The 71,819-nt window shown below is 47.9% G+C and overlaps 1 protein-coding gene and 1 long non-coding RNA gene across 2 annotated transcripts; one reads left to right on the forward strand and one right to left on the reverse strand.

Annotated features, from left to right (window-relative positions):
- The first annotated feature begins 19,822 nt into the window (after positions 1 to 19,822).
- On the forward strand, positions 19,823 to 21,418 carry LOC121477490. Its single transcript, XR_005984238.1, has 2 exons — positions 19,823 to 19,953; positions 20,331 to 21,418. It is a non-coding gene; the product is annotated as an uncharacterized LOC121477490 (long non-coding RNA).
- Positions 21,419 to 28,365: 6,947 nt separating this feature from the next.
- MED10 (mediator complex subunit 10) lies at positions 28,366 to 35,511 on the reverse strand. The gene is made up of 4 exons (XM_041731421.1): positions 35,329 to 35,511; positions 34,126 to 34,209; positions 31,361 to 31,463; positions 28,366 to 29,013 (listed from the first exon to the last, which is right to left on the reverse strand). Exons 1-4 carry the CDS (start codon positions 35,448 to 35,450, stop codon positions 28,915 to 28,917), a joined length of 408 nt encoding a protein of 135 aa, XP_041587355.1. The 5' UTR covers positions 35,451 to 35,511; the 3' UTR covers positions 28,366 to 28,914.
- Between the last annotated feature and the right edge of the window lie 36,308 nt (positions 35,512 to 71,819).

The following is a 71,819-nucleotide window of genomic DNA, read 5'->3' on the forward strand; positions in this document are numbered from 1 at the left end:
TTATGCTGACCATCTTTTCATTAACTCTGGGCCATCTGTATGTCTTCTTTGGAGAAATGTCTGTTCATGTCTTCTACACATTTTTAATTGGATAATTTGGGTTTTATATATTTTGATTACTAACCCTTTATCAGATACATCATTAACAAATATTTCTTTTCATTTAGTAGATTGTCTTTAAGGTTTACTGATTATTTCCTTTGCTATGCAGAAGCTTTTTATTTTGATATAGTCTCAGCAGTTTATTTTTGCTTTTGTTTCCCTTGTCTCAAGAGACATATCTAGAAAATTGTTGTTACAGTCAATGTCAGAGAAATTACTGCCTATGCTCTTCTCTAGGATTTTATGGTTTCAGATCTCACATTTAGGTCTTTAATCCATTATTAGTTTATTTTTGCATGTGGTGTAAGAAAATGGTCCAGTTTCATTCTTCTGCATGTGGCAGTTTTCCCAACACCATTTGTTAAAAAGACAACTTTTTCCAGTTGCATAATCTTGCCTCCTTTGCCAAAGATTCATTGACCATATAATCAGGTTTATTTCTGGATTTTCTATTCTGTTCCATTGATCTATGTGTCTATTTTTGTGCCAGTGCCCTACTGTTTTGATCACTACAGCTTTGTAGTAGACCATAAAATCTGGGACAATCCCCACTTTAATAGCTGCCCACTGAATATTGTAATGTATTTTTATCAAATCTTTTGTGGTATAATTTTTCTATAAAAAGTAATATACATTCATAGAAGCTTGTTAAATATGCAGTGTTAACTGAAAAAAACAGATATAAAATAATATCTTGAGTATGATATAATTAAACTTAATAATAAATATTATATACATAAAAGATATCTGCATAGACTAATGTTAAATTACAAAAAAGAAATAAACCTACGGGATTTTCTAATCACTTATTTCTCTTTTTTTTTAAGATTTTATTTATCTATTTGAGAGAGAGGGTGAGAAGGTGCATGAGCAGGGGGACAGGACAGAGGGAAAGGGAGAAGCAGACTCCCCACTGAGCAGGGAGCCTGATGTGGGCCTCTATCCCAGAACCGCGGGATCAGGACCATGGGATCATGACCTGAGCTGAAGGCAGATGCTTAACCAGCCAAACCACCAAGGTGCCCCTCTTTTAAAATATATATAGATATAGAAGGCTTCACGAATTTGTTATTCTTGCACTTCCATGCTCATCTTCTCTGTATCGTTCCAATTTTATATGCAGTGAAGCAAGTACCTATTACTCATTTCTACATCACTTAAATCCTTAAAGATAATCACACAGATTTTTCATAATTAAAAAACAACAGCAATACAGATATTTAAGAAGAAGTAGAAGAGGAAAGCATTCATAAAGAAAAGCCTGAGGAAAACGTCTCGACCCCAAGGCAAATGCCTCAAAGAGAATAAATAGCATCCTTGGCAAAGCTCTTGGTCCACATGATAATGAAGAATCCGGCCCTCACTTGCATTGTGCAATCCAGCATGCCCCCTGACAGCTTAACACATGCTTACTGCTGCTTATTATACTTTAATACAGATACAGAATTAATATTTGATGTTCTTCTGTTGTTTCCCTGTTTATGAGTATCTACTGCCTGAATAAGCAAGTTGCAGACTAGAGACACAAAAGCACACAGCTAAATTCACATTTCCCCTTAATGTCAGAAACCACAGTTACATGAAAAAAAAATCATCAGGGATGCAGGTACACTCTGACGTTTTGATCTAACCCATTTTCACATTCAAAGGGTGTGCTGAATGTTATTCAGAAGTACATAATTGTGCTCTGAACAGAAAGCACTTAGCGTCAGCTCTACACAAGCTCCAAGTCTCAACTAGAGATTTATGGGAATGTGTCAGCAAACACAGGACTGGGGCTCCTTCTGAGCTCTGTAGAGTGCTTGGCATGGAGCCCGCTGCCAGGGGTGGGGTGGCTTGGATAGGGTCATGTGTTTGGTTCCTAGCTCCCCTCTGACCCTTCTCTGTGGGCCTCTCTGCTCCCCACCTCCACCCTTTATCCTTTGGTTATAATAAAGGGAGACCCAGAGTCCAAAGAGATTCCATCTGGTTCTACAGGTGATGAATGGATCTCAGCATCTTAGACATGATCTTCACTCGGGAGTTTGCAAATCCATCCCCTCTCCCTTTGCCTTTGTTGTTTGAACTTGGATAAAGCCAAGGTCACTGAAAACTTTAGGAGAAAATGCTGAATTTCACTGATGGCTGAGTCAAAATCTCCATATCAAGCCTGGATCCATCTTCAGATGCTGATTCACCAGACTCACACTTGATGTTTCCAAGGCTAGCTGGCCATGAGACGTTTAAACAGAATCTCAAACCTTGCAAGTTTTTGCCTATTTCCAGTCCTGCCTCTCCTGGGACTTCTGCCTAATAACCAAATGGAAGTGCTAGTATTGGACAAGGCCCAACACCATATTCTGATAGTGTCTCCAAAACCAGTTCACACCCAAAATAGCCCTTGTGGGAGCATGCCAGCCAGTCACCTTGGAACTGATGACGCTCTACAGTTTGCTTCTAAATTTCCCGGCTCTCACAAGACTACTCAGCTCATGAATCGCTACTTTATAAAGGAGTCTTTTTAAAGGTTGATTCAAAAAAATCAATATTCTATTTTTGGCCATAACACTTAAAGTCAATATATTCTGGAACTTTACATCTCTCCTTTAGAGCATAGACTGACCCAAACAGATGTTTTAGTAAGTACCAGAAGACCTGGCCACCATATTGCTTCCTTCATGGCATGGCCAAGTCCCTTGACCTCTCGAGTAAGATATCATAATGAGTCTCTGTCAGCTTCATCATCGTGGATGGCGAGCTGCTACTGTCTTGGTAGGATGGAGGAGCCAGGTGTCCACAGCCCACTGCAGAGATGTGCCCGTAACCACTGCAGAAACTCACGACTCCCACTGGAATCACCTGAAGCCCTGATTCTGGGGCCCAACCCAGATCTACTACATCAGAGGCTCTATAGGTGATGGTAATGAGCAGCCAGGTGAGGACCATTACCTTAGGACACAGGGTATCAGCGACTTCACATGCCCCCATCCATCAATGTCACACTTGTCCAGCCCTGACCCTCCTCCATTGTCGGATTCAAAGAGGTGGACAGCTCAGCCCAGAAAGCAAGGCATGTATTTCAGCCTCACAGACTTTGTAATCTCATCAAAGAGACAAAATTGCTAAGTATCAATTAGAGAAAGCAGGGTATAAACTGAATGCCCAAGTGTTGAGTGCAAAGGATTAGGGACTAAGACTAGACATTTACCAGGAGGGTGATGATGTAATTCAGACCAGCTGTGCCAGTTGCTGGGCCCGGCTCTGTCACAGAGAAAAACCAGAGCTCAGAAAAGCCACTTGGGTTTCCCAGAATCTGACAATGAGTTTGCCTCCAAGCCGAGTCTGGCACACAAAGCGCCCGACTCAGGCTCTCTCTGACCCACTCAAAGTGAAGTGGAACACTCAGCCCATTGTCTGGGTAATTACACATTTTTTTAACTCCCATCTGATAAATCCACATAATTAAGCATCCCCCCCCCACACCCAAAAAGTGCTTTTTTTTTCCCTCTCTTTTTGAATTATCTACATAATTGCCTTCATTTTCCACTTCATTTTGCTTATGTAACTATGACTTCACCCTCCTTTGGCAGAGTCAGCATTAAGCAAGCTTTTCCCTGGATAATCCACACATATTGAACCATTATCGTCTATAAAGCAGCATGATTGGTACAATGAGGAATTGTGAACACAAATTATAAACGATCATATACAAGTGTCCTGCCTTCCTAAGCTCACAGCCTGTTCCATAGCGTGTCTTAGGAGAAGGTAGCTCACAAGACGAAATGAGGCAGGATGGCTGAGAGGGGCTGGTGACACGGTGTAGTGCTGCATGGAGGAGAGAGCATGAGAACCAAAGGGGCAGAGATGTGAAGATGGAAAGTGCCAGCTGGGCTGGGGCAGTGTCTGGGTGCTCTTCTGCAGTGAGAAAGAAGGGAGCAATTGAAAGGCATCGGATGTGTGGTTGTCTGAACCTAGATTTGACTGGGCTGTACCACTGACTAGCTGGGTAATTTGGGCAAGTCTCTTAGCCTCTCTGGGCCTCAGTTTCCTATTTGTAAAATGGGTATAATAATGATGTTTCTTGCTAGAGTACTGTCTCGGTCATTTTGGTGTGGTAGCACAAAACTATTGTAGACCAGGTGGCTTAAACAACAAGTTGTTATCTCCCACAGTTTCGAAGCCTGGGTCCAAGGTCAAGAAGCCAGTGGATCTGGTGTCTGCTAAAGGCCCATCTCCTGGCTTGCAGGCAGCAGCTCTGGCCATATCCTCACATTGGAGAAAGAAAGCTCTGGTCCTTTCGGCTCCTTACAGGGAGTCTAATCCCATCATGGGGGATCCATCCTCATTACCCAATATGATTCTTCTTTCCTCCCCAAGTCCTCACTTCCAAAATCGATCACAGTGGGAATAGGGTCTCAACATATGACTTTGGGGAGGCAGCAAATATTCAGTCCATAGCACTTATTTTGAGGATTATATGAGTTGAAATCTGCAAATCATTTTCAAAAATGCCAGAAGCATCATCAGCACTATATGTTTATTGGTTATCATGCTTAGATCCTAGAGGCTGGAAGGTGACAGTCTGAGTAGGAATAGGAGTATGGTGTGATGACTCAACATCTTCTTTGTTGTCCATTAAAGAGAGAGGAGTCAGGAGAGACAAACAGCCACACTGTGCCAGGGGTAGAATCAGAGAGCCCTGACCTGGCACTAGAGACTGGGAACATCATCAGGTCACAAACAAGAAAGACATGGCAAGAATGAAGAAACCCAGCCTGGCATGCTACCAAAGAGGGAGGCAAGGCACACAGATGGCCTTATAGTCCCTTACAACTGATTCTAGCAGAGGAACAGGAATGCCCTGGGCTTTGCTGAGTGTGGGGTCTCGCATCACCCTGTGGTAGGAAACCCAGAGGCCAATGGCAGCGAGCAACCAGATGTGGTTGTGGGAGTTGAATGGCAGACACTTACAGGAAATGGATGCTCCAGGGAGGGAACTGAGAAAGAAGAGAGTGGATGCTAAGGCCTGGAGAGCCAGGAGAGAGGCTTTGTCACATTGCGGAGACTGGTTCTAGGGATGGCTGATATGGCAAACAAATGGGAACCCCAGGTTCCACACAGAGACCATATGTCTGCCATCATCTATCACCCTTGTGATACACTGAAACCAGGACAGAGTTCAAGGTGGCCTGTACCTGGAAGGATTCCCAATCCCATGCTCTGAAATGGCACAAGACACAGGATATGCATCCATGAGGACAAGGGAGCCATGAGTCTAGTTTTACAGGCGTCTTTGATTTTTTTTCATCTTTGAATATTTTTAGTACTTTTGGTGTTGACCACTTACTCAATTTGCAAATCCACAGGAGAGACCATGTCTCTGTAGATCTCAGAACAGCATATATGTGAAATTTTATCAATTATAGCCAAAATGATACTTCCAAAGATATGTGAAGCCCCAGAGATAATGAATAAAAAGAGCTAGCCTATATGTGGAGAAACAAACTGCCACCCAGGAACCTGAACTATTTTGGCTTTCTGAACAGAAGCTGCTAGTTCTGTCAGGTGATATGCTGTTCCCCTGAGGTGTTTTGTTTGTTTTTACTTCAGAAACCACAGGAGATACATGCAAACCTTTTAAATGTTTTGGCTAATTTTCCAGTAAGTATGAAAATAGATGATTGATGGATAAATAAGAAGGAGAGTAGATGGATGGATGGGTGGATGGATGGATGGATGGATGAAGAGTGGATGGATATATGGACGGGAAGGTAAATGGATGGATGGATGGGTAGGTGGGGAGGTGACTGGATGGATAGGTAGATGGAGAGATGCTCCATAATAAACCTTCTAATTAAACTGAGTCTAAAACTAACAATTACCTCACTTTCCCATCTGTGAAATGGAAATGTTTCTCTCTATAGTCTTTATCTTCACATTGTAGAATTTACTTTCAATAAATTACGTGGCACCTCTGATGTCATACCACAAAATGCTGCATAAAACTCTTCCAATGTTCCTTTGCTCCACCATTCTGTGTCCTGCCTCTGTGTTCCCACTGAACTCTTGGAGAGCAGGGCTTGTGCATGGCCACAGTCCAGAGTCACTCAGCTCACCACACCTGTCAGGGCCCAGCAAGAGGTTCCGTCCCCACTGGACACCTACGTTTGGTTTTCCCACCCCAGTTTGGAGTGATGTCAGGACCCGTGCACTGTGGCTGGAAAACAGTTTGTCCTGAATGCATCTCTTAACCTTCTGATCATGCTGAGTCATTCCACAGAGGCGGAGCCAGGTCCTTGCTTAAAGCTGGTGGCTCATCACCACTGTGTTTGTTATTATTGTTCACCAAATGAATGAATGAGTGAACAAATGAACCAATTCCTGGGCTTCTCCAACACCATCAGAGGACATGCCCCCGGCTTTCAATGCTGTGTTCAGACTCTGAAAAAAATAAGCTCCAGAAAATGTGGAAATTAGCCTGAGAATAATACCCCCTAACATCCAGAAACTATAATCTGCTCAGTTTCCTAAATCTAGCACCTGTCCCCTCACAAGCTAGAGAAATCATCTCAAAACACATGCTGAGGAGTTTTTCTACCCAAACTATGAACTGCTTCACTATAAATAAGATAATGTAGGATCTATATTACTACTAAGGTACATTTTCAGTAGTTTTCAGCATAACTGCTCTGATTCTAATGGAGATTTGACTACTACAATTAAGTTGATTTCTTTGCATTACTAAGCTACTCCACATGAGTTTCAATACCATTTCAATGGGCTTTTTAGAGAGTGATGGGATGCTGGGGGGATTGCCTTTAGCATTTTTTTGTAAAAGCTTCTCACATCAGCACAAATGTGTAGCACCAATTTATTTCTCCCTTAAGTTATAAACAGCATTATTCAAAAAAAAAAAAAAGCTTAAACCTAAAGGTCACTGATTTATTTTTATGAAATTCATCAAAAATACAGCATTCCAACATGGGCAAAGCTCATGCAGACTGAACCTTCTCCCCAGTTCTGGCTTGTGGTTGCACAGCATGGCTAACCAGACCTCCAGCACAAATTCTTACTGAGAGCCATGGGCCTGGGGAGCCAGCCACCTCTGACCGGGGCTCAGACACCTCTGTGGAGGGCAGGTGGGTGAGGACAGGACACCATTTCTTCTGCAGTCAGAGTGGAGGCAGGAACATGACACAGGGCAAGAAGGCAGCCCTTTGGGGCATCTAAGCTTGGGCAGATATGTGCAAATTGCAAGGAGAGCGCAGCTCTCTGACATGGAAACAGAGTGGATTTACAGACTGGATGGTGCGGGACATCTGACACAGGGACACAGGGGGACTGGGGTGACAGATGAGGGTCACAGAGGATAGGGGACCATACCGCACCTTGTTGACTGCATCATGGTGCTGGGAAATCCAAGGACCGTTGAGCAGAGGGAACAGGATCCCAGGTGAGCTTTGGCCAGTGGCTCTGTCAGAAGCTAAGAGGATGGGTCTGGGAGGGGGTGGGAAATGGGGCTGGGAGAGGTACTGGGGCCAGTCAGGAGGTGGCTGTGGCCTGGCCACATGGTGGGCACAATGGGTTGAGTGCAGGGAACCTAGCAGCGAACTCCAAGGGTGTCCTATGAGTCCCTGGGGCTGCTGTAGCAAACCACCACCAACTTGGCAGCAGAAGTGTATTCTTTCTAGTTCTGTGGGCCAGAGTCTGACATCCAGGTGGTGACAACGGTGGCAATGGCCTTGGTCTCTCTGAGGCCCCAGGGGAGCATCTGTTCCATGCCTCTCATGGCTTGTGGCATTCCTGGGCTTTCCCTGCCTCTGCCATCGAGTGGCGGTCTCCCTGCGTGACTCCACATCCACTTCCCTTCATGCTTGTCCATCCCCGTGTGTCCTCTTCTTACAGGGACACCGCTTGTGGGTTGAGCACCATCCTGGTCTACTATCACCTCACCTTAACTTGATGACATCTGCAAAGACCTAATATCCAAATAAGGCCACACTCACCAGGGTCCAGGACTTCAACATGACTCCTGGGGAACAAATTCAACCCATAACAGGCTCAGTGCTTGGCAGGCCGCAGGACGCAAAGGCAGAAGAGGGCTGTGGCTGGTGGCCAGGCCGGCAGGCAGGACGCGGGGGCTGTGGTCCCCAAGAGTTGCCCAGAGCAGGAGCCCCAGCTTCATATGGCTTCGGGCTACAAGCAGGTGCGTGGGCGGGGGGGGGGGGGGGGGGGGGGGGCTCCTCCTGCCCGGGGCGGGAGGCCTCAGATGACAGCGGATGCTCCACCTGCTGCTGTTGCTACTTCCTTAGGATCCTCCAAACTCCCCACTATCCCCCACGCTGAACCCAAGCAACAAGAGCCTAGGGGTGAGGGTGGTGGCCATGAGACCCTGACTGAGGAACCCATCTTTCTGTCCCAGGGCAGAGAAGCCGACGGCGTGGTGGGAAATCCAGAGGCCTGGATTCCGGGCCCAGCTCTGTGCCTCCCCGAACTGTTTCATCGCAGCCTGTCAGCCTTCTGATCTATAAAAGGAGGCCTTCGGTGTAAAGTCTCTGTGGGGATTTCGGCTTTAAACTGCTCTGAATCCCATCTTCCCGCTGACTAATGTTATAATTTCACAGCAGGCTCATCTCCCCTTGGGGATGACCTTCAGTGCTGCCATCCTCGCTGACACCCCCTGACCTTCTTATCCCCAGTTCCTAGATACCCTCCACCTAAGGAGCAGAGGCCTCAGAGGGGCCGCCTGAAAGGTGGGTAAGCCATTTCCATAACTACCATCCAGAACACAAAACCTGCTCTGGCTTCTAAGGTGGCTTAGCCAAAGCTGAGGCAAGAGCAAGTGGGTAGGTGGTCAGCACGGGGGGGTGGGGGGGAATGAGGGGGCAGCCAGGGCCTTGAATCAAGAACACATGCACTGCTTCACATTTATCTTCAGAAGTGCTTGTTCCTGCGAGGAACCACCTGGTACTGTCTGTCATCCACAGATTAGGAGGCTGTAGACATAGCCAAAAGGGTGCCACACTGGAAGCTCAGCCTCACCTTGGTGCCCTTCGAGTGTCCCACCCTGGATACCACTCCTCACTCCCTGGAAGGAGGGGGCAGGCCTGGCTGTCCCCGCTGGCAAGCCAAGGAACAGTGCATATTAGCTCTGAGACATGACAGTTGTCACTATTGAAAATGTGCCCTGGTGCCATTAGACTTTCCAAAAGAGAGGCACATGAGTGGTGAAACAGACCCTCTGACTAGATCTCACCTTTATTTGCCTTGCATTCATATTGGGGTATCCTGTTATCAACTGGCCATTAATGTACAACAGGTTATGAGAGACAGGACGTAGTAAATTTACACGTTAAAACAACAGAAAAACCAAGTGTCCAATGAAATGAGCCAGTCTGGCATCACTTACCTGGAATCTGCACATAATTTTCTGATTAGTTAAAGGTGCCAGGAAAATGCATAATTTCTTTTCTCATATATTATGCAATTATGTATGGGATATTGCCTCTATATGCAGCTTCAAGATCATAAGCCTTGTCAAACGGGGCAGCTAATAAAAATGGAAGAGTACACAATCAGTGAACTATTCAATAAGACCATTCATTTCATTGAAATTTTTGGTCCCAGAATAATTCTGACAATATTACCTGCCACCCCCAAAAGCAATAATTGTACTGTAAAAGCAATAATCTTGGGGCCTGGAAATTCATCTCTAAATTAAAGAATTTTCCTCTTATGGCTGGAACACTAAAATAACATCAGCCACTGGTTGAGGGCAGGGAAGAAGAGTTGGGAGAGACCCGGAATCTGAAACCTTCTGATAAAGAGGCAAAGTAGACCTGCCTTGGTGGTGGATGTTGCTCTTGTTCTCTCTGTGCCTCGTTTTATAAGAACTACGTAAGGGCATCAGGCAGTAAATACCAGAGAGCTCTCACAGCAGGGAAATGCAGCTCGGTAAACACATTCGCGCACAGATCCTCATAAACGGGCCATCAATCACACTGGGAAGACTTTCCAGTCTACACCATTGAGTCCCAGGGGGTCTTTAGCTGCACAGGGTGTTGTGGGGTGTCTCTGGGTAGCACTGCCCCCATTTCTTCTCTTCAAGACCAAAACTACTGCCCTTGGTGCAGGGATAGCATCACCAATCATGACACGTGGTGTGGGACAAGCCTGCGTGGGTGTCAAATGAGAAATGAGTCAGGACTCCCATTGTGCTCTGGACCAGAGGTCAGGAGGAGCTCAGTGCCCCCTCAGCACCTTCCCTAGCTTGAGTCCCATGGTTTCCTCCAAAACCAAGAAAGTGGTACTGTGGGTGGCCAGGGGCCTCTTTAGCCAGCCCACAAACACCTGGCAACCTCTTCATGTTGAAGTACACTGTGGTACTGGGGGTGGGGGGTTGGGGTGCTAGTCAGGCCCATTACTCACAGTGGAAACAATGCCTTTGGAAGGGGTGTGGGAGCGGGCACTCAAGGTTTGTCTCAACACAGAACATAATACACAGAAACTTATTGGAGCAAATGTCAATAAAACAGCTGACAATCATGTTTCCAAAGAGTTTTATCATCACTCATGGATCTAATTTAAACTTGAGGTCTGAATTACAAAACATCCATATTTTTCTGAAAACTTGACTTGAGCTGTACTGAGGGTAATTAAGTGCATGCAATTCAACGGATGTAGTGATCCCAAGAGGAAAGGCCTAGCCCTTGCCCTGAAAAGGCTCGCAGACCTTTGTGTAAGCAAAGCACTATGTTGCCATGCACAGTGCATCCTAATGAAGGAGCATAGAGGAAGGGCAGCTAGTCCACCAGAATCAGCAGGAGTGTCAACCAGCATCTGAGGTGGGTCTGGGAGATTGAGCTAAGCAGGGACAGGAGATAGTGGCAAGGTACACTCATCAACCATGAGGTACACTCTGGGAAGAGCTGCTGGGGTGGCAGGGAGGAATGTGGCAGGTGAATTAAGTAGGAGAGGGGCTTTGGGGGATGAGGAGCAAGAGAGGTCCCAAGGAGAGAAGTAAGGGACAGGTAGGAGTCAGGTATGCTGCCCACTACAGCCAAACAGGGTTGGGCTGGAGGGGGTTGGGTACTGGGGCACAGGGAGGGTTGAGGGAGAAACAAAGGCACAACAGATATCTCCTCTCCCGTTGTCTCAGTCCTCTCACTAGTACCTACACAGGACCCACCATAGAAACACAGGAAAAGGAGAGTCACCAAAACTGAAAAGACAAGAAGATAGAGAAAGGGGGAAACCACAAATGGTAGATCCCTACCTCACACCATTCACTCCAGACATATTGTAAATCCAAATGTGAAAGACAAAATAATAAAGCTTAAAGAATAAAATAGGAGAGAAGAAAACAGAAAAGCACTAATCATAAAAGGGGAAACAACCTGATAAATTGTACCACATTAGAACTAAAAACTTTTGGTCTTAGAAAGAAGTCACTGAAGGAAGAAAGGGTCGACCCATTGGAGGCAAAGAAAATTCACAAGACATATACCCAACAAAAGTCTTGTATCCAGAGTAAAAAAAATAACTCCTACAGGAGTCAATAAAAAACTGAACAAATTAATTCAAAGAAATGGACAAAGACTCCAACAGGCACTATACAGAGAAGGATACCATGTGGCCAATAAACAGATGAAAGGATGGGCAGTGTCCCTGGTATCTCAATATGACATGCTCTGCACACACCAGCTGCTCACGTGCCAGAGTGAGTGACAGGACCCTGGGTCTCTCCTGGGAAGGGCGCACTCATCCCCTTGAGAACAGCAGATACTGACACCGAAGACCTGCCTCTTCCAGCCCAGTTCCACACCCCTAGGTATTTACCCACAGCAACGAGCACATGTGTGTGACAAGAGACGTGACCCCACAAATGATCACAGCAGAGCATTTGTAGCCACCAACAACTAGAAACAAGCCAATGGGGATCCCTGGGTGGCGCAGCGGTTTGGCGCCTGCCTTTGGCCCAGGGCGCGATCCTGGAGATCCGGGATCGAATCCCACGTCGGGCTCCCGGTGCATGGAGCCTGCTTCTCCCTCTGCCTGTGTCTCTGCCTCTCTCTCTCACTGTGTTCCTATCATAAATAAATAAAAATTTAATAAAAAAAAAAAAAAGAAGAAACAAGCCAATGGCGCTCCAGGGCAGGATGGATGGATTAATAATGGGGTGTGCTTATGCAATGGTGGTGAAAACACAGAAGCACAACAAAAGGGGTTACTCTCTCACACAAGTGACAGTGACGGAGAGAAGGCCATACAGAAGAGCACACGTGTGACTCCACTGTGTGTGATTCGAAGTGAGACTGCTCAGAGGGGTGGGAGGGGGCAAGCGGGTCCCTGTAGTGGGCTCAGTGGCTCCCAGGAGGCACAGGGCACGTCTGTTTCCATGGTTCCTTGAGCATGTTTGCTTTGACACCACTCGGTGAACTGTGTGCAGAGAACTTGTCCATTTTCCTGTATCTCTTTCCAGGGGCTGTAAGGTGGCCCCCAAAGATACATCCACATCCTAGTTCCCAACATCTTAAGCCACAGGAGAGTAGATATTACTTTATCTGCCAAAAGATGTGATTAAGTTGAGAGGTGGGGAGCTTTCCCAGATTACCCACATGGGTTCTCAATCTGAAATGACCGTGTCCTGATACGAAATAGAAGGGTCACCCAAGGAGCACCTGGGTGGCACAGCGGACCCCAGAGCACAAGCAGGATGAAGACGTGGCCAGCATTGCTGCCAAAGGGCTTTACTCGGGAGAGAAGAACAGCCAATGGCCAACCTGCTCTGCATCAAGAGCCTTTCAGGGCAACCGCTTAGAGGTGAGGTCACCTTTTCGTAATGGACTCGGTTTACTTCATTCTCAGCCAAACCTCTGATCTTCTTCTCAGCAGAGGGGAATGAATTAATGCATATGAAGCACCGAAGAATGGTGCTTTGCCTGCTTTGCTCCTCCTCCTGTTTTGCTCCTACTGTTCCAGGTGCTTTGCCTACTTTGCCATCAGGCAATGCTAAAAATGGAGACCTGGGTACAAGCACCAAGTGGTAAGCGGGTGTAGAATCCCAGCAGCCAATTCTTCCAGCGTGCTACCCACGCCCGCCCACCCTGCCCCATGCTCTTCCCCCAGGGGTAGCGAGGGCACCAGACACAAAAACCATGGGATCAACAAGGAGCACTTTCTATGCCAACAGTTCTGCTCAATGCGAACAGATTTGGGCTACTTTTATTTATAGCAAGGGCAAGCCTATTAAGCTATAGAGTATTCAAATTCCTTAAATGAGACAAGCAATGTCTTTTTTAAAATATCTGCCAAGGCAGGTCTATTATCCCTGCCTGCTGACTATGGATCCAGGCCAGAGTCCTCCTCTGATGTGGAGAGACGCTTTGATGAAAAGGTCTGAAGACACTGTGTGAGCAGCAGCGCGTGGCCCACACCTGCCCAGCTTCGAGGGCTCTGAGCGCTGAAAGCCACGTCCATCTGTGGGCCCGGGAGCCTCTCACCAACAGAACTGGAAAGGTCTACAGAACTAGGTTCCGGCTATCTGCGACTATGTGTCATTTCCTCTCAGAGTAGAGAACAGTGTTTGTGCTCATGGGGACCCCGGGCCAGCTCCAGAAGTCTTCCTCAGGGACATGTGGCTTGGATCAGTGGGGCCGTCCTCCTGGTCTTGGCGGGGCTCACTCCTGGATCTGAGCTCAACTGCCGGGCGAGCTGGGGGCCGGCCAGTCCAGGATGGCCTGGGCTGTATCTCGGTCTGCTCCACAAGGCCCCTGACCCTCTAGCACACTAGCTCTGAGCTCTCCACGGTGGCGGCTGGCAGGGTTCTCGAAGACCGCAGAAGCACACAAGCCCCGGGAAGCCAATGGGAAGCCGACGCTGGGCACTGCTCAGCATCACCCCTGCCACTGTCTGTCGGTCATAGCAAGTCATGCGATCAGCCCAGATTCAAGGAATAGAAACACAGACTGCAACCTCTTGATGGAAAAGTGTCGAAGTCACGTTGCAGACGGGGAGGAATAATTGCAGCCAATTTTTGCAAACATGTAGTTTCTGCGCTTGGTCCATGCCTCAATCCAGAATCTCTAGATTAAAGCTTCCTCATAACAGTTCCCAAAGAAGCTCCTTAGATTTATGCATGTACATGTTTGTGTGGGGGTGAACGTGTTTGTGCAAGGAAGAGAGTAGGGATTTTAGCACCGTTTGCAAGAATGAAGCATTTGTCAATCGCAGTTCGTTGCTTGGAGAGTCCGTGCATCCCTTATATTTCCTACCACCACCCAAACACGTCTGCGTGTTGGATTCTGTTTCCTTTGCTAATCGCTACCAGTCTTTCTCCTTTCTTTTTAATTCACCCACCAGATATTCCAGCTCTATCTAGCCAGAAAAACAAGCACCAGACCAGACAGTTCAAGAGACAGCATTTAATTTGGAAAACATCGTACAAAGATGTTTGAATAGGAGAGATGGGTTGGCAAAGGCAGGAGGACGCTCCCCCGGGGCTGGAGGGGTACCAGAAAGAGGGAGCAGAGCCAGAGGCCCGGCCGACTGTAGGAGCTGGGTCCTCAGGAAAGGCTGCATGTGAAAGCTGGAACCCAGCTGATACTCAGCGGCTGCCAGAGATACCTCCTGGAGCGCAACGAGGAGAGAGGGTCCAGGCACACGAGCAGGAGAGAGGCTCCCTGGCCGGTGCAGCCCTCCTGCCCACGCCGCCCTGGGCCAACCCTGGCCAGGAGCCACGCTGTGTGCAGCAACGCACTATCTCCATGGCTAACAAGGACGGGCCGTTCCTCACTCAGCTCCACCTCTCCAGTCATTTCTGGGTCTGGGCTCAACAACAGGTGGCTGTCCTCATGGCTGACGAGGGCAGCAAGAGCTGGCCAAGGACCACCGCAGGGGCTTTGCTGAGCCCTGGAAGTGCCCCATGTCCCCACTGCCCACCTGTCCTGGGCTGAGGCAAGTCGCATGGCCCAGCCCAACATGGATGAGAAAGCTCCCCCCACCCTAGAAGGGCACCGTCCCCCCCAGTCACAGGCAAGAGGGGTAATCCTCTTGCAGAAAGGGCAGCTGTATTCCTTTCCTGGGGCTGCAGTAAGGAAATCCCACACACTGAAAACAACACAGATCTATTTTCTTACACCGCTGGACACCAGAATTTTGCAAATAGTCTCCCTGGGCTAAAGTCAAGGAGTGGCGGGGGGGTCCTTGGGAGGCACCAAGGAAGAATGCCTTTGCTCCCCTTTTCTGCTTCTAGGCTGCCCTCCCCACCCTGTTTTCCCGGGTTCTCGGCCCCCTCCCTCCTAGCACCCCAACCTCTTACTTCCATTGTCACTTCCCAGCCTCCTCCTCTGATCTACTGCCTGATTTCCCCCACATGGACTTGTTATTTTGAGCCCATTTGGATCATCCAGATTGTCGCCCCATCTCAAGATGCTTAACTTAATCTCCTCTGCAGTCTCGTTTGCCATCGAAGATAGCATTCCCTGGTTCTGGGACTTGGGACATTCAACCAGCATAGCAGCAACAGCTCACTCTACCCGCAAGGGGTCTGGAGCAATGCTGTGTGCAGGGGCCTGGCTCCTGCACCAGAGAGCAGAGCAGAGTCAGGGCAGGAGGTTTTTCAGGGCCTTCTCCAGTCCTCTTCTTCCTCAAGACACAGCTGCTGTGATGCACAGAGTCCTTGCGTGCAGAGGGGCCCCCATCCCACCCAGGAAGGGAAGAAATTCACAGCTCCTTGCCTGCCTTGTGAGCTCAGGGAAGGTCTGCTGCTACAGCTTGTACAGCCCAGTGTCTGACGCTCTGATGAGTGACGTGAACAGCAGCCATCATTCAGGTCTCCTACCTCGTGTTGCGTTTATGCCACACCGGCTAAGAGCTCTGATTCCAGAGTCCATCTTCTTGAGCACTATGATTGAGGGCCTGACTTCCTCCAGGCTGTCCCTGGAGGCCACCTCAGCTGTATAGGTGGGTCACAACATGGCTGTTTGCATCTTCAAGGCCAGTGAAAGGGAGAATGTCTTTCACCCCAGTCTGCTACAATGGAGTCTTGGATAACACAACGTGGTCTTGGGAAGGACATGCCTTCTCCTTGCTTATATTCTACTCATTAGGACTCAAAGGTTCCACCTGCACCCAAGGGGGAAGGGATTATACAAAAGGGTGACTCACTGTGGGTCATCTTAGGGTATATCTGCCAGACATGGAGATGGAGATGATAGATGATAGATAGATAGATAGATAGATCGATAGATAGATAGATAGATAGATATATAGATGATAGAAAGATGGATAATAGATAGATGATAGACAGAAGTTCATTCAGATGAAAAGTTAATGAGAAGATCCCAAAATATATCATAATAGGACTGTCTATAGACATGTGGCTAACTTGTTCCTCAGAGAGCAAAAACAAAACCAACAGAGGACAGCTACACACAAACACACTTTGTTCACTATAAGAGAAGGTTCTGACAACCCAGCGTCCAGAGGCAGAAGGAGGGGGTGGCAAGGAGGACCCGAGTTCTTCCCCTTGATTCACAGAAAGGCCACATGGCCTTCAGTGCTACTCTGCAGAAGGATCTCAGCAAGCATTCCCGCTGTGCCCTGAAGGCCCAGGTCTCGTCCAGCTCTAGGTACCAGCAACTCTTGGACTTTACATCTGTAAAGCTTTGAGAACGGACTCCCGGCCCATCAGAGTCACAGAGTTTAGAAGGAATCGTGGTTTGCAGGATCCGGGGGTGGTGACCATCTCTAACGTATTAACCTCAGCTGAGAAGACAGAAGCCAGGGGACAATGAGCCGGTGCTGGGGTGGGGATAAAGGTGGAGGAACGATCCACACTGGGGTCACTAATACTGGAACCCAAGAAGGAAGAAAAATCTAACCTTTGCTCTACAATAGAAACCAAACAAACCTTTAAGGGACTGATGGAAGCTTTGGATAAGACAAATGAGGTTGAAGTGGCTAAGAAGGGAACGTCAAAGTATCTCAGATCTGGTCGTGACTACAGCCAGCAGGAAAGACGCGGAGCTGAGATGCTTGCTCGTGCCTGGTCCAGGTGGAAGCACGTCTGTTTCTGGCCCCACAGAAGCCTGGGAATGAAAGTGCAGGGTCCTGCCTCTGATGAGGCCCTCGGCTGGGGCTGGAGGCAGCCTCCTCCCCTCCCCCCCTCCCCATGCATCGCGCTCCCTTACCTTCCTTTCTTGCTGCCAGAATCACTCACCTCTGGATGGAGTTGAAAAATACCTCTTTACACAATTTTGAGAGACAGCCTTTCTGCATCCCCCCCAGAGCTCTTCTTGCAAAGTCCACCTGGATGTCAGCCTCTTCAGCCTGAAGGAGGGGTCCGGTGCTCTCCATCCGCTTGGGCCCCAGCCTGGGGTCGGAGCCATGTGCAGTGGGCCTGCCCACCTCAGAGGATATCTTCAGGGTCAGGCGGCTGTCCAATCAGAGGTGTCATCATAGGACAGTCTTCCGTTTCCAGGTGGGTGCTACAGATCAGTGCTGCCTTGTTCCCACTAAAAGAATCAGGGAGTTCTCCTGGCTCCTTGGTCCCAGTAGGCCACTCTGTTTCGGCAAGGCTGTGGGCACAGACGTGTTTCTAGGCTACCCCATGGCTCCAGCTTCACAATCACAGCCTGACCAGCACGTACTAGATACCAAAAGCCACAGAAGCCGCTACAGAGGACAACCCTGGGGTCCCGGCCAGAGATTCAGCCTTCCTGGACCTGCTGCCACCGGCGAGGGGCTATGGCAGTGTCCCCCACTCAGGGCGGTCCAAGAGCAGCAAGTCTTGAAGCAGAGCAGCACTCTGCACCCACGGGGCCTCCTTCACGTCACACCCGTGCAGGGCTCCTGGCCATGGGTCTTCCGAGGCCAGCTGGCTAGATGAAGGCTGGATGCTGTGGGCGGTGGTCATGGGTAAGGATAGAGAAATGGTAAGAGAGCTGTGCAATTTGGCCATTTTTAAACATTGGTAGCTTAAATCGACACTGCTCCTTCGATCCCAAAGCAGCACGGGCACACAGGGTTACCTTCCAACAGCAGGAGCAGCACTCAGTGGCTGTGGACCCAGTTTAGTGGCTCACCATCACTTCCAGGAAGAGAAGGACACGGACAGGATGGGGTAGGTCAAGGTTCACACATTTGGCCACACTAGGTATTATTTTGTGAAGCACTGGGTCATGGTCTTGAATGGGGATGCAAACTTTATCTCTGACCTTTCACCAACATTGGAACTATTTGAAAGCAGAAATGGAGAAAATGACAGTCACCTCCACCTGACCTTGGCATGAGCCAGCCAGGCACACGCAGAGCCATCCTTCACCTTACTCCAACCACAGGGTCTGGAGCCAGCTTGGTGAGCCTCCCCATCCCTCCTTCCTGGCACAACTCTTGCACAGGGGGTTGCACGCAGAAGGGTGGTGGCAGGAACCAGGGCTCCTGTGTCTGGCTACAGCCATGGCCCGAGGGCTGCACCTCCCCCAGGTGCTTCCAGGGCTCTCAGGACCCAGAGAGTAAGCCCAAGTTTGAGGAAATTTTCACGACTATTTGGGAGAATTAAGAGAGTAAGTATGCATACGGTCTCAGCACACATACCTGAGTATCAGAAGGACACCCAGAAACCTGCAGGGGAAGTGGTTCACCTGCTTCAACAGAGGGGCCGGAGAGCCAGTGCTCAGCAGTGGAGGTCAGCCAGGCTTGGGGGCTTCCAAGCATGATCCTGGGAGAGCGACTCGGGGCCCCTCTTTGGACAGTAATCTGGCAATAATTATCCAAGTGTATATACATGTAAATCCCCTTCAAGAAATTAACCTCAAGGACAACCTCAAGGCTGCTGATACTGAACCAAGGTGCATCCTGTGGCATCGTCGCTAGAGCAAAGAGAGGAGGACCCAAATGGAGAGCGGCCACCAGATGGAGAGTGGGCACTGGAGGGCACATTCTGTGGATGGGGCACTGCTGGCTAACCTGGGGGATCCCTACCCCTGCTGCTAAGGGGGGGATCTCCAGAGATGCCGTAACTAAGAAAAAAGGAAATGCTGAATGGTGTGTAGAATGGGATCCTGTTTGTGTTTTTACAAGCACAAACTTCAATATATGCGTAGGGAATTTCTGGTGTGCTAGAAGAAGCTGCATGTCTTTAACAAGGAGGGGCCGGGGGGCTGAAATGCATTTTCCAGCCTGGAAAGCAAGCATATGAAATAACAGCACTAAGTGTGCTGTGTTTGCTCGCCGTATAAGATAATGTTTGTACAAACAAGACTATTGAAGCTTAACAAGAGATGCAATAAGTAAAACCGGTCCAAATCGATACTGTTTAAGCCGCCTCATGTACGTGGGAAGGCCGCGGGACTCGGAGCCGAGCGGGACCCTGGGCACACACTGCAAACAGGGAGAACAGGGCGATTAGTAATAGTAATGACAACGGCCTCCACTTGCTCCTGCGACACCACTGGTCTCACGGCAGGGCATCATACACGTCTAAGGACGGGCGTGCGGGGTGCACTCACATCCGAACTTCCAGGGGTCAGACAGCAGGTGACACCAAAGGCTCCTCTTCTCTTTTGCTCTGTGCCTTAATTTCATAACTCGACCTCACCCAGTGCCCCAGCTGCTTCTTTTGATTAAACCCGTGGACAACCGTGTGACCATCCCTTTGGGACGCAGACACTCCACTCTGCGCATGCTTGTGAATTAATAAATGCCACAGCATGAACAGGCCGCCCAGAGGCTGCCTTAAAATATGAGCCTCGTCCCCTAATACAGTGGCCCAGTTAACACCAGGGGCCCGCCGTGTGGCCTGGGGCAGCACACGGAGGGTACAGGAAAGTGGGCGCATCCCCCTTTCTCCTGAGCGCACCTCACACTCAGGTCAGGGCAGCTGAGGGTCTGGCTGGAGCTCAGGGCCTAGTCCTGGGAGGGAAGGGTGGGAGGGAGGGGAAGAGGAGGAGAGGAAAAGAGGAGGAGAGGAGGAGGGAGTGGGGAGGAGGGGAGGTGGGGGAGGGCAGGCCTGGAAGTGCCCAGCCTGCAGAAGGGAAAGCAAGGGGAGTAGGAGGAAAGGAGGGAGGGGAGCAGCTGAGAATGCATGGGGTGGGGGGCGGCTCCAGGGGCTCCCACTCCCACACCCCTGCAGGAAGCACTTAGAAACACCGAGCCTGGGATGCTCTCATGGCCCCACCCAGGAGTCCTCTGGTGGCTGTGGGGGCCCAGAGCAGACACCTGCCCTGCATCCCCCCCACCCCAAACAGGTGCACCTGGGCTGCAGCAGCAGCTGGAGCTATAGACCTGGGACCACACGGTTGGGAACGCGAGGCCTGGAGCAGAGGTGCGGCAAGGACCTGGGAGACACCCGGAGAGACGGGCCACAGGCCCCACCGCTGCCCTGAGGCCTGCCGGTCCCTCTCCTGTCCCAGCCCCACAGGATGAGCCCGGGGTGGGCCCTGCGTCCTGACCGCGGGCCGTCCACGTGGGGTGAGGCCAGCAGCCTCAGACCTTCAGCTCCAGATCAAAAAACCCCATGTACTGTACTGGCCGTGTAAACAAACTTGACAAACCCTGCATCTGGGATCTCAATTTACTTACACAAGATTCAAAGTTTGGCTTCAAGTTACTCCTACAAGTAAGTTTCCGTGGGAAAGAACCCATGTCAGCGCGGGGGACGGGAAATCCAAGTCTCTGTCCTGAATGTGCCCGACTGGCCCTGTGGGGCGCCTGACGGCTCCGCTCCCAGTCCCTGCCCCTCTGCCGGCCTCTGTGCCACAGGCTGTAAAAGCTAAGATCTAGCTCATCTCGCCTCCCCTGGAATTAGGGGTGGCCATGAGACGCCACCCTGGCCAGGGACATGTGGGTAGAAGACCCTGAGGGAGACAGTCCGTCCAGAACAAAATGGTAAAGCATCCACAGAAGCTTGCTGCCGATCACACTCTGCCCGTCCTCTTCTACGCTCTGCCTGCCTGGAATGCAGGCGCTATATCCGCGGGGACAGCAGCCGTGTTGTGACGTGAAGGTAAAACTGCTTGCCACAGCCACAGAGAGAAAAGCCAATCCGCCTGGAGCCTGGTTGATGCTTGGGAGCAGCCACAGCTGTTCTGGGCAGACAACTTTGAATTGCTGTCACTGGAGAAAATCGAACCTCCTATCTTTTTTTCACTTATTGTTAGTTGAACCGTCCCTATTTTGCTGCCGACCCACATGAAACACTTGATAAAGGCTAATAATAATGTTTGTAATCGAATAAAACTATAATAAAATGAATGTAATGAAATAGACATGCACAGATGTGCATAATCATTTTCAATGTATATTTATCAAATGAGATAAGTTTCATAAAATTGTCTTTGAATTTTAAAGTATCATAGATGTTATTATTGCTCCCCCAAAAGCCTTTGATTTATTTATTTTTATTTATTTTTTATTTATTTATGATAGTCACAGAGAGAGAGAGAGAGAGAGGCAGAGACACAGGCGGAGGGAGAAGCAGGCTCCATGCACCGGGAGCCTGATGTGGGATTCGATCCCGGGTCTCCAGGATCGCGCCCTGGGCCAAAGGCAGGCGCCAAACCGCTGCGCCACCCAGGGATCCCCCCAAAAGCCTTTGAAAAACCAAAGATGGTGGGAAAAGTAAACGCTTCTGGATCCTCGTGAGAAATCCTGGCCCAGGTGGAACTGGAATGAAGGAGCAGAAAAGCTCTCCAGAGAGGGACTCTCACAATCCCTCTTGTTTCGCACACGTGTCCCTCCATCGACCATGCATTCAAAGGCCCTGCAGAATGTCACAGGGTCACAGAACTGGAGGATCTGATGGCAGGAACCAGAGGACAGCTGATCAAATCCGGAGCAGAACACGGGGCAGGACAGGGGAGAAAGCACAAAGGGCCGTGTTCACAAGCCTGCAGCCCAGGGCACATATGGGACGGGCCCACCGAGCTGCCGCTTAGCTGATTTCCGATTCTGCACCAGACGATACTATAAATAAAGCCAGGAATAAATATTCCATCAGCACATCCCCTGTCTGCTCAGCCCGTGTGTGTGCTCAGCTGCATAGTGAGACTGGCACCCACCCTCATTATCCTCATGGCTCCCCCCTAAAAACCACCAACAAGACGGCTCTTCTGACCCCATCAGCCTGGGCCCCACCTCGGGCAGCAGCAGTCTGTCCCCGTCTGGGATCGCCTGTCTAGGCTGCAAAAGGGCCAAGAACATAACAAGGACCTAAGCTTGGCTTCTCTTAGCGCACTGGTGCCCTCGAGGAGCTGCTGTGGACCCCCCTCCTCCCCCTCCTGCTCTTCCTCCCTCCCCCCTCCTTCCTGTCTTACCCCTCCTTCCCTCCTGCCGCCCCCTCCTCCTCCTCCCCTGCCTCCCCCTTCTTCCTCTCCCTCCTCCTCCTCCTCAGGCCAGTGCTAAGCACCCCGCTAGCTGGGCATACGGGCAAAATAATCAGATGGTTGCTCTGGGAACCGAGCCTAGCAATCTCACTGCATAAAATTAACAAAGAAATAATAAAAGTACGTGACTCTTTATTGACGGACCATTACTGGCTGACCGACTGACCAGCTAGCACGTCCCAAGCATGCAGAGTAAACAGGTGTGTCCCAGCGTGGCCACCGCGTTAACACAGCACCAGAGCCAGCGGCTTCAACAACCGGTGTCCGCTCCTCAGCGTTCTGGAGGCTAGAAGTGGGCGATCAGGGTGCTGGCCAGGTTGGGAAGGGTGAGAGCCCTGGTCCAGGTGTAAACAGCCACCGCCCCGCCCGCCCCCGCCCCGCCCCGCCCCGTGCCCCCATGTGGCCTTTCCTCAGGGAGTGCATGTGCAGAGACCTGGCCCTCCCGCCTCCTCTTCCTCCTTCGGTGCCATCGATCCTACTCGACTAGGACCGCACACTGTGACCTCACTCATTGTAGATACCCCCTCACAGTCACAGCGGTGGTGAGGCCGTGTGAATTAGGAGGGGGTCACAGCTCAGTGCACATGCATAGTGTGTGTACGCATACGTGTGCGTACACAGCACTCACAACACGTCCTGCAGCGTAGAAACACTTGCCGGGCACACACATCTACATCAGTCTGTTGTATTGACAGGAATCCCATTATTACCCTATCTCCCTCTAATACTTAGAGGCCCCCACCTCAAGTTACAGATCTGGGCCTGGAGCAACCATGGGGGGTTCCTTGAGATCCCCACTGTCTGCCTGGCTCTTCCGCAGCCAGGACCCATGCAGTCTTCCAGACAGGGCCTGCTGACTACTGCTGACACCTGCAACCCTGTTCCGGCCCCTTCTGAACCATTGTCCTAGGGCATTCCCCCCCACACCATACACCTGCAGGCCTGGGGGACTCTGGATGTGCCAGGCAATCAGAGCCCCTGCAAACGCCCTGCACAGGCCACCACCAATGTCCCCCCTGCCCTGGCCCTGCACTCCTCCGTGTGAGCGTGGGAACATTTCCGAGTCTCGCTGTGGCCATGTCTACCCCCTGCCCACCCCGTCCCTTGCAGGGCTCTGGTCCCCTCCCCTGGGTCCTCTCGGTACAGACCCCCACCCAGGGCCAAACCCAGCCTGAGACTTCCCGGGTGACTGCCTTCGGTCCTGGGTTCACTATCCCTCTGAGTGGGAACAAGAAGCCTCAGAAGAGATCAAGCCTCAGAAGAACTTGATCTGAGGATGAGAGGAGGCAGCAGAGCCAGTGATCAACACTGGCTACCATCACCGCCCTGCAGGCTTGGGGTGAAACCGCAGCACATTTCCTCCATGGAGTCAGCGACCACTTGCAGTAGGGCTCCCAAAGTTGGGGGCAGCCAGAGCCCCTCCACAGTGTGTCTGGGCACCAAGCCCTCTGCCTCAAAAGCCTGGCACTATGGGGAGGCCCACTGTGGGATGGGCTGGGTCACCTGCAGACCAAGGCCCCCACCAGGAGGCTCCCAATGGGATGGGGCAGGGGGTCCAGAGAATGCCTCCAAACGGTTCAGCTCCAGGACCCCGAACCATAAGGATCTCATTTCTTTTGGAGGAATCATTTTTTAAGTCCCAATTCGGTTCTCGATGACACATGGTGAAAACAAACCCACCCCGTGGGAAGATGGGGAAGAAAGGGCTGGCCGCCTTCCTCCTCTGCCTGCCACAGATTCTTGCTCTGTGGTTTGGAGGCTGAGACTATGTTGACTCTGTGATAGAGCCTTGTCTGCTCCAGGGTGCCCAGATTAGAAATCGGCTTCAGGACAGAGCTGTTCCCTGTTTTGTCTGCTTGGGACCCACATGGTTCCCGACACAGGTGGCTCTCCCTCCCAGCTCTGTAGAGACAGGATGCAATCTGCGTGTGCACACACAGAAGGCCGGCGTGAGGGCCAAGTGGTGAGTAAGCAAGGGCTCGGTGCTACACAGGGCCCTCGAAGAAGAAGTGTCCTCTGCCCATACTTCTAATGTGTGCTACCATTAAATGGACATGTGTGTCCCATTTGTGTTTGCAGTACACTTAGCGCAAGAAAAAAGAAAAAAAAACACTTTAAATGTTTGCTTTTGGAGACCATATTCCTATGAAGAAAGGATCAGAGAGAGCTTATGTGTCACAAGCCACCAGAAACTGTGTCCTCACAGCTCCGGACAAACGTAGGGAAGCTCAGCATGCAAATGAGGAAGCGCAGCTTTGGTCACTTCTTGCCACCCTTGCTCTCATGAAACTCCAACATGAGCCTCTGCAGCACCGCCTTGGGGGCCCAGAGGGTCCTCTGCGAGCCTCCCTCCCCACGCTCCTCAAGGCCGCAGCTGGGGTCCAGCCACCCAGGGCACTGCTAGTTCTCAATGACCTGCCTTTTTTTTCTTTTCAGCACCGTGTCTTTTTCTTTTTCTTTTTTTTTTTTTTTCCAAAGTAGAAAAGGATCTTAATGGGAGAAGGAAGAGGACAAGTGTTCTGTCTCTACCTGGACACATTTCACAGACTTTACCAGCCCTCGATCTTAAACTCTCAACTCATGGCCAGCATCCCCTGGGAAGAGGGGCTCAGTCAGGTGGGCAGCAGCAGCCGGGCTTTGCACAGATATGGGGGTACAGATACAGCAGCCCCCAGCAGCAAAGCCTGGACACAGTGTGGGGGTACTGGGAGCTCCCAGAAAGGTGTGTCCATGCAGACCCTGTGAATGTCATCTTCTTTCCAAACAGTCTGTGGATGCAATCAACATTCACAAGATGAGAACATCCTGGACGGTCAAGGGGGTAGAGGTACAGGGAGGGGCCCCTAAGTCTGGCAACAAACATCATTGTGAGAGACACAGTGGAGAGACAGGTGACAGAGCCTGGGGACAGGGGTTTGCAGCCTCAGGGAACAGTTGGAGTTAGCCAGCAGAAACCAGACGACTCAGAAAGGACCCTCCCGAGAGCGCGTGGCCCTGCCGGCACCTTCTGGTCTCTGGAACCATAAGCTGAATTTCCGCTGGTTTACACCAGTCAGGGCAGCCAGAGAGAGCGCCCGGGAGCAGCAGGTGTTCTGGAGCAGGTGAGTACAGTTAGGCAGCCCTTCCCACTCCCAGGACCCCTCCTCACGGCCTTGTCCTGTCCCTGGAGATCCCTCGGCCCCCCTTGGGTCTCCACAGAGAAACAGATGAAAATCCTCAGACATTAACACAGAAATTAGGTCTTGGGATGCGTCTGTTTCACAGGCTTACCGCCTTTTGCTGTGCTTCACTTTATCTTGCAAAGGGGGTGTTCGTGGCAACCCCATGTCCAGCAAGTCTCTCCGCGCCATTTCCCCAAAAGCATTTGTTCACTTTGTCTCTGCGTCCCGTTTTGGTCATCTTCACAGTACTTCAAACTTGTTTATTATTCTGTTTGTTATAGCAATCTAGGATCGGTGAGTGTGAGTTGCTGGAAGCTCAAATGATGGTCAGTATTTTTGAGCAATAAGGGATCTTTTCATGGTCTGAATGTCATTTTTTAGGTGGAATGCTACTGCACACTTAATAAGCTGCAGTATAGTGTAAACATAACTTTTATACATCAGGAAGGCAAGGAACTTACTTGACTGGCTTTCTTGCAGTAATTGCATCCCTGCAGTGGTCTGGAGCCCAACCTGCCACATGTCCGCGATGCACCTGAGCATCCAAAAAGATGGACACTCTACTTCTCATAAAAGTGGGCTTCAGTTTGGTTTGGTTTTCTTAACTAGAGAGGCAGCACCGCTGCCCAGAACGGTGGTTTAAAGCCCTGGTCCAGCCTCGTGGTGGTAGATACAAGTACGCATCACCACAAACTACTGGGCTTCTGGGTTGGTGGGTTGATCTGTCTGGGAAGTGGGTGGGGAGAAGAGCTTAAAATCGAAGAAGGAACTAGCATTCGGTGGGAGCGTGGGGGTGGGGAGGTGGTCCATGGGTAGGCAAGACACAGAAAAAAGGCAATCACGGTATGGTAGGTACTGTACCAGGAGTCATCCACGGATTATCGTTTTAACTGACCTGAGGCCCTTGAGAGCAGCCAAGGCCAAGCGAGGGGAGAGTGAGCTGGGGTGGGCGCATCCTGAGTCTGACGTGGGGTCCTGGACCTCCAGGTGGAGAAGTCCAGAAGACGTGGGAGTCAGATCAAGGTCACACCTCCATCCAGTTTGCAGCAAGGCTGCCTGCAGGCCCTCTGATGCTCCATGTCAAAGCATCCCAAGCTGCAATACCTATACCTCCTGGGGATCCACTCGGGTGCCTGTGGTGTCATATACATGTAAGAGAGTGAAGGGTTCCGACATCGTCCACCCATACACCCCAACAGGAAAGCTGCTCCCAAGGAGACTGGTGAACCATCCACCGTGACCTGCCCACCCCTGGGGCTGTATACTTACTACCCCGGCTCCCGGACAAGCATCCCAACTCACAGTGACCCGTTCATCCCAAGGGTCAGACACACGTATGAAACGGCCCAAGGCCATGGATGATTCCTAGGCCCAGCTATGCAGAACAGCACCCTGCTGCTGGCTATATCTTACAAGCCTCAGAGCCTCTGGACCCACCAGGCAGCAGTGCAGAAGAGCAGAAACACACCGTGCTAGGAGGCTGGGAGATCACCAAGACCCGGGAGTCATGGCATCACGTTCTGGGACCCGGACTAAGGGTCTAGGGCAACTGGCTACTAATTTACTGTGAAGCGGTATCTTACCAGCAGCGGCGTGGACAGTCGGCCAACACCCAACTCACAGCTCTGCCATTCAGCCTCCCTGCACCCCAGCTCCCGACTCTGAAATCCACAGCTCAGGGGGCCATGGAGAAAGTCAGCTGAGTGACCCATGGGGACCAGGGTATGGGAAGCACTTGGTAAGCCGGGCCCCCCAGTCCTTGTGCAATGGCTGCCAGTCAGGGTGGTTGGAGGCTCCAGGACCTATGGGACTCGGAGCACCGCTCACCTAGACTGGCCCCCAGGGTGGGACTTTCCCAGGGTAGTTCTGCAGAATCAAACTGCTAACAATGTGGTAGCAACTTCCTGAAGAGCTTGGCCCCTGACCCTGGGCAAGTGAGGCTGCCTTGGGAAGCAAAGATCGTTAGATCTACACCAGGCCAGGGATGCACACTGACCATGGAGGTTCCTGGGCCCAGCCTAACGCCTCTGACACCACAGGACCCAATTTCTTTTTTATGAGAGAGTGAACAAGGGAACGAGAGAGAGAGAGAGAGAGAGAGAGAGAGGGGAAGGCGGGGAGGCACAGAAGGAGAGTGAGAATCTCAAGCAGATTCTACTATGCACAATGCAGAGCCCAACACAGGGCTCGATCTCACAACCCTGAGATCACGACACGAGCCAAAATCAAGTGTCAGACACTTAACCACCTGAGCCAGCCAGGTGCACCAAGACCTGCTTTCTAATAACCGGGTCCAGGTCACCCTGCTGCCGGTGGTCTGCGGTAGTCTGCAGGTTATCCCTGACAACGGCTGCCCTACGCCAGGGACCCAACGCATGCCTGGATCACAGCCCACGCCATCCGGAGGGCACCGGGAACACAGGATCTCAGGGCCGCTGCGCCAGGTGCAGGCAGCTGGCCCCCATGGTGTGCAGCCCCTGTGGTGGGACGCGCAGCCCCGGGGGGGTGCTTCCCTAGCACCCATGCACCACCTTGTTCACATGGGCACCACCCTCTACAAGACCCAAGAACGACTACAGGGGAACAGCCTTTGGCTTTAGCTCTTCCTGCCTGAATACCCGCAGAACAAATTTTATGAATATTATTCACACTTTGAGGAAGTAATAATTAACTGTTCGCAAGATACACTGTAGTATACCATAAAACGTTATAAAAATAATTACATGGAATAAATCCTATAAATACGTAAAGGTTTTATTATATGCTTCTAATTGAAATCCGTGTAAACAGTTACACTGAACACATTCTTTATGCACCATACTTGAAAACACAAAACATCAACCTAAAATACTTCTCAGATTAAGCCAATTTTTCTTTTTTAATTTTTCCTTCTTTTTTTCTTAAGCTTTCTTTGACACCATAATAAAATAAAAAGAACAGCACATAAAAATAAAACCATTAGTTAGAATTTTTAAAAATTTAGTTTACCTATCATACTTAACATTCCCAAGACTACTGCCAAGGAGAATCAGATGCATCGCACTCAAAGACGCGCGCTCCCCGGCCATTAAGAACTTGAAGACCGAACAGATGCATGTCAGGGACAGAGGGGCAGCCAGGGCACAGCTCTGCAAGCCCTCCAGGCCCCGCCCCGCCATCCCCCAAGGCCAAGGACAGGGACAGGGAGGCTGGAGGACATCGGTGCTGCTGTCAGACACAGCCTGCCGGAAGGTCACAGCGACTCACACCTGAGACCAGGAGGGTCTTCAGACAGCAGGACGATGAAGTTAGGAAGGGGCGTGGTCCTCCCCTCGGATGCTTCGATACTTAGCCATGTCTTCAGGAAATACTTTAGAAAGTTCTTGAATCAACAGGCTTTTAAATTTCTAAAAAGAAAAACATACAACATCAAAAGATCTTTGTGACCCATCACCCAAGTGAAAAACACTCCCCACCCCCAGAGCCTCAAACTCAGCATAAAGTGTGCTTCCCTCCCTGCAAGCGGCAGTTCCCACACAGCCTACTCAGCTCCTGTGGAGGCGACACTTGGGAGACGGGCTGCCAGCACCTGCTTGTGAGCTTGGAACCATGTCACAGGTATGTTATAAACTATCTGAAGGAGTGCTCGGTCCAACACAAAATAAATACTTCAGACAGAGAAAGCCTCTCTCCTAAGTGCCAGCCACACAGGTGGAAATGATTTTTGCAGACAACACACGTAACAGGCATCTTCAAATAATATTTAATGAAGCAATTATTAACTCAAACCACATCAAACTCACTGTGTGCAAACAGCCTGATCAAAGCTTTCCAAGCACCTGGAAACCTGTCTACTTCAAATGCTGCAGCTTCTTGATCCTACTTATCAGCATAACATTTGTTTGAACCCGATCTTACAAGAGCAGCTAAGTATCTGCCAGCGCCTCAAAAAGTCTTCGCAGAAGTCATACTGAAAAGCAGCACTACAGGTGTGAGCAAAGACACAGCACATAAGACATCCTCCAGAGACACTGAGCCTAGACACAACCACCAGTAAGCTGCATCTTTCAGAAGCTTAAATATGTGGTCCAATGGACCACAGAACTGTGCCACAAGACCTGTGCAGACCCCAGGTGGCACAGACCGCCACTGAGCACCACATAGATGCCCACTGAAAGCGATGGTCCCCGTGGTCACTGCTAGCAGGAGCCCCTGCCCTGGGCCTGCAGCCTGTGTGTCAGAGGGATTTCTACTCACTCACACAACAGTACAATCAGGGCCCCCTATCAATTAAGGTGGTATCTCCCCCGGGGTGATGCCAAGCTCAACAGCAACTGGTCCCCAAGTGACAAAACAGAAAAGCAGCTGTGGGCACCCCAGTGACCCTCACAGCACCCGAACCTCAGGACGGATCACTTGGGAAGGGACGGAAGCCCTGCAACCCCAGGGCAGCAGGTGACAGACGCATCATGGACACAGCCTCTCTGCTCATTCCCCTCACTTGGCCAGTGCGTCCTCTGAGCCCGGGGCATCAGCAGGATGAACACACTTGTGTCCCAAGGTCCTGGAGCTGGAGCTGCCTCAGAAACAGAACAGAGGGAAGAAGAAGGAGCATCCTCATCAGGTGCTCTCAACAGATGCTTTAGGAAAGGCTGGTCTATGAGGCCTCTCCAAGGGGGTGACACAGGCTGAGCCCAAAGGACAGTCAGTGTCCAGAGACATGCTAGCATTCTACGTGGAGGAGACCACATGAGAAGGACCCACAAAGTGAGGGGTCTGGGGGATTCCTGGCGACAGACTCGAGCCCTGGGGGTCCAGGTGGATAAGAGTGCAGGCGGAAAGGTGGGAGGGCGCACAGTACCAGGCCACTGCATGTGGGGCCACTACAGCGATGGCACTGGGCACCAAAAGAAAAACCATCACCCCCTGCCCCCCAATCAGAACCACAGCTCAGTCAATTCAAGTTAAAAAAGAAAAGAAAAGAAAGGAAAGGAAAGGAAAGGAAAGGAAAGGAAAGGAAAGGAAAGGAAAGGAAAGGAAAGGAAAGGAAAGGAAAGGAAAGGAAAGGAAAGGAAAAGAAGAAAGGAAAAGAAGGAAAAGAAGAAAGGAAAAGAAAGGAAAAGAAAGGAAAAGAAAGGAAAAGAAAGGAAAAGAAAGGAAAAGAAAGGAAAGAAAAGAAAAGGAAAGAAAAGAAAAGAAAAGAAAAGAAAAGAAAAGAAAAGAAAAGAAAAGAAAGTAAAAAAACCCAAGACCCCTACCCCTACATATTTCATGTTCGAGATGCATAGTGTTTTCTAGCTCTCATCAAAGCAAAGAAACACACAGAGCAAACTCTCTGGAGAACTGCAGGACGCGGGACAGGGTCCAAAGGAGTCTGGAGTTAGAGTCTGGAGTCAGGTGCAGGAGACAAGCACTGGACACACACAGGGAACCCTCTAAATCCCAGAACCGTAACTCCAGGAAATGGCCTAGCAAAGAAAGCAAAAAGCACTCAAGTGCAAACATGAGACACTGAAGCCTTACAAACGTGAACAGCTAGCCACGGCAGCTACCCGGGACCCCTCACAGAAAGGCGACCACGCCGCTGCCCTGCGTCTGCCGGAGACGCACTGCGCTTACCACCTGCTCACACAGAAACCTCAGCCGTGTAACTGTGTGAACTAGTTTACATTTTACCAAGTACGCAGAAGACGACAAGGTCTGTTAGCCAAACGTGCATTGTAAGTATTTATCTTTTGCTTCCAAGAGCCCTACCTTCATGGTGTCGATCTTGCCTTTGACTTGCTCATTCTTGGCCAGAGCCCTCTCCAGGCACTCTTTGGTGTAGAGCTGGGGGTTTCGTCCTTGATCTATGTATCTGGAAACATGAAACATCTCAATTAACAGACTCATGGTTGATACCTATTCTCACAGTTTTCTGATTGGAGGAAAAGAGTTAGGTCTGTATAACTGCACACGGCCTTGTTTAGATAAAATGGCATCCGGGCACCACGTGAATCAGGATTCTTTCATTTATGCAAGTATAGATCATGTGATCTCATATTACTTTTAATAAAGTAACTCACAAAATCAAGTCATAACCATGTATAAATCAAGCAAGCTTCGTAGCCCTACCACTTTACGTTAGCATCTGTGCTTTTCAAAAGGTTTCCTGGCCTTGATCCTCACAATAACCTGTAATGTCAGGCAGCTCTTGACGGGAGAGACCTAATGTGTCCAGGGAGGCGGGCAAGACACAGCCTCTGCTCCAGGTGTACCCCCTGGGTCCCTGGGGGAACCCCTTGTAGAGGAGCCTGGGGCCTGCTGGAGGGAGCAGGGAGCTGCAAGCAGGACAGCCCCTCCCTCTCCCCTAAGACTGTTTACACTCTGGTCCACCACTGTTGGAGGGCAGGACCCTGACATACTACTTGCCTAACTACAGCCAAGTCACATGAATTTAACACAGAGATTCTTTCCACGAATTCCTAAACTATAAAACTGTTTTAGAAATTTTTGATATTTGTCCCCAAAATGTCTTCATTACCCCACAGACTTCATCATGCATACTGCCTAGATGAATATCCACATTTATCACCAGTGGGCCACCTGCCTGCTTCTGTACCTTACAGACTTTCCTATCCTTTGGCTAAATTCAATTATTCATCACCAAGAAAAAGAAATCACCACTACCAAAGTCCAGTTTATGCTCCAGTAGAAAAAAAAAAAAAAATCATCACTTTACATCAAAAATACTGTTAAGTTACTGTTAATGGCATAAAAATTGGTCTATAATTATAACAAATAATAAAAAAAATCAATAAACCACATGCTCCAGAAATTCCATTTTATTGCAATGTGTTTGAAATGACGGAATGAAAGCAGCAAAATTATGATTAATGCTAAACAAAATATATCCATTTCTGAAGAAAACACCCAACAGGCTCAAGTGTCCTAAACAAATAACCATCTCAACAGCAACAACATCGGGGCTGGGTTTTTTCTAGGGCCCAAGGGCTGAGTGCCACTCTGCCAGTACATCAACCCCAAGTCCTGGACAGGACAAGGACTACAGTTTTATCTCTGCTGTCGTCAGTGTGTCCCAAAGTGTGTGCTGCCAAGGCCACTAAGGACCTGGAAATGGCTCCTGCGTTGTGCACATCGATGGACAGTTTGCATCTGCGGCTTACCAGGGCTCCGAGGCCAGCCTAGTCCTAATCCCCCCGATGAACCTAACCCCTTCTGCCCACTGGCTGTGCCTACAGCTGTGGTTCTGGTGGCCCAGGCTGCACTGCCTGCTGTCCCGCAATCTTTCCTCAACCCTCTTTCTCTCACTTGCCCTTCAGAGGCACCTGGCGTGTCTTGACATCCATCCCATACGTTCAAGGCCAGAGCAGCACTACTCAGAATACCCAAGGAAGAGCCTCCACCTGCACACACTCCTCAGGCAGGCAGCCACCGTCCAGGGTCTAGAGCTGTCCATATGCACGAGATCTTCACTCCCACCTGACCCCGGAGAGCTCGGTGGGCCAACAGAACACATTGAGGACATGCAACATCGCCACGAGCACGTGAGGACAGAGCCGAAACTAGAAAGAATGCAGCCTATGTGTCCTGGGGGCAGGCAGATGCTAAGGTGTGCTGTAACTAGGACTCCCTCTGACCTCTGGAAGGTAAGATGATGACCATTCCCTTTACCGTTCCAGGAAATCTGATGACTTACATTGCAATTCTAAAGCAAAAAGGACTAGCATGCTCTTGCTTCTTGCTCTTGCCATTCCAAGCCCACTCCACCGAGAGAGAGAGAGAGAGAGAGAGAGAGAGAGAGAGAGAGAGAGAGGCTGCTTGGCAATGAGACAGCAGTGCTGGCCGAGGAAGGACAAGTCCAGAATTTTATATACTTAGTAGCCAAACAGCCCACTGTGGTTACTTAGCAGTTCTTTCACCTGGGAAACCAGTGTGACAAAACCTGAACCAAACAAACCAGAAAAGTACATTTCCTGGAAGCATTTTCTGGGCCACGACTGTGAGAGGCACACACCACTCTCCCCCCAGCAGACAGTGAATGGCCTTCCCAAATTTCCTTGGCCTAAGAACCTTTTCCCCCCAACAAAAGAGCAAATCCTTACCATCTCCTAAAATGAGCACTCCCAGTGTAGTTTGGAAGACACCACACTAAATTACTTCTCAGGCTGTTTCTACCTAGAATTTTTTAATTTATAATAAAGCCCACCTAAGACTTTCTGCCTCTCAAGAAAAAAAAAAAAAGTGATATGCCTGCCCGTTTTGTCTAAGCAGGACTTTGGGAGCCTATGATGTTTTCTGCACATTTAATAACTCTCTATTCATTCTATTTCTTTTAAATTTTTAATCCTATTAAAACATAAGCTCTCTAAGAGCAGGTGTTTTTGTCTATTTTCTTTCCTGGCTTATCCCCAGCACCTAGGCTGTGCTTGCCACAAACAGGCTCTTAAATACCAGTGGTTGAAGGCATCATTATAACACAATAAAACAAGAGTTATACTCAAATTAAGAATACTTACTCAAAAACTTCTAAAGGCACAGTAATGTCATGAAGCTGCTGCCTGCACTTATCAATATCCTGTAAGCCAGTAACGATAAAATTCCTGAGGGAAAAGGCAAAAATAGAACATGTAGTTAATTCAGATAACAGCAGGGACACCACCCATTTGGCCGGGGTGACCTCCAGGCCGGAGTTCCTTACACAAGAAGGCTACAGAATTCCAGGAAGGCTTTGGAACTAGAGAACAGCCTTAGATATCCAATTCTCTTTTAAAGTAGAGACTGCCAGTATTGGGTGATAAAAAACACCCCTTCTGAGAATTGATGAAAAACATCAATCTTCTCTCAAAGACAACGTGCAGCTGGTTTTGTGCGCAGCAGACTCCCGAGGAAGAACCCACCCTCCGATCCCAGAGGAGAAAGCCATCCCCACCTGGTTTAGTTTCTGCTCCCCTCTGGAGCTTAACAGATCACCAGGCTAGTCCCCCGGCCCTGGGTTTGTAAGGCTGGGCTGCACTTATGTTTGATGTCTGTAGTCCCTAGAAAGCTAGGAGCCCTTCTGCAGCATTCCTTCTGTGTGTGTGTGTGTGTGTCTTGTCCACCCCAGGGCCTAGCACCAACCACCAGCACAGGACTGTTGCCAAAGTTGTTCCTAAGCGGTCTGCACCGTTTCTTACCACCCTCCCCCTTCCAGTTCCACCACATCCAGACCTCGGCAGCAGGTGGTTCACAACCTTCTCCTTCCTGGGTGCAGTTTGGAGCACCCCGTGAAGTCCGCCTCCCCTCTGGGGACAGGGCCTGGACTCCCCAGAAGGGCCGGGGAGAAAACTGGGAAGGAGTCACGGCACGCCAGGGCAGGCTTTGATGACTGTGTGGCCCTGACGACGTGTCCAAACGGGCCCTCGAGATAAAGTTCCAGCAAAACGAAGCGGGAGGGGGGCGGGCCCGAGTCCAGAGGAGGGCGGCAGAGAGGGGCGGCTCTCAGGTCAGACCCCGGCTCCCCACCCCCCACCCGGCTCCCCACCCCCTACCCGGCTCCGGCGCCCGGCTCCCAGGATCCCCGGCTCCCCACCCCCACCCGGCTCCCAAGCCCCGGCTCCCCACCCCCAGGATCCCCGGCTCCCCACCCCCCACCCGGCTCCCCACCCCCTACCCGGCTCCCCGGCCCGGCTCCCAGGATCCCCGGCTCCCGTCAGACGCCGGCGGACTCGGCCGCCACTCACAGCTTCTGGTTGAGCCCGGCCTGGCTGCTAGGCTGGAAGTCACTGACGATGATGCCGAGCTGCCGGATGTTCTCCACGAACTTCTCCAGGTGCTCCTCCAGGTGGTCGAACTTCTCCGCCATGGCCCCACAGCAAACACCGCCCGCGCCTGGTCCCGCTCCGCCGCTTCCTACTTCCGCCGGGGCCTGCCGCCACTTCCGTTTCCTCTGGCGGCGGGAGGCGGGGCCTCGGGCGGGCGGGGCGGGGCGGGGCGGGGCCGGGGCGGGGCCCAGGCGCGGGGCGGGGCCGACCTTTGGGGGCGTGGCCCTGGCCCTGGCGCGCTGCGGGGGCGGGGCATGCGGGCGGGGCATGCGGGCGGGGCCCCGCCCAGCAGCGCTTCGCCGCCCAGGTGAGTGGGATCGGCCCGGTGTCTGTCCTCAGACCGCCCTGCGAGCTCCAAGGGCCACCGGGAGCCAGCGGCGGGACCTGCGAGGCTCCGTTCCGCCTCCGCTAGGCCTGGGCAAGTTCCCTGGTCTCCGAGCCCTCGTTCTCGTCCATGAAACTGGAATGAGTGCAGACGCCTACGTGACCTTAGCCTGGCTCAGAAGGAAGCACAGCAGGCAGGCTTGGAAAAGGTAGCTTATCCCCACGAGGAAAATGACTTATTTTTTCCTGAATACACAAATTACAAGTACTCGCTGTAAATGATTTTAAAAATATGATGACGAGACACCTGAAATCCTACCCCCTGACATAAGCCATCTTTAACATCTTGGAGCCCATGGACTCCTGAATTTCTTGATGCGCAGGGTCCAGCAGCCCCCTCGGCCAGACCCAGGCCCCCTTAGAACCACCCAGCCTCGGTCCTGAGCCTGAGAGGCAGCTCAAGGTGGGCTTCAGACCTATGACTCTCCCACTAGTGATCTATCTTCCTTACCCACGTGAGCACCTTAGCAACCAGGACAGCTCCCAGTGGCTAAAGCCTCCTGTCAGGATTGAGGCCCTCTGGCACTAACGGCTGCCAGTGTCACCAAAGGTCTCAGCCACCTCCAAGCACCATGCGATGCCCCATATTCACAAACCCCTGCCTAGATAGAAATCCTGCAGTGTGCATGCAGGGACTTTCCTTGTCCCCCATTTGGGGTCCTTAACGTCAGCACTGGACCCCCTTCTGTCCTCTCATGTGTAACTGGCATCCACCTCCTCTAATTCTTCCTTCTAAACACCTCCTAGTCAGCTCTTCCTTCCTGCCTCTTGCCACCTACCGAGGTCAGGCCTTCCCCCCTTCCTGCCACCTCTAACAGAACAGCACCCTAGGGGGGCTTCCTCTCTGTAAAGAATAACCCCTCCTACTGCTTGGAAACTGTAGTAAATGCTGTTAGTTGATCTTACTAAAATTCCATCTTGGTCACATCACTCTTGCTCATAAAAAACTTCTGCCCATTTTTCTAGGACTAAACAATGTTTGCTCCTACAGTAACCTCTCTGGACTCCTGGGACCACAGGCCACAGTGATTTCTCCCTTTACTGAATATCTTAATAAGCATCCTCCTTGCTATTCAACTCCTGGAGTCTTAGGCAAAAAAAGAGAGCTCTTTTACTAGATAATCTCTCCCAGATGTGACCAAAAATGGGAACCCCATGAAGGTAATTGATTTGTCAGACTTATCAAAATCAGGGACTCCAATTGATGTGGTGTACTAAGCTGATATGTGACGCCTCTGTTCTGCTCTGAATACACAGAAGTGTTAGGTAAAGTATCTCCCTCCCTATTTAACAACAACTGACTTCAGGGGAATTGTAAAACAAAGCAGAAATAAAATATTTGCCAAAGAATGAAAAGATGACTGAGGAGAGATCAGAATAGGAAGTTAACAGTCCTTCGTTTCAAAAGAAAGAGATATTGATGGAAAGTAGACTTTGTTCAGTATTTACTTTAAAAATTTAAGGGTTATGTCTTTAAAAGAATATGTAATATCTGAACTAGTCTAGTAGAAGGAAAATATAACCAATTCAATAGAAGGAAAGAAACAATTCAGGAGGCAAAGAAAAAAACATGGAAAATAAACAAGCACAAAATAAGATGAAAGAATTAAGGACAGATATGTTGGTGATCACAATAAATGTAAACAGATTTAACTACTTACTTTAAAAAAAATTGTCATATTGAAAGCATTGTATGTTGCTGATGTTGTGGTTCTTTTAGTCTAGCTATGTGATTTTCAAAGGCACACCTAAAACAAACATACAGAATGGTTGAAGAAAAGGGGTAGGTTCCAATAAGGTATGCCAGGCAACCAAAAAAAGTTGTTAAAGCATATATAATCAAAAATTAATAAGCTATAGAGAGATCTTTTTAGTGATAAAGGGAAGAATCCACCAAAATGACATACAAATATTAACCTCTAAGCAACTTTGAGGAAACATTCAAAATCCATAATCAGAACAGGAGATTTGGAATACTTGTATCAGGAAATGATAAAGTAAGTGGGCCTATATATATAATATAATATAATATAATATAATATAATATAATATAATATATCAGATTATATATATATATAAAGGATTTGAATAATATGACTAATAAATATGATCTGTGAGAAAGAGCTAATGAATCCTGAAAACAGATGGATTCCAAGTACATGTGTATATTTATAAAAATGTGACCATTCACTAGACCACAAAAGAAGTTTCAACAAATTCCAAGTTTTATCATATAGACCAGATTTTCTGACCTCAATGTAATTATAGTAGAAATCAATGAAATTATTTGCTCTTTACACACATACACACTTGAAAACCGAAACACACTCTGTGAAATAATCTATGGGTGTACATACAACTGAATTTGCAAGACCCACTGGCTGGCTGTCATCCTGGTGTAATTTCTAATGGCACATTTCCGCTCACCACCAAAGGCATCTCCATCTGGTTGATGCATGACATGGTCATCCTAGTTAAAAGGGAAAATGTAAAATATTCAGAACTGAATGACAAGCCTTTCTTGTCAAACTTCTGCTTTGCTTCTAAAGCTATACTTTGAGGGAAAATTGCTCAGAAATAATAATAAGCTCAGGGTTCAATTGAAAAAGTAAACAAAAAGAAAGAAAAAGAGCAAAAGAGAAATCACAAGCCCAGAAATTATATAGAAAGGAGTGATAAAGACAGAGAATGATGGAAATGAAAACTATTTTGTTAGTTCTCTTTCTACTTTTACCAGAAGCTCAAAGATCAGCAGTAAAGAAAAGCTGACGGGTGAAAAGATGAATCAAAATCAAACAGGCATATTTCTGGCAAGTCCCATCAGGGAGGCAGAGAGAGAGAAAATCAACAATATTATACATGAAGGAGGAGACATAATTCAGTTACAATGAAACCTATATGTCCCTATTTTGAAAGCTTAGAAGATGTGGACAATTTTCTAGGAAACTTACAAATATTAACTTAAGAAATAATAGGAAATCAGAACAGATCCTAGCCTTTCAACAAACTGGCTGGTAGATAAAAAATCTCTTTTAAAGAAATGAAAGGTATCAAACTCTGATAGTTTTTTTTTTAAACTCTGACAGGTTTTTACACTAGTTCATCTCTTTTTAATCAAACATTGAAAGAAAATAATTTCCAACTTACCTGGATGCTTTCAAAGACTAGAAAAAAAAAGAGAAATACATCCTAGATCATTTTTAAAGGGTTGTATAACTTTGGTATGAAAAGCACACAAGGGCAGTGGAAAGAAATTAAAGAGGGAAGGATGGAAGGGGGAAGGAAGGACGGAAGGAAGGAAGAAGGAAAGAAGATATAGGCCAATCTTTCTTTCAAAAGTAGATGCAAAAATTCTAATAAAATATCAGCAAATCAGTTACATTCTATCAAACATCACTTACTGCTGCATAATGAACCTCCCTAAAACTCAGTGGCTTAAAATCCTCTATTTGGCTCTCACATCTGCAGTGTGGGCTGTGTATGGCATTCATGGCTAGCCTCCGTGCCATGTTGCACCAGTGGTGCTGACTTACCTGGGACTGAGGGATCTGCTTTCAAGAGGCTCACACACGTGGCCACCATGTTGGTAGGAGCTGGGAGCTCTGCTGGGCTGTGTAGGCTGGAGACCACTGCTCACCCCCACCTCTCTCTGTGGGCCTTGGGGCTTCCTCAGTTCATGGTGGTGCATACCAGGAGCACAGATCTCAGGAGAAGCTGGTGTGTCCTAGCCTCAGAAGTCCCCCTGTGTCTCTTCCACCATAGCCAGGGCACATCTAGATTCCCAAGGAGGGAACGTGAAACCAATCATCAGTGAAAGAGGTAAGAAATCATACTGTTGGAAGAGTAGTGAAATAGGAGATCCTGTTGAAGCCCTTCTTGGAAAATACAACCCATCACACATCACACTGAAAAAATAATGATCTGTTGGGCCTTTCCTGGGACTGCATGAAAGGTTAACTATCGTAAAATCTATTACATAACTAAGTCCATTAAAGATTGGTGGAGAAAACCATCTCGGGTAGATTTAAAAATTAAACATTTGATAAAATTCAATCAGATTCATGATTTTAAAAACAAAAACAGAGGCACCTGGGTGGCTCAGTCAGTTAAGCATCTGCCCTTAGCTCAGGTCATAATCTCAGGGTCCTGGGGGAGCCCACATCGGGCTCCCTGTTCATTGGGGAGCCTGCTTCTCCCTCTTGCTCTGCCCTACTCCCCCAGTGTGTGCGCGCGCTCTCTCTCTCTCTCTCTCCTCTCAAACAAATAAAATATATATATTTTTAATTTTAAAAAGAAAAAAAAACAACTCTGGAAAAACTGAGAATGGAGACAAAACTTTCCAAACCTAATAAAAGACAGCCACCAAGCACCTATGGATGGAATGAGGAAAAGTCAGAAACATTTTCGTCAGAGTCTTAGACAAACCAGAATAGTCACCCCAACTACTAAGCACCGGGCCAGCACAAAGCCACCTCGGACTTAGTGCTTGCTGTTACTCCTGGCCTCCCCTATAGTCAGCCTTCCTTTTTGTTGTTTTTTTTTTCCCCAACATGGAAGGATTCATGAATTTGCATGTCGTCCTTCCAAAGGGACCATGCTCATCTCCTTGGCAGGCTCTTCTGACATTGGACTTCTATGTGCCCCCTGACTTGTCCTCAAAATTCCTGGGTGTTTTATGCCTCAGCATCCCTGCTGTACTCCAGCATTCTAGACGTATGCAGCCCCCAGAGTCCCAAACGTAGGCGAACTAGCTGGTAAGTAAGTTGTGATCATTTGAAAACCAGGGGAAAAGAAGACAAAGGACGCTACATAAGGAAACCAAATGCCTACGTTCCTGGTGTGGGTGTGATCCCTGCAGGAAGCTGTCCTCTCCTGTTGGGTAGACCCTTGCAGCAACTGGCTTTCCAAATAATGAAGAGAAACAGGTGTTTCTGAGGTTTTCACCCCTGGCTGCATCTGCCATGCCCCCATCCTGTCTGCTGGGGATATCTCTGCTGCCTCCTGCATTTGCATATATAACCCCAATTATATTGGGCCAATTTCTAAGAGCAGCTTTATTCTGAGAGGGGTGACCTGTTCTGCACTGCTGCTTTTCTCCTGCGTGAACACAAGTGCCCTGGGTTCGTGATCATGCTACCCTTCATATTGGTTCCCTAGTACTGCTGGAGCAAAATATCATCCACTGGGGGCTTAAACAATAACAAGATATTGTCTCCCAGTTCTGGTGGCTGGAAGTCCACGATCAAGCTGTTGGCTCCTGCAGCTGTGGGGAGAATGTACTCCATGTCTCTCTCCTGGCTTCTGGTGGTTTCTGCCCATCTTTGCCATTCCTTGGCTCACAGAAGCATCATCCTGATCTCTGCCTTTAGGTTTACACCACGTTTTCCCACGTGTCCGTGCTCAAGTTTCCCCGTTTTATAAGGACACTAGTCGTGCCAGGTTAGGGCTCACCCTAATGACTTTATTTTAACTTGATTGCACCTGAAAGGACTCTATTTCCAAATAAAATCAGATTCTAAAGTACTGAGTGTTAGATATCTTTGGGGAGGGTGGAGATACAATACAACCCCTAACACCTTCCTCTTCTGTTCAGGAACACCTACCTTTGCCTTCTGTATTGTGACCACTGGGTGGTTAAGTCTCAGGGCCAGATCCTGATGACTACAACTATGCCCTTAGTCCCCACATGTTTGAGATCTGTGATGAGTCTACCAGCTGCTGTCTACCAGACTTTCTCCTTCCTCTCTCTTATTTGCATCAGCTAGAGAGAGAGCAGAAATGGAAAGTTGTAAAGTCAGACTTTTAAAACCATTCCAAAAAAATAAAATAATAAAATAAAACCATTCCAAATGGAGCCATTGAAGTCCACTGAGTACAGGAAAGTTAAAAAGTATTTCTAGATCACTTATCTCCCTGTTGTTCAAAATTATTGCTCCATAGACTACTATTCTCTGCTGAAACCAAAAGCAATTCCAACCCACTGGAACCTACACCGAAATCCTCCCTTTCCTCCTTAAATGGCTAACCAGTGGCTGCTTTTCCTTTACTTAGCATTCTAAGTGCTGTTGGTTTGTTTTAAGAAATATTTTTAAATGGAAGCACCCCAGGCTCCCGATGTAAATGGAATTAGGCTGGAAAATCCCTGAACGTCAGAGGGTGTATGTGTTAGGACACTGCCTTAGAACTCCACAGAGCTCTGCTGACTATAGATTTTGCAGCTGGTTTTCCCTCTGAAGTGGACTTGATCAGCTCCTGGGAAATTTCCTGACTTCTAATACTTCGTGACCTTGGAAGCTGGAGGCTGTTTTTTTCTTTTTTTCCTTTTCTTTCTTTCTTTTTCTTTTTTTTTTTTTTTTTCAATCACATTACTGCACTATCAGCACTCATGACCCTTAGTGATGCCATTTGGAACATTTTTTTGCCATTCATTCTAATTTATTCTGAAAACCAGACTCAGCTTAAGTTAAAAAAAAAAAAAAAAGTAGCTATTCTTCCAGGAGGGCAAAACAGCTGTTTTGTACTTTTCACTTTGTGGATTTCAGCACATTAGCAATTCTGGCAGAAGGGAAGATTTGCAACTCCGTTGTTTGATAGTGATGATGACCATGATGGTGAAGATGGTGGTGATGATGATGATGGTCATGATGGTACTAATGATGGTCGTGATGAGAGTCATGATGATGGTCATAATGGTTAATGATGATAGTAATGATCAAGATGTCGTGATGATGATGGTGATGATGTTGGTGATGATAGTAATGCTGATGGTCATGGTGATTATGATGATGATGATGATGATGGTGATGGTGATGGTGATGGTGATGATAGTAATAACAATGGTCATGATGATGATGGTCATGTCATGATGGTCATGATGTGATGATGATGGCGACGATGGTGGGGTAATGATCATACTGAAGGCAATAGCTAGCATTCTATTGAGCATTTTATATAAATCATTTTATTTATTCTTCATAACCCTAAGAGGAGGCCACTATAGTTTGCACCATACGTGGTCAAATATAAGCCAAAAATTTTTCCGTAAATACAGGATTGGGAGGCAGAATAATTCCAGTTGGTAAAGGATGCTGATATTGTTCTTGCCCCAAGTGCTGTATTGAGACATAGATGTTCAAATAAATTAGATGCTGCATTCATTCTATTAGGTTCGCATGCCTTGTGCAATAAAACATAGAAATTTTACCCTGTTTTCACACTAAAAACTGTTGAGAAACCATAAGAAAGCTCTTCTATTTGCTTTGATGTGCAACATTTATGGTTCTACCTAGAATTCTATGTAATGTGCCTATGACCAAGATTTAAAAAGCAGCAAGATAAGATTATACTCAAATAGCCTATGGATTATCATGAAAGCCAATCAGGAAATGCAAGCATGCAGTTAACTTTCACTATCAAGTTTTAATGAAAAATTTGTCACAAATTCTAGAGAGGGAAGGATAGCATTATAGAAATAGAGATGGATAGGATGAGCCTTTTTAGCAAGTCATACAAACAGAGGAACATAAACTTTTTAGACTCCATACCTTTTTTCACCGTGTTGGCTCTTTCAGCACACTCTTTAAAGCCTGATGTTTCATAGTCCCATGTAAAAATTAATGTCATTCAGCTGACATATAAGTTTGTCTTAAACACTCCAAAGAGAAATGAGTTGTGCTCAAGCATGCTCTTCTAATTGTGATGACCCAGAAAACAAAGTCTTACCTTGCAGGAAATCACAGTGCATGTGGACCTAGAACATCTGCTTCTGGTTCTGATGGAGAAAGAGATAACTGGGATGCTGTCCAGCAAAGAGTATCTGAAATAAGCAAATAAGAAGCAGCTTTTGTCAGGAAACTAAGTAAAAACATATTAAAATTCTCTGATATGGAAGATGGAGCTAAGAAGGGACAGGATCTGGGTCTATACAACTTTGAGCAGGCGTGGTAAATTAATGCCCAGGACACCAGAACCATTGTTAACCTCCTTAACCTTCTAACAAGCGGTGATAGTTGTGCTCACCCAGATCTTCTAAGAAGCAGATCCCAAGAAAGGATTAAACATGCAATAAATTTTTTTAGGGGAAATATCTGTGAAAGAAAATGAGAAGTTAACCAGAAAAGGCTGGAAGAAACATCCAAACAAAGGTCTGAAACCAAGAGAAAGAAGGAGAGAAGGAAGTGAGTTCTAGATCTGTGCTGTCCATGATAGTGAACACTGGACGCTTGAAATGCACTCACTAGTGCAACTGAGGAACTGAATTTACTGTATTTTAATCCATTTTAGTGAATTGAACTGAAAATAGCCTCATGTCACCAGTGGTTCTGGTATCCGACATTGGGGCTTTTGAGGATGGATGAGGAATGACTTAGAAATCAGAGCCTTGGAATGCCCAGTAGAGCAGAGTTGCTCCACCAAAATTGACTACTTGCCTTGGAACTTTTAAGTAAGAGAGAGGAGAAAGTCAATATTTTTAGGACAGGGTAGTATAGCATAATATTTATAGCAGCGATTTGGAGGTTCACTTTTGGAATTCAAATTCCAGCTCTGCCACACAATCACTGTATGACCTTGGGCAAGTCATCTAACTTTCTGTGCCTCAGATTTCTTGTCACCACACCAGGTAGATTAAGAGTATGTGTGACACCTCAGATTGTTGTAAGAATCAAATAAAGTAATAAATGTAAAACACCTGGAATACCATATCCACTGGATAATGGTATGAAATTTGTTGTATGAAATTTGGCATCCCTTCATTACAGCATCTTAACTTTGTACTAAGGCACGTGGGTTTAAATCATGGTTCCATCATTGACCGCTCATGTGATATTGGGCAAATCACTTCCCCTCTTGTACTTGTTGTCTCATCTTTAGAACGAGGGTTGTCAGATTCTAGGGTTCCCAGGAGTTATAAATGAGATGATGGAACTACAGTGCTTAACACAGTGGCCCCTGTTAAGCACTCAAGATCTGTAACAATTATCATAGAATCATGTATAGCATAGACAGCCATTGAGGTATCTCCCTTGTGAGTGTCTCCAGGACAAAGAGTCATTTTTCTTCTGGTTCTGTAGCAATGAGCTCTGTGAAGATGTTCAACAAATGCTTACTGAATGAATGAATAAATGAATGACTCCTCCAGTACTAGTTGACCTGAAAACCCAACACTTTGGCTGTTGAAATGCTGCTTCTGAGGCTTCCCTTGGACATCAGATCCTGATGGCACTCTAATATCACACCCAAACACAGGTACTCTGCCCCTTCCACCTAGATCAGCCCCGGGGACAACAGTCCTTCCAACACTAATGAAAAGTATTTCTCAGTAGCCTCAGCCCAGCACAAAGACTGGCCAGGATGACTCATCAGAATGGGCCATTGGCAGAGACACTTTCAAGATCCCTCTTATCAATTCCTGTTCATTAATTGTATGCTTCTAAGGGGTTGAGGATAAGTGGTGACATGTGGCTGGAATCTCAGAGCCTTGACAAATCCAACATGTACCCTGACTCCCACCAATACCTTGCTCTAAGCAGGACCCTGGCAGGAAAGCTTTGTTCAAGTCCTTGCTGGAAGGAAGATAGAGCTGGAATTTTACCTGTGGGTATGGCCAGAGGAGGGGGAGCTGTGCAGTTCTGATGACCAGAGACCCAACCTGCATGAATACAAGGCAGTGAGCCCCAGGGAGAGGCAGTGCATCTGTCAGGGCTCTCCAGAGAAACAGAACTAATGGGAAATGTATAGATATAGAGATTTATTATAGGGAATTGGCTCATGCAATTACAGAGGCTGAGCGCTCCCATGTCATTTCATCTGCAAGCTGGAGGCCTGGCTGGTGGGGTGATTCAGGCCTCGTCTAAAAGACTGAGAATCAGAAGAGCCACAAATGTGAGTCCTGGTTTGAGCCTGAAGGCTCAAGAATCAGGAGTTAATGTCACAGGGCAGAAAATGGATGTCTCAGCTCAAGCAGAGAGCAAATTTGCCCTTGTTCTACATTTTTTTGGCCTATTTAGACCCTCAACAGCCTGGGTAATACCCACCCACATTGATGAAGGTGATCTTTCCTCAGGCTACCAATTCACATACTTGCCTCTTCTGGAGACACCCTCACAGACACACTAAGTCATAACGTCTTACCAGCTATTCAGGCATCCCTTCGCCATCAGGTTAACACATAAAATTAACCATCATAGGCAGAGAGATATGGAATCTCTTATTTGTTTTTACCACATTCTCATCTCTTACCCTAGGGCAAGGGGGAAATGTCTACCAAAGTTCCTGCCCCCTGGTAGCTTACATTCTAGTAGGGAAGATTTGTAAGTGACACTGTCTGTACTCAGAGCAGAAAGGTCAGGTAGTGTCCTGGATTTGTCAGTGCACATAGGATACTCCTTAAAAATCCCCAAAATACACTGAGGCCGAGTAGGAGCCTCAGGAAGGATACCTGAGATCCAGCGTCAGTGCAGGCAAGCTAACCAGGTAGCGAGCTAGGATGTGGGGGTGCACAGCGCTCCAACTGTCTTCTCCAGGTGAGGCTCGGAGGCAGGCAGGCTGCCTGGGTCAGAATTTATAGGCCTAGCGAATAGTTGGCTCTCAATACATATTTGTTTCTTGAGTTTATGCTGCTGGTCATGTCTCTCGAATCTTGGAATGGAAGTGTAGAGAGCCAGAAGGAGCAGTGACAACCAAACACTATGCCAGCTGTCAGGGTCTTCATATTCATTATTCCCAGAATAACTCTTTAAAGGATGAAGAGCCTTGTCTTTGGTGAAGCAGAGGCACCTGGTCGGGAGGAGAAATTCCTCTCCCCGGGGGAAGAAGTGACGTATGCAAGCTCAGGAAGAGAGAAAGGCAGGCAATTCGAAAAATTCTGCTTCTTTACCTTCTCCACACTGAATAAAATGGCTCCTTGCCAGGGTTGGTAGTCACCTGGGGACTGTGAGGAAATGTTATGGGGCATGGAGCCATCACTGCACCTGGGGAACCATTGTCGCCTCCTGTTGCTGCGAATACAGTGGCTCAAAACAACACAGACTTTTTTTCTTAAATTCTGGAGGTCAGCATTCTGACATGAATTTTATGGGGCCAAAACCAAGGTGTCAGCGGGGCTGCATTCCTTCTGGAAACTCCAGGGCAGAACTTGAAGCCTTGCCCTTTCCAGCTTGCAGAGGCTGCCCTTATTCCTGAGCTTCTGGCTCATCCCCTGGCTTCAGAGCCAGCAGCCACATCACCTCTGCTTCTGTCCTCACATCTCTGTCCCTGCCTCTGAGCCTCCTGCCTCCCGCTCTCACATCTGAGGACCCAGTGATGACACCGAGCCCCCCTAAGGAGTCAGAGCTACTCCCCCCTGTTATGAGGTCCACGGATTAGCAACCTTAATCCCATCTGCTATCTTAATTCCCCTTGCCGGACAACCTAACATACACTTCCAAGAACTGGGGTATCTTTGTGGGGGAGCAGGATTCCACTATCAGGGGAACACTGTGAGCACACAGTGGGTGGGGGGACTGGGTATGCTAATAACCATGAGACTGTCCCACGCGATGAAGGGTTGTCCCCCCCCCCAGGAGACTAAAAGTGCCCTCTTGAGAAACCCAGCTAGAGCCTTGCTAATCCAAGATGCTTTGTGTGTGGAAGTGCAGAGAAGGAGGGAGTAGCTTAGTTTTGCACGCCGGCCGGAGTGCCCCACCATATGTAATTACAGCATCGAAGAAAGAATGAGAGTGGAAGAGGAAACGATCCCCAGAGAAAGAGAAACGAGGTGGACCTCTGTGCAGTCTGCTGCCCTCTTACACAGAGGCTGGAAAGCTGGAGTCATAATTCTCATACTTCCTGCCGGAGACACTGTCCTACCCATGGAAAGCACTCACATGAGATATCAATTGGAAATTGAGTCCAGGAGGGAGAAAGGCGGGTGCCAGTGGCACCCACCTGCTGGGCAGCCCTGAGCCGAGGTAGAGCATTAGAGCTGTGGGCAGCTTCCCCCGCCATCCGTGTCTCTGCAGGGGCCAAGCCTTCCAGAGCAAGACACAGCAGGGCTTCTGGGCTTAGGAGCTGGCTAGGAGACTTCTGCCCAGAGGCTCCTCCTGCAGCTCTGCAGGGGCCCTGTCCCATGTGTGCCGTAGGTTCTGTGCACCACACTCCCGGCATTCGGTCCGGTTCCCTGTTCACCAGCTGAAGGACAACAGCTGAGCCCTGCTGGGTGGGGGGGAGGGCAGTCTCCAGCAGAGGACCCCACTAAGACCGTACCTACCTTCGTACCTGCCCCCGCTGGCATCCGTGTGACACCTAGAGGGTAGAATCCAAGGGTGTGAGAGTAGGGTACATGACATCAGTCAGCCCCTCATTGCTCGTGGGAGATCATTGACAGAGTGTATCATGGAAAACACAAGTCTTTCAACAAAATGATTTGTATTTGTCAGCTTCTGCTGTGGCACTAAGCGGCCTCAATATCTCAGCGGCTTGCACCAGAAACAGTTACTCCCTGCTAGTGAGACATGAGGTGGCCACAGGGCAGCCACGGCAACATTCAGTTCTTTCGGGCTCAGCTTGGCACAACTCAGGCTTCTCCTTCCAGAACTCAGGCTAATAAGGTAGCGCATCCTGAGACATGCTGTTCCTCTGGTGGAAGACAGGAGCTGCAGGGCCTGAGCCAAACCACAGGATCATGTGCAGAGCCTCTGCTCAGCCATGGCAAATGTCTGGCCACTCACATCCTAGTGACCAGAGCATGGTCCACGGCCCAGCCACACCCGATGAGGGGAGTGCACACTCCTCCCAGGGGCTGTTCTGGGTGGAAATGCGGCAGTAAGGGGGATGCGTCATTCTTTCTAGGGATGAACTAAGGGTTAGTGACAATAATCCGGCCGTTGTTGCAAAATCTACCCGGGGTACCATCCACACCACGGCCTTACATGCCGGTTAATACCCCCTAAGTTGGAAGAAGCATACCTTCCCATTGGTCCAGGAGAGCCCGACTCACCCTGGTTGTCCCTGAGTCTCACTCAGCTGTGTGTTGGTCCTGACAAGTGTCTCAGGTTGGAGAGCACATGATAGAGTCTTGCCCTCCCCAAAGTCGCGGCAGTGGAACACAAGATATGTGGATCCCAGCGTCTGCTGGCACACGCAATACTCCTTACCTCTTAGCTATGGACTCTTCTCATCAGCAGGGTTGAGAGGTCTTTGTGCAGGGTGATAGCCACACTGTGCGAGGACATCCTTGCTGCGGATCTGATGCAGCAGCACACAAGGGGAGGCAACAGGCCCGGGACCCTCCCTCCGTCACCTTCTAATTAGGACCCAAGGCAAGGAGTTCAGCCTCTCTGACTATAACCCTCAGTTTTCTCCTCTGAAAAGTGGCATGAGGCCACATGGCAAAGATATCCTGAGGATCACCTGTGAACCAGGAACCCAGCTCCACATTCTCCTTACATAGTTCCAAATCCCAACGTGCCTGAATCCCTAAGGGTGCAGTCATCTCATTTAGCAGCAGAATCCAATCCAATAGAGGGACAGTTAGTCTGTTTCAGTATGAATGACCTGTGTGTCATTTATACATTTCTCTTTAAAAATACAAACAAATTTAACCCCCATGTGCTGCACTGGACCCAACATAATATCCTATGTTTATACCATTGCAATGATGGTATCAGTCAAGGTTCGCCAGAGAAATAGAACCGATAGGACGATGGATAGTGTGAGAGATGATGATGAGCAGATACACAGATAGTTTATCTTAAGGAACTGGCTCACAAGGTTGCAGAAGCTAGCAATTCCAAACTCTGCAGGTTGACCAATAGGCTGGAGACCAGGGAAGAGTTGGTGCTGTAGTTCAAGTCTAAAGGCCATTTGCTCACAGAATTCCCTTTTCTTCTGAAAATGGTCTTTTTCTCTTAAGAACTTCAACTGATTAGATCAGGCCCACCCACACTATGGACTTGAACGGCTGTACTCAAAGTCTACTAAATTAAATGTTAGTCTCATCTAAAAATACTTTTCACAGAAGCACCTAGAATGTTTGACCAAATATCTGGGTACTATGGCCCAGATGAGGTGACGCATAAAATTAACCATCACAACCATGTTACTTTATAAAAGCAGAAAAACTGGGTGCTGACACAGACCTGGGTCCCTACCCCCAAGGTCAGTCGGTTCTGTCCAGCAAGGCAGGTGTCGGGTGAGTACATGAGGGAAGAAGACTCACACATTTATATCAAAGCCATTTAGGATGTCCCAGAATCTGTCCTGAGTTCATTCCCTGCTACTGCTCTTATTGCCACTCCTGGAATTCCAGGAGGAGGTGGGGTCCACGGCAGGACTTCCAAACTGACACACCCAAGCTGGATCACTTCTGTAGGAGCTTTGAGTGTTTGGGCCTGTGATATTGCACCTATCGGATGTTAAGGAACCACAAGAAGTTGGGTTTTGCGTCAACTTGCCCATCAGCAAGAATGGCCAGGCCATGGTTGAGTGCAGGACTTGCTCAGGTTCGAATGCTTACTCATTTGGTTCATATCGCACAACTTTTATTCCTATCATTTAAGCCCATTCTTATCATGTGAATAACTGCCATATGGCAGACAAAGCTATCGGAAGTAGGTAGGCCTTCAAGGAGACAGCCCGTCCTACTGTCCTCTGCTGCCTGCCTCTCACCAGTGGAACCTGAAACGTGCCCCAGGCACTAAGGCTGGATCATAGCACTCCCTCCCCACAGGGACAGGACACCTCCCCACAGGGACAGGACCCCTCCCCACAGGGGCAGGACTCCTCCCTACAGGGGACAGGACCCTCTCTCCCCAGGGGACAGGACACCTCCCCACAGGGGACAGGACCTTCCCTGCTAGGACAACATTCCCAAGGCCTTGTAAACTCTCCACAGTAGCTACCCTGGTAGGTAAGAGTAGGACATTGGCTCATTTCAGTACCATACTTTTTCGGAATCTTAGATAAAGATCTAATAATTTGTTAGCCGTACAAAATTGCTTTTTAAAAAACCACCATAAAAATAGTGTTATGGGTCTATTTGTGGCGTCTGCTCTGTTGAATTATGTATATGAATTCACAGCAAGAACATCATCACCCAGGAGCTGTGATTTCTTAGCCTTTACTCTTTACATGTTAATCTCTAGTCTGTTGATCTGAATAGAATATATTTCATGAGCATTATCATTGCAGAAATTATCCAGCTTTGGCTCTGATTAAAAGTATAAATAACATTATTTTTGCATAATCATAACAGTAAATTGAACGAAGAGATGTCTGGCCACTAAATTCTCCAAGGACTTCTGTACTTAACTCATAAACCACTCTGATCAATAATCTATTCTAAGGTATATATTTTATTTTGGCCTCTGTAATCATTGCTGGCTTTTAAAAGTCCATATTTTTTGAACGACATATGAATTCCCATTCTTTGAGAGGGTGAATTAACACTTCTCAAAGCTTAGCACTATTTATAGATTCTAAATTGGGGACAGGGACTTTTTTTTTAAGTTAACGGTATTAAGGAGCCCACTCTATGGCAGGCATTTTTACATATGTTACTGTAATTAATTTTAGAAACCTGTTTTTCCTTTTATTATTACTTGCTGCGGCTTTTTGGCCTCATTCTTTTATTCACTTTCCTAATTTCTTTCTTCCTTTATGGGATACCTCTGTGTGGAGACAGTGGTTTCTCCACACACAGATTTTCCAGAACCTCTTTGTGAGCCCTGGGGTTGTAGGACTCACAGCTGATGAATCACTGCGTGCAGGTGCCTGAGTGAGCCCCAGTGTCAGCTTCCTCAGACAGGAGTGAGACACAACTGTGGAAAGTCCCCTCAGGTCATGCCCTGGGGGATCCTGGGGATGCCTCAGATATGCACGCGTATCGGGGTGCATGTGAAAGTGTGTTAAGGGTATGAATGTATGTGAGTGTGTGTATGTAGATATGATGTGCAAGTAGGCGTGAATGTGTGTATATGTGAATGTGTGAGTATGCATACGGGTATTTGTGAATCTGTGTGAAGGAGTGTAAGAGAGCGTGTGTGTATGTAGATGGGAGTGTGTGTGTGTGTGTGTGTGTGTGTGTCAATGGGAATGTTCAGTATGAGAAAGCCACAAAACACTTGCATAAGGAATAATCTTTCACTGTAGGGTAGGTTCCGCCTCACTCAGAAGCAAGGGTGATAAGCCCAGTCGGACGCTAAAAATAGAAGCCTATGAGGCCTGTGTCCCAGGAGGGCCTGTGGTGAGATAGGAAGGTCCAAGTCCTGGACCTGGGGGACTAATGATCTTCTGCAAAATGAAGCAGCCTGCATCCCTGGGACGTGGGCCAGAAAGGGTGGGAACTTCCCAGGCAGGGGGAGAGAGTGGCTGGACACAGAAAGGGTGTGAAATTTGGACCAAAACTCAGATCCCAGGGGTATCTCTAGTATAGAGCAGAGGATCTCACATCTGCTCGTCTACCTAGCCCGGGGCAACCTCATCAAGGTCTCCTTGTTGTTTTTTGATTTACTGAATATATTTTTATAATTGTTACCCAATAATACACTATGTGTATGAAATACTTGAATAGTGCAGGAAGACTTACACAGAGCAGCAGCCCCTGCCCCCTGCTTCCCAAAAACCTTCTCTGGCATTCCCCCTTCTGGGGTTACCACCGAATCTCTAGGAAATGTACTCCTGCCGGTGTTACTTCAATTGTCCATTTCCATATTATGTACCAATTTCATGTACTGCGATCAGAGGGTTAGACTTAAGTACTCCACCATTGCTCCCAACCAGGTTCATCACTATTTTTAGTTTTCCTATAGTTTCCCTTGTAACTCTGAAGAATGCACACCTCTTCTTACTCCCTCAGGGTGTAAACCACACACCCTGACTCTCTACTGCAGGAGCCACTTGCCCACTAGCCCAGGAGACATTCGGGCTTCCTCTGCAGGGTTGGTTCCAAATGTCATGAAGCAGCAGCAGTGACTATCTGCCCCAGACCAGGAAATCATGTTTATGTGAAGCCAGATAGTTTGCTTTGATTTACTTTCTTTTATTCTACTGTTCTTCACTCTCTCTGGAGTTTCAAATGCCTTTCAAGGATTTGCCTTCTTCGTATCTCTTCTTTTTTTCCTCAAACTCTCCAAAAGTCATGCTCTGTGGTCAAGTCCTCCTTACACCAGGCATACCCTCCAGGCACTCTCCAGCCTCTCACTCCTCGACTCTGACTCTGACTGCTCTCCTGCTGCACCACCGGGGCTTCCGTCCCATAGGGAAGGATCCCCTGCCTCCTTGACCCGCTGTCTTCCTTCCTTGCTTGACTACGAACTGACCTGATAGAGCTCTCAATGAAAGAACACCGCTACAGAAGATTTTGGAATCCTTACACAACTGAAACATTCTCCATCCTGCCTTCATACTTTACACTTTGATAGTTTGGCTGGGTAAAGAAATTTCAGTTCAAAGTCATCTTCCGTCAGAACTGGGAGTGTTTTAGCATCCACTGTGGATCAGAAGAGATTTTATTTCAAACCCGTTCCTATTCCTAGGAAGCGCCTTTCTGCAGCCCTGGTTTTCTGACATTCCTCAAGAATGCATCTGGGCATAGGTCTTCCCACTTGTGGTGCTGAAATCAATGGACTGAACAGGTTTGTCTTTTAATCCTGGAAAATTCTCAATCTCTCTTTTTTATATAATCACTTCACTCTATTTTCTTTTCTCGACTCCTACTAGTCACATATTGAACTTCATACATTCTTCCTTCAGGTCTTTTGGTTTTTCTCTTATATATCCTGTCTCTTTTTTCTTATTCTCTTGAGAAGATGGTCTCTACTTTATCCCTGTACCCTTCTCTGATTTTTGAAGAATTTCAACAATTTCTTTTTGTATTTTAAAAGCTTTTTCTTATTCTCTGATTGCCCCCTCTTCTTGTTAAACCTTTTTCTTGCTTAGCAGAAGCAGTATATATCGAATCTCTGAGAATACAAAATAGTAGGGGGTTTTCTTTTTACACACAAAAAAAGTGTTCTTTTGTTCTCTGTATTAGCTCTGTATTTGCTTTGATATATTTCTTTGCTTTCTCTTTCTTTTCCTGTTCCTATGGCTTGGTCTTTCTAGCCACCGGCAGGGATTTCCACATCACCTGGTCCCTACTCACCCATTCCCAATTAAGTACAAAGCTTCCTGTAAGCTCAGGGCATGTGAGGGGAGCTCGCTCACTCTGCTTAGCTGAGGATGGCCCCACAAGGCAAGAAGGCAGAGTACACTGCTTGGAAAACCAGTTCCCATAACTAACTGTGCTTCTCTTCGGACATTTCGCTGTCTTCTGAAAATAATTGTACTTTGAAGGAAGGAAGTTGGTGAGGCTATGGAGACTGTTTGTGTGCTGTTTTCATTGTTGCTAACTAGGAAATAAACTCTTTTGGGGATGGGAGAGTCTTCCCGGGAGATAGAGGAGCAAGCAAGCATCTGATCCTTAGAGAAGTACAGTGCATCCTGCAACCATGTCAAAATCCCTTGTGGTAAGGAGCAAGGAAATTGAATCAGATATTTCTGTGAAGTCAACAAGACTGGAGGAGCTCAAGCCCTGCCTGTAAGCTGGTGTGGCTCTCCTAGCTCACAATGGAACTGAGACCTCACTGGCATCCCCTGATAGAGACAAAAGCACAGCGCTCCTAGCATGAAAAGATTTGAACTCAACTGAAACAAATCAAATCACATCAACTTGGGCATATAGTCTGTCCTCAAATGCATCCTCTGCTCCTCACAGCTTTCCTTTGCTTCTTTATATCAATGTTCCTCAGATTATATATAAAACAGACAGCTTTCCTTGCTAGTGTGCAGTCTTAGACATGGAAGTGACTTAGGAGTCATTGATTTAAGCTCTAATCTTAGAAACAAAGAAACTAAAGCCCAAGAGAGTTTTCAAAGTGGTCACACCACCAACTGGCCACACCACCAACTGGTGGGAGATGATTGCAATTAATGATTTTTGATATTACTCTGATAATGATAAGCTCCTTTGAGTGCTTCTTAAAATCTTAAAGATGGGTATTTCCTCAAACATGCTGCTTTGAGAAATTATTTTCATATCTTTTTCTCAGAAATGTACTTGATTCCAAAGCTTTATGTATGCTTTAAAAAAATACTTCTATTACTAATTTGCTTCTATTTGGCTTTCAGTGAAATACAGAAGGGAAAAAAGATGACATTTCCAGGATTTAATTTAATTTAATTTAATTTAATTTAATTTGGGGGAGATAACCTTTCCTTTGGAGTGTTGTCATGAAACTATATGATACAGATTTACAGAGGTCCTTTGCTCCCCAAATGGCTTTAATACTTTGTTGATTTTTAAAAACTGTTCATCAGGATACAGTATCTCAAAAATAAATATTTGTTCACCAGACCATCTGGTGCACACACAGAAGGTCCTATTTCCACCATCCGGACACCTTGCCTTTGCCCCATTTTGATACAGGTGGTTTCAGAGCAGGACCACATTAGCTAAATATAATAATCAAAGCTGCTTGTGATGATGGATCTTCTGACAGATTTTTCTCCACCCAGCATTCTTAGGAAGTAACTGGATGTTGACAAACTGTGAGAGAGAAATTTCTAGGTATGAGAAAAGGATCTTTGAGAATAACAGAGTTTGGGGGTGGAGGTGGGGGTCCAAGCTGTCCAGATGTTATATATGAGGCCAGCAGAGGCCCACATCTTCCTGTATAAATGGTGACCCCACTCACTGCCAGGCATTCTGCACCCTCATTCTTGGTGGCTTCTGTGAGTCACCTGCCCTCCTTTGGGTTTTGGGTCATGCACTTGTGAAATGAGGCATGCCCCCCCCAAGAAATTGTTACAGCCTCAACATTCCATGCTTCTATGTCATGAATTTTTTTTAAAATATTCTGGAATGTCGGTCAAGAGCAAGCCATCTAAAGTCTCTCTGATTCTGGCTGCAGAGCATTTAAACAGAAGCCTACAGAGTTCTTTACCAACGTCACACCAAAGTTGAAATTCCAACATGCCTCAGTGAGAAGTGCCTTAGAAATCTTTTAAAAGCATTCATATCATCAATCAGTGTTTCTCTAGCCCAGGGTCATATTTTATCTTGAGTTATGATGTTGACTTTGAATTATAAACACTGTAAGTGCAAATATGCATGTTCAGTTATGTAATACAAGTAGATAATATTGGTTAAATAAGTAAGTTCAATTAAAAAAAAAACCTCATGCATGACCTGTGGACATTCTTATCAGCATTTGAAACTGACACGTGATTTATGTTTGTGGCACAAGCCCCGAGAATTGTGTCATAAATTTTGTGATAAACGTAATTCCTCGGTCATCCACACAGTTGACCGTGACAGCTGACATGCACAGATACTCGGACACAGCTCATGCCCTGCTCCCCAGGGGAGGTCACAGAGCTGTGGTCACCTCACTCCTCGGCAAGGACACTCCCAAAGAGGCAGTCTGGTCCCAGCCTCCTGCCCCCTCATGATTCCAGCCACCGCAGGAATGTTTATTCCAAGCCAGAGCTTCCTTGGAAAAACACAGGTTAACCAAAGCCAGCTGCTCTTTGGGCAGTGACCTGGTGACAAACAGCAAAGGCAGGCAGCAGCTAGGACGCCAGAGGGACGGCCTCCAAGCTTTCTCTGCATCTTATCACCTTCCCCGGCCTTAATTTCTTAATTTCAACCTATGTTCACAGGATTCTGTTTTAAAGAAGGACGTGGGGGGCAGCCCCAGTGGTGCAGCGGTTTAGCGCCACCTGCAGCCCAGGGCGTGATCCTGGAGACCCAGGATCGAGTCCCACATCGGGCTCCCTGCCTGCTTCTCCCTCTGCCTGTGTCTCTGCCTGTGTGTGTGTGTGTGTGTGTGTGTGTGTGTGTGTGTCTCATGAATAAATAAACAAAATCTTTTAAAAATAATAAAAAAAATAAAGAAGGACATGGGTCTAGAAAGAAAAGACTATTTACTTACTGTCAAACCAGAAAACTCTTAGGAATGAGCCAGTGGTCATGTGGAAGAAGGACATGTATTTTCAGGTGGCGGAATGAATACAATCAAGGGCACAGACCTTGGAGCCCATACAGCTGCAGCTCTCTGTTCCCTGTGCCCGGATGAAGCAGTCATGGCAGTGGGAGGAAAGTGGGGGAACACACAGGCTCCCTGATAAAACAGGGAAAAGAGAGTAATGAGGTCCCAGAGATGAAACAAGTCAACCCCTCTGACTCTGGACTCTGTCACTTCAGACGTTCGGTAGATCTTATAGAGAGGTGTGTTTCTTCTCACCATCAGGGTTGCCCCTTGGAGGATTTCACAGGACTGTGTCTCAAAGGGGCTCCTCTCAATATTCCAATTCCAGAGCAAGCTGATCTGAAAAACAAATTAGCTCAGTCTGGCAATATTGATCAAGCAGGGGTAAATGGAGCCACTGCGTAGGTTTCTTTAAAGTCATGATATAGGGCAGCCCGGGTGGCTCAGTGCTATAGTGCTGCCTTTGGCCCAGGGTGTGGCCCTGGAGACCTAGGATCGAGTCCCCCATTGGGCTCCCTGCATGGGACCTGCTTCTCCCTCTGCCTGTGTCTCTGCCTCTCTCTCTCATGAATGAATAAACAAATAAAATCTTAAAAAATAAACAAATAAATAAATAAATAAAGTTATGATATAACAACAGAATGTGCAAATGTTGGGGCACCTGGGTGGTGCAGCCATTTGAGCATCCAACTCTTGGTTTCGGCTCAGGTCATGATCTTGGTGTCCTGGGATCAAGCCCCATGTTAGGCTCCACACTCGGCATGGAATCTGCTTAAGAGTCTCTCTTTCCCTCTCCTTCTGCCCCTCCTATTCATGCTCTCTCTCTCTCTCTCCCTCTCACTCTCAAATAAATAAATAAAATCTTAAAAAAAAAAAAAAAAGAATGTCCCAATGTTGCCAGTCTCCAGGTACCATTGAGGCACAAATCCTGCCTCCTGACCTTGAGGCATCACCATCTTGCCACAAAGAACAAGAGCAATGGCAGGTCAGTGCTGGGCTGACCCTCCCAATTAAATACCAGCCTTGCTTTCCTTTCCCCCTCAAGAGACCATGGGAACACACATGGCCACGTGGACCCTGTGAAGGTAAAAAGTGCTGCATCAGGAGATCTTAAATCAGGATAACAAAGGCTCCCTGGGCAGAGTTCAATTAATAACTTCCAGACCTGCCCTGGTTTTGATAGCACTGTGGTTAATGCCATGCAAAATCCTAGTAGAAAAAAAGTACCTGATAAGGTTGGGTTTCCATGAGATTTTTCCCAACATGCATAACTGAAACAGTTGATAAAGATGTCAAAGTGAGTGTGAACTGTCACCCCCACACACCCAGGCCCTGGACAGCCCTTTCATATGCAAGGCTCTGTTCCTAAGAGCACTCAAGAGTTAAGACATGATAAATGATCTGTGCAAGCAGGCATTGGAAAGTAACAACCAAGACCTAAAAGGAGTTTAGCAATATGTTGTGACAGGTAAGTTTGAATATGCAGATTGGAAAGATCATGTTTCTTAGCCGTTTCTTTAATTATAGCTTTGAAAGAGAAGGTTGCCAGTTCCAGCTTCATGGAGGAAGCTATGTGGCGATGTCTCCATTAATTACGGCTGTCTGTGTGTTGTTGAGAAGGTTCACAATTCCCCGGCCTCGGGTAGGTCCCAGGCTCGAACACCCTATCCACAGGTGGTCAGTGCAGTTCTCAAAAAAGGGAGGGAAGTCAACAGGCCATCCACTTGGACTCACACAGCCCCCTCTATCCTTGACCGGATATCCTTGATGCCAGAGACTGCACCAGCACGAGTGGCATGCCATCTCCAAAGCATTGGCTCCCTGGGCACCAATGCCACCACCCATCATGGTCATTAACATTATTAGAGAGCTGCTTGTGTCACTGATGTTTTTGTCATCTGTCCTTTGCAAAGGGGTACGTTCAGGGAACATTTGGACCCACCTGTCGGAAAAGCCGTGGCTAGGAAGAATTCTAAATGACATGCAAAAATACTTCCCTCTCCAGCCAGTGAGCTGAACACCACCTTTGCTCCCCTGGGGTGTGGGCTCAACCCCATGACATGCTTCCAAAGGATAGAATATAGGAAAGAGAGGGTAAAGTTACTTTGGAGAAACCTGGCACACTCCACCCGCACCAAATGGTCATGATTATCATGCCCAGCAATATCATGACCAATATGATGTCCCAATATGATACCCTCCACCGCGAACCTCACCTTCCTGATATTCTTGCCCAAAAGTCCCTAAGCCCCAGCGTCAACATGAGAAAAGCCTCAGAGAAACCCAGTTGAGGGGCATTTTACACAATAGACCAACACTCTTCGAAACTGTCCAAAACCACAAAGGAAGGCTGAGAAGCCATCACAGACCAGAGGAGCCTGAGGAGGCAGGAGAAATAAGTGCCATGTGTGGCCCTGGACGGGATCCTGGACCAAGAAGGATCAAGAGTGGGGAGACTAGAGAGGTCCGAACAAAGTATGATGTCTGGTCAGTAGTAATGGGGCAGCACTAATCTCTTAGTCCTGGCAGAGGCACCGTGGTCATGCAAGACGGGAACATCAGGCAGACTGGGTGAGGGGGACATGGGGACAGGGCTGGGACCAGGCACGGGTGAGAGAGACACCTGGATGCAAATTCAGGGAGGCGCTCATTCTCAGGGTGTGGCACGTGCTGGCCTGGCATGGCCCTGGGTAGGAACTCTCTGTGCTACATTTGCAACTTTTCTGCAAATCCAAAGTTATTCCAAAATAAAACATGTATGAAAGAAAAAGTTTCCGGTTGGAATCTTGCAATATCCTCATTAGCATATGGAACAGTGGAATTCCTGGCAAAAGAAGGGGAGAATCTAGCACAAGGACGAGGCAGGGTCCCATGAGTGTAGGGGTTGGCCTATTTATTATACCTGCTGTCCAGGTGCACATGGACCTGTGGCATAATGTGTAGCACAGACAGTGTCACTAGGCAGTGTCAGCAAACCAACTTGGGTGCAATAGTCAAATAGGAGCAACCCAGGTAAGGTACCCATGTTTAACAAAACCCAAAGGGACTCCTTAACTTGGGGCCTTATAAACCCAATCAAAGTACCTGTTGAGGATGTTGGTCCATGTGTCATTGGGAGTATATTGATGGGTACACTCACTGCTTCCAGCCGAATGAGGATATAGTGTGGATTCTGATAAGAACCCCTGAAAAACGGACAACAGCCCCAAATCAAGGTGGACAGAGTCTAGTTGGGTCTGGAAATGGGTGAGACCCATGTTACTCTGGCCGCAGCCAAACTGGACTGGTTGGGAGGGTGCTCCTGCCTAGCAACCCCATGCCTATTGGCCACAGAGGCTCTCAGCTTTCACCAAGAACCCCAGTAAGGAGCCACAGAGTGTTACAAGCCTCTCTCCCTCCCTGAGCTTTCTGCGTCTGCAGTCTTGAAAGATGAACCTTTTCACTGTTGGTGTCCTTGACAGATTGCAGCCAGGCATGGGGCAGGATGGAGGGAGGGAGGAAGGAGATTTCAATTCTTTGAAGGAGAAGAGTCACCTCCTACTTGAAGTGAGAGCTAAAATAACTTCTCCCATTTGTGCAGTGCCACGTCATTTCCGGTGTAACGCCACGCAACACCCACACGCAGAGCACTCCTGCCAGCTATGCCTCCTCCACTGCCCAGGGCCAGGGGAGAGGCAAAGGGAGCCAGCTTCTCCTGGATGCAGCCAATGCTCATGTGGATGTGGATGTGGACATAACAATGCACAAATAAGCTTTTTCTTCTTTTTAATTGACAAGGTGAAAAAAGTTTTAAGATTGGGGAATCTTGCCAGAGCAAGAGGTGAATGCCGATGATGGAAAGGAAGGCTGGATAAACCCAAAATATGTTCGAAGGAAACCCCAAAATGCCTTCTGCATAATATCTCCTCCCTCTGCTAGAACTGCCAATTTTGAGTTTCTCAGTATTTTTATTTTCTTGAGAAATAATCATTTTTATAAATAGCTTTTTAAATGTCAAACAAACTAACCAGCTGAGTAATTTATCTCTACTTATCCTGAGCAACTTAACTCTTGCTTAATTTGGGGCGGGGTGGGGGGGGTGACTAAAAGGGTTGCTGGAAGGTGTCATCAAAGATAAGCATCCAGAGTAAATCATTCTGGTTTCAAAAGGCTTGACTTTTGGGGCCCCTGGGAGGCTCAGCCAATTGAGCCTCTGACTCTTGCCTTTGGCTCAGATCATGATCTCAGGGTCCTGAGATGAGCCCAAAGTTGGGAATCACAGCTCAGCAGGGTGTCTGCTTGGGATCTTCACCCACCTCCCCTACCCCACCATCTGCCCCTCCCCCTGTGCACGCACACATGTACTCTCTAAGAAGTAAATAAAGTAAATTTAAAAAAAGAAAGTCTTGACCTTCTCTCGCCCTGGCAGTGCCAATTCTTATGGCTGGAAGGTAGTCATCTCTTTGACGTCCTGTTGTCTCTGGCCACTCATCAGTCACAGCCCATAACCAAGGTCAGATAAGATACATGGAAACCACCAAGGAGGCACTAACCAGTGGCCATGGGACTGCTTCCTTTACAGTCACAGAAAGACCTTGACTCATTCGTCAAGTGGCAGGAGGCCATCGCCTGTACATGTGCCCAGTTTGGGGTACCTGGACACCTGCCCACTTGGATGGTTCTGGCTCCTTTGCCTGGGCCAGTCAGAACCAGCTCATGGCAGGGCTCAAGTGACCAGGAGGTGGAGCATGACCCAGGACTTAGTTCTCTAAGGGCATCTGCAGTATCAGGTCACCTGAGGGCCACTAGAAATGCGTGTTGTCACCCTTCCCCCAGACCACACAGCAGGGACTCTGAGCAGGAGAGAGAACAGTGACCTCTGAGGTAAAAGGCCTTCTGGGTCACGCTGATGCATGATCAAGTGCCAGAACTCCTCCCTGGTCCTCAAATGAGCTGTACATTAAAACAAAACCAAACGCAATAAAACAAAAATTCATTTTAATCATCAGAGTTTATAGTTCCATTGATATGGGCTATGTATGGTGTGGACACAGATTTTCAAAACTCCTCCAGGTGATTCCAATGGGAAGGAACAACACAGAAGCTCCAAGCCTCAGTCCTTCTCTTACACTTGTGAACTGGGAGAAAGCTGCTCCGTCATCCTCCTGGCCCTAAAATTCCTGTTTGTCTCCGAAGTTCAGTCTAGAGCAGGATTCGCTGTTCAGGCTGCACGTTAAATCATTTAGTGAGGTCTCCGAGATTCTCGCTAAATTGCTTTTTAATTTTATTATTATTATTTCTTGGTAATTCTTATGTGCAATACGGGTGAAGAATCTAAGGATAAGAAGCCACACTCCATTCTCAAGTGGGTAGAGCTTCTCTCCCAACCAGGCCTTGAATGATCTCACAGATGGGATTGGGGTGGTGTGATATTATAATTTATAACAGGAAGTAAATATTTGGTCTTTCTCTCTTCCTGGCATAAAGCTCAGAAAACCCTTGGAATTTCCTGAAATGCTGGGAGCAGTTAAGGTGTCTTTTGTTATGTTAATGACACAGCTTTTGGAAAAGACCTAAGGAGGGCTTGGTGTTTGGTCCCATTCCTCCCTCTGGGGAGTGGAGCAGGAATGAAGACTGAGCCCAATCACCAATGACCAACGATTTAATCATCTGTGCCTGTGTAATAAAGCCTCCATAAAAACCCAAAAGGGCAGGGTTCAGAGGGCTTCTGGATTGTGGACACATGGAGATTTGGGGCCGGGGCGCACCTGGAAAGGACAGGGAAGCTCCACACCCTCTCCCCCCTGCACCCGGTCCTCTGCGTCTCTCCAGCAGACCTGGTTGTTCCAGAGTTTGCTTTTTTTGTAATAAGCCAGTAACCTAGTGAGTGAAATGTTCCTCTGCGTTCTGTGAGCCTCTCCAGCAGGGGAACCCGAGGAAGCGGTCATGGGGGGAACTCTCTCCAATCCGTAGTGGGTTCATCAGAAGCACAAGTGACAACCTGCACTTGGGGATTGGTGTCTGCAGGTAAATAGTGTCACAATCCAGTTGCAGGACACCCAGCTGGTGCCTCAGATTGCTTGGTGGTGGGGAGCCCTCATGTACTGGAACTGGTGATCACAATTGTCAGGTGGGAACTCATTCCAGGGTTAAAGGCGAGTTCATTCCTCCTAGTATGGGGATGGCTTGGTTCTTTGCTGTTCACCAACCACCCCTCTTGAGTAATACTTACGGTGAGCCTGTCGCACCTGTCCTGGGATCTTGGGTCATCACAAACCAAGGACGCCCCAGGAAAAATGCCTTCCCAACGTCAGCCCCCTGGCCCGGCCTCTCTCCAAAGTTCCTTAGTTGGTGGCATCCACACTTCTACAAAGAAGAGGAGAAAGATCGCCTTTTCCCTCTTAATGTTGCCTCTTTGTATTCAGGGGCATTCACAATCAGGGCAATTTTGTTAAATCTTTAAAATAAATAATCCCAAATCACATTTGAACGTAGCCTGTTTCACTGTAATTAAAGTGCCCTGGCAAATGTGAATCACCCAGAAGAAACCAAGGCCTCCCCTTCCATTCCTAAAACATGTGTGCAAATCCTTACTTAAAAGCACCTCTGCTCACCTGTCCCTTCCTCCAGGAAGCTCTCTGTGACCTCCCCCAAAGTAAACAAAACTCTTGGTCGTGGGCCTTCTGGTTCCATAGAACTTTTGTCCCTGTCACTCAAGAGTCTGCAGCTCTTGATTCCTGGGTGATCTGATTCCTCTCTGTCCAGTGAGGACCCGGCCAGCAAGGTGGTTCCCTCTTGCATCCCCAGGGCTTGGCCCAGTGGCTGATCCAGTCGCTGAAAGAGAGTGCTTATTCCTCTGACTCCAAAGATCTCCCACCTTAGCAGCCTTCTCTGAAAAGGTGGAACACGCCTCACCCGAATCCAGGGGGATGTGGAATGGGTGCTGCTATTTCGGGAGCGCTGGCTGCACAGCACCCGTGGGGCTATTTGATTTTGGTTTGCTCCATTTTGGGCTGCTTCTGCCCAGGATGATCAAACACAAGGCAGGGAACACACCACGGTTGAAGGGGGTCAGAAAGCCCCCCACAAGATATGAATAAATGCTACCATGATGAGGAGGCGGTAGAAAGAGCAGACCTTATTTAAAAGGGGTGGGGCTCTTTCTCCTGATTCTCTGTGATTGATTGTATCTTGGAAATTTATGGACAGAATTATAATTTTAGCACTTATTTTGGACTGAACTGTGTCTCCCCAAACTCATATGTTGTTACCTTCATCCCCAAAGTGACTATATTTGGAGATGGGGCATTTAAGGAGGTAATTAAGGCTAAGTGGGGTATAGGGGTAGGTCTTAACCCAATAGGACTGGTGTCCTTATAGGAAGAGGAAGGGACACTAGAGCTTGCTCTTGGCACACAAGGGACAATGTGGTGCAGACACAGCAGGACAGAGGCCATCAGTGAGCTGAGGAAGGAGGTCTGCAGAATCCTACTTTGACCCCAGACTTCCAGCCTCTAGCACTGTGAGAACAAAAATCCCTGTTGTTCATGCGGCCCATCCATGAAACTGTTCCGGCAGCCTGAGCAGACTAATTCAGCATTCGCCTCTGCTTTATCAATCACTATATGTGTTTGATTTTATCAAGGAAATCTGGAAAAATAAGCAGGATGATTGACTTCTGAAAGTGTCAGCAGCTGAGACTTCACTCACATGGGATCTCAACTCTTCTGATCTTGTGTAACCCTTTACGCCCCCCCTAAAACTCAGGGGTTCTCAACCCGGGGCTCTGTTGTCCCCGACCAGGCACAAGGCACTTGGTAAGACCCGGAGACACTTTTGGCGGTCACAGCGGAGGGCGCGTTGCTGCTGGCTTCTGGTCAATGGGGACAAGGATGCCACTAAATGCACAGGACAGCCCCGCACCCCACGAACACACAGAGTGATCCTGCCCTGAAGTCCAGGCTGACAACCCTGCTTTAATTCCACAGATTCAAGTTCTAAGTCATTACCATGATTTGAAACCCCAGATTCCTTCAACTAAACCAATCATTAGCTGGAGCATGTGAATAATTATATTCTAGAGACCAGAAGAAAGTCATGGAAGAAAAGAGGAAGGAAGGAGGGAATCATTAACTTTCCAGTGGGGTTTATTAAAATCAAACAATCTCATTGCATCATAGTACAAATGAAACATCAGCTACCAAATAAGATGAGTGTCCCTTTTTACACTGACTTGGTCACCTTGCCGTGTTTTCAGACGGGTCTCACATCAAAACGGGGGCAAGAGAGAGCCCCACAGGACATTCTCTCCGTAAATACAATGTCAACCAGCGGAGAGACTGGTGATTACAGCCACACTTGGGAGACCAAGTTTCCCAAGCACATGCTTTTCCTGCTTCACTTTTTACAATTTAATAATATCTCATATAATTATACACTGTTAGAGGCTGTGATGTCAGAGACACACTCAGAACTCTTCTTTGGGTGGGGTGGGGGGGATGTTTCAGTGGGGGTTCTGCTGCACCCAAATGCTTTCCTCATCTTCAAGATGTTCTAGTCTTTTTATAGATCTAACTAATAGAAATAGAGGAAGAAACAGCAAGGCAGCTGCTAAAAAGCTGCCTCTTTGCGTCGAATGCCCATTGCCCTCCGTGGTGCTCGAGTACCATGGTGGTCAGGGAGGTGATCCTTGGCTGGTGCGGGCGCCGGGCGGATCCAACCGAGGAAACAGCCCAGACCTGGGTGGCGTGTGCCAACTCTGTGCACTGCTCCCTGCTTTTGTGTTTCTCTACCTAGCTGCTGCATAGAGTTTCCCTGGGCTGCTGGAGCCAAATACCAACAACAGGAGGGCTGATGCAGCAGAACAAGGCTAGAGTCTGGAGGCCAGAAGTCTAAGGTCAAGGCGTAGGCTGGGCCATGCTCCCTCTGGGAGTGCTGGGGAGGAGTCTGCTCTGGTCCAGGCTGCTCCCCAAGCCCATAGATGGCCATCCTCTCCCTCCCTGCTGGTCCTTGTACCCAGAGTTCCCTCTTTTATGAGGACACTGGTCATATTGGATTAGAGTTCCTTCCAATGACCTTGTGCTGTGGACTGAATGTTCTTGTTCACCCCCCAAACTCACAGCTTGAAGCCTAATACTCCAGTGTGATGACATGAGGGGATGAGGCCTCTGGGAGGTGTTTGGGTCATGAGGGTAGAGCAAAATTCTGCAGGTACAGCCTCAGATGTAATGTCTCCACAACCAGGCATAGGAATTAACTCCTGTGGATGGGACATTGAAATGATTTGCTCACACAGTGAGGCCCTGGGGGTCTGACCGGCTCCAGAGGCTACTTCCCCAGCCCAACCTCTCTTTATCCTTATAATCACAGTAGTCTAGCGTTGCCTTAGGTCTTCTAAGAGCCCTACCACCACCCTAGAGAAAACCAGGAAGCCCTGGCTTGTCACAAATGCATCACTGGAAAACTTACCTCAGTGCATGGTTTTACATTTTCAGTTTAGGGCACAAGCAGAGCCCTTTGGCTTCGTAGTGATCTTTCTGAGCCTTGTTATTATGGTATTGGAGATCCTATATCTGATTATTTGGTTTCTATTTTCTCAATACAGGATTTCATATCTTTGAGGCAAGTAATGAACCTGTACAACTCCCGCAGACAAATTCACTCCACCATCTCGATGAAGACAACTTCCAGGATGATGAGCCTCATCACGTGAACCTCAGATGAATGGGGACCCAAGGGACCCATGTACCTGCCAGGACCCTGACTCAGAAGCATGTGCCTGAATCAAAACTCCAGATGAAGTCATTGCTCTCTCTCCTCATTTCTCAGCTTGCTCACCTTTACCCACTTCCACCTCCCAGCCTGGCCAAAACTCCTCATGGAAGACAGACTATGTGCTTTGCCCCACAAATCAAGACAAACACATCCTGTCGATTTAAATGATGTCCATGACTTAATACCATATTGACAGATGGAAAAGCACTCTCACGGCAATTGGATTGGATTTCATGGAACAGCAATGGCAGACAGAGGCTTGCGATCATCAGTGAATTAATAGAATCAAGAGTCTGCTTGCAGTCCCCCAAGATTGCATTCACCATCAGCACCATCCCCTTCAGTGCCTGATGCCTTCCACACAGGCATTCTAGTTTATTTTCTCTCACTTCTATTATGGGTTGAATTGTGCCCCCCCCCAAAAAAAAAAGAAATAATGAAGTCCTGCCCCCAGGTACATGCAAATATTTTGAATATTTGCGAATGGGCTCTTTAGAGACATGATGGAGCTAAGAGGAAGCCATGAGGGTGCTAATCTGAAGAGTAGCAACCTTATAAGAAGAGGGAATGCCATGTGAAGACAGACTCATGGGTGATGACAGAGGAGCTCAGAGCAGAGGAGCTACGAACATAGCCAACTTAGCAAGGCCAGGACTGCCAGGAGCCTCAGAGCCAGGGGGAGGGAGGAAGGATCTAGCTTCAGAGGGATTCCAGCCCTGCCAACACCTTGATGCCATATGTCTGTCCTCCAGAACCACAAGAGAATAAGTCCTGTTGTTTTAAGCCACCCAGTTTGTGGCACTTTGTCCTGGCAGCCCAGGAGACTGAGCCACCTCCTCTTGGCCAATCATCTTCTGAGCTATGATTCAGTGGGGGTGCAGTGGGGATCCCAGGCCATTTAAATAAAACTTGTTCCAGCGAAATCTTGCTGATGGTAAGAAACTGGATTCATTTGGGGCCAAAAAAAACAACAAACAAACAAACAAAATAAAACTCCTTTGAAAATGGATGGACTCCTCAGTTTTACAGGCAGGACAGATGACGATGTGCCAGCCGCTCCCTGCCCGCCTGCTTTGCCCATGAGTGGGGACTTGCCATGAGAAGCTGGAGCACAGGGTGGAGGCGTGGCCGAGAGAGACCAGGCCAGGTCACAGGGCGGCACAGGGCACAGGGTCACCTGGCTGGCTCAGGGACGAGTGCGGGGTGCCAGGCTGGCAGGGCCAGGGGCGCTCCAATTACCACCAGCCGGCTGTCTCCTGTCCCTGTCAGCACGTTTTCGGAACGACTGCTCATCTCTCTGGCTTGGCCTCTGCTGTTAAAAAAGCCCTCCCGGGGGAGAGGCAACATGCATGGGCCCTGAGCCCTTGAGGATTCCCTTGGAGGGCCAAACCGTGTAAGGGAAGACACAAGACCCGATGCAATGCTTCTCTGCCTCCCCACGTGCTTAGGAATACTCTGGACCCTCCCAGGAGCCAAAAAGGGTTAGTTTTAGGAAGCAGGTCAATCTGCCTTAATAATGGCATTAATGGCCCAAACTTTTCAACGTAGAGGTTTGAAAACAAAAGAGGGAGGAAGAAGTTGTGATTAGCTTTGCTTCTAACCAGACTTCTCAAGGGTGACAAGCACCCACCCATCACGCAGCCCTGGCTCCCAGTGGAGCTCCTGTGGTGAGTCCAGCATCGGGGGGCAGTGGTGGTCAGCTTGCTGTCTGTCCCAGCCAGGTGAGCGAGTCCTACAAGAGACCCTGTGACTGACTCCGTCCAGGATGACTGTGGTTGACTCACCACCAAAGCCCAGAGTCTAGCCCAGGAGTGACCCTGGTGACTCCACCACACCCACATTTCCCAGGATTGTTGTGCCAAGTGACCCAGGTCAGTCCTCTCTCAGAACCTGACCCGTGCCCAGCGAGGAGGTACCCTTGAAGTGGCAAAGCCAGCATATAGCCCTGGAGGACAGCACTGTCCACACCAGGCCACACCCTGCCCCAGCCCCTCATCTGCCTATGGGCCGTCTCGGGCACCATCCACAGCACCAGCGTGAATGGGCCACTGAACCGGAGGATGTGCAGGCATGCTGCGTGGAAAGGCTGCCGCTTATGAGGATGGTGAGTTGAGGCCTGCTGCCGGGGAAAGTGGCTCTCTGAGCTCCCCAGGCAGGGCCTGGGCCCCCTTGACCAGGCCAGAGTGCTCCACCTGAGTTGGGACCCTAGCAGCTGCTTACCACCTGTCCATCCAGGCCAGCAAGCCCAGCCTTGCTGCACATTACACCTGGGGAGATTTTCAGCCGCCCATGGCTGAGCATTACCCAAGAGGTTCTGTTTAATTTTCCTTCTGGAAGTGGACATCCGATTTTCCCAAGACAACCATGCACCGCCCTCCAGATGAGTCTCTGTGTAGCCAGGTTGAGCTGAACGAGAATATAAACCTCAGACATCCTAGGATGACATCCTATTCTTTCCTACCTCCCTTTTAATTATAAATTCTAGCACAGTTTATCCCATTTAACAAATGCCCCCTGAATGAATGAATGAATGAATGAATGAGTGAACGGATGAGTGAGTGAATGAAACCTTTATGCGCCGTCCTGAGGTGGAGAGGAAGAGTTTTAAATGCTAATTCTCAGGTTGTAAGGTGGTTACTTTCTGTTCCATTTTGATTCACTGGAATTCATCATCTGATGAGAAAGGGGAAACGTTGTATGAAAAGTGAAACAATATATGAAACAATATATTTTTCACACTTGCAAAACTAACAGAAAACCTGTTTGACTCAAATAAATCAAGAGTAATTTGACTTGGGAATTAGATTCACCATGGAGGGCAGACACAAGCCACGGCTTGTGTACCCGGGTAGCAAGCAGAACAGGTAAGTGCAGGGGGCTCCAAGAAACCCTGTGTAGAGGTAGCTGGTGTCTCTGTTCAGTAAAAACCCCAGTATCTGATCAAACTCAACCCCCTGGACCCAAACCTTCACACAGCAGGGAAAAGTCCTTCAGACAAGTGAGAGATTAAGGAATAACTTTGAAAATGTGTAAGTAATGAAGTAGGTGAAGCCAACCAGTGTAGGAGTCCCAGATTCTTCATACCATAACGTCTAGAGAAACCTCCAATCACAGAAATGACAGTGTTTTCTAAGTGGGTAAACAGTATGATAAAATCACTGACTGGAAGAACAGAGGGAAATAAGTTTTCATAAAGAAAATAACAGCCTTTTTATTACTCATCCGCCTTTTTACTTCACAAGAAAATATATTTAATAATGTTCTTACATTAGACTTCTTTTTTTGTTAAAAATATGCTGTGTTAATTCATATACTGTGCTCCACTGGATTAAAGTATCCTTGAGAACAGGAATTGTGTTTTTCTTCTTCCTAACATGTGCCTGTACTATGCCTAATGCCATTCTACTGGGAAGTGCATGCCTAGAGGGTCTTACTCTAATTATGTCATTTATGTCAATGTATGCAGAATGTATGTGATATATAAATACTATTGTATGATATATATTGCATATTTTAACTTCACTAAACACAATAATTTTATTCTACTTTATTAAAGAATGATCATAATTTTATATACAATGTAATTATAGTTTTAATTATATAAATATAAAATCTTTAAAAGTACATTGTATTAGAGACCATAAAGTCTTTCTGAACCTAAGACACAATTAGCCTTTTGCCTTTTTAGATAGCTTGCTCTGGAAGTTCTTTGACAGATGGATGGGTGGATGGATGCATGGATGGATGGAGGGAGGGAGGGATAGGTGGATGGAAGGATTTATTGATATATAGTCCTATATCTTAAATCAAATGACATTTTAATATAGAAGAACTATAAAGAGTTATCACACTTGATCCAACTACAGTTCATAAAATTCTTCCAACATTTCCCTGAAAAGACTTCTTTTAAGACTAAAAAAGGATGGCCTCACATAGGCATGAGTAAATATGTAGAATTCAATACTCACCAAAGTTATGATAGAATGGTCAAAGGAATTGAGGATTTGGTAAATCTCCAGCACCCATTAGCTTCCTTCCAACCCACTGGTAGTCACAGACTCAAAACCACGTGCTTTCATCCAACTCACTAACAATACCACTCAGCAGCAAAGTAGTTCTGGGCAGGGTCTCTTCCATGCTGAGTGCCCATCCTTCTTAGGTAGAGACAGGTGATCACAGACAAAGTGAGGGGTTGCAGGACTGACATCTGGAGACTTCTCTGGACTCACTATAAGCCTGAAGATCCCTAACTAGAAACTCAGTCCTCTTCTGTTAAAACAGCAGTAAAAGCCAGGGGTGCGTTTGCCCCCAGGGAACATCTGGCAACATCCAGAGACATTTTTAGTTTTCACAACTGGGGCAAGCGGTCTATTGGCAGCTGGTGGGTGGAGGCCAGGAATGCTACTCAGAGCCCCAGAATGCACACGACAGCCCCACAACAAAGAATTATTTGGCCCAGAAAGTTAATAATAGCAAAGATGAAAAGCCCTGGGTTGAATTAACGAAGCTTTAGACACCTGAAATGAAAATAAGGCTAGAGATGAGCGTCATCAATGTCTTTTAGATCACTAAGGGAGTGGCCACAAATATTGACAGAGTGCCTACCATGTGCCAGGAATTGGGGAGAATCTATTGTATTGAATGCTCGCCACAATCATTGGGAGGTAGGCTGTTACCCAGTTTTTATTGATGAGGAAAGTTAGGTTTTACAGAAGTTAAACAATGTGCCCAAATTATGATGGTGCCCGTAGAATCAACCCAATGGACTGCTCAACAAAATGCCTCCATTTATCAAATCCAAAAGCCTTGGCAAAGCATGAAAGATGCAAGTTTAAGGCTAAAAGATGGATGAAGAGTCTCACAAGGTCATGAGTAGACATCCAGAATTCAATACTCACAAAAGTTAGGCAAAGCTAAGAATAAATATAGTTTCACAAGATGCTATACAAGTGTATTGATAACATTATTAATGGCATTCTTATGGGAAAGTAGGCTGTTTGAGGCATGTTTCTGAAGTTGACATTAGAAAGGACAATCAGGGATCCCTGGGTGGTGCAGCGGTTTGGCGCCTGTCTTTGGCCCAGGGCGCGATCCTGGAGACCCGGGATCGAATCCCACATCAGGCTCCCGGCGCATGGAGCCTGCTTCTCCCTCTGCCTGTGTCTCTGCCTCTCTCTCTTTCTCTCTGTATGACTATCATAAATAAATAAAATTAAAAATAAAAAAAAATAAAAAAATAAAAATAAAAAAAAAAAGAAAGGACAA

Source organism: Vulpes lagopus, chromosome 17 (genome assembly GCF_018345385.1).
Source record: "Vulpes lagopus strain Blue_001 chromosome 17, ASM1834538v1, whole genome shotgun sequence".
NCBI lineage: Eukaryota > Metazoa > Chordata > Mammalia > Carnivora > Canidae > Vulpes > Vulpes lagopus.

What these genes read in the sequence shown, in the direction of transcription:
- MED10 (XM_041731421.1), bottom strand. Translation starts at nt 35,450, where the DNA reads ATGGCGGAGAAGTTCGACCACCTGGAGGAGCACCTGGAGAAGTTCGTG. An exon ending in GTGCCTTTAGAAGTTTTTGA is followed by an intron (nt 31,464 to 34,125) that starts GTAAGTATTCTT and finishes TCATGTTTCCAG; the next exon opens with ATACATAGATCAAGGACGAA. An exon ending in GCAAGATCGACACCATGAAG is followed by an intron (nt 29,014 to 31,360) that starts GTAGGGCTCTTG and finishes TTTTCTTTTTAG; the next exon opens with AAATTTAAAAGCCTGTTGAT.